The 71922-nt window shown below is 43.0% G+C and overlaps 3 protein-coding genes across 5 annotated transcripts in view; 2 read left to right on the top strand and 1 right to left on the bottom strand.

Moving 5' to 3' along the window:
* LOC115200773 (telomere length regulation protein TEL2 homolog) overlaps positions 1-11874 on the top strand; it is a 14898-nt gene extending 3024 nt beyond the window's left edge. The window contains 15 exon segments of the mRNA XM_029763920.1: positions 1-81; positions 249-385; positions 655-851; positions 1306-1394; positions 5894-5961; positions 5963-5986; positions 6077-6161; positions 6164-6192; positions 6819-6890; positions 6991-7164; positions 7300-7391; positions 7598-7697; positions 7796-7860; positions 7975-8090; positions 11136-11874. The exon segment at positions 1-81 is cut by the window's left edge and continues 19 nt beyond it. Of these exon segments, the coding sequence (XP_029619780.1) occupies positions 1-81; positions 249-385; positions 655-851; positions 1306-1394; positions 5894-5961; positions 5963-5986; positions 6077-6161; positions 6164-6192; positions 6819-6890; positions 6991-7164; positions 7300-7391; positions 7598-7697; positions 7796-7860; positions 7975-8090; positions 11136-11254 (1448 nt within the window). The 3' untranslated portion in view covers positions 11255-11874.
* An 8184-nt stretch (positions 11875-20058) lies between these two features.
* LOC115200913 (intraflagellar transport protein 140 homolog) lies at positions 20059-57035 on the top strand. Of its 3 annotated transcripts, XM_029764028.1 has the most exons (6): positions 20059-20090; positions 21139-21268; positions 21891-22242; positions 23678-23765; positions 54804-54956; positions 56629-57035. In XM_029764028.1, exons 5-6 carry the CDS (start codon positions 54813-54815, stop codon positions 56821-56823), a joined length of 339 nt encoding a protein of 112 aa, XP_029619888.1. In that variant the 5' UTR covers positions 20059-20090; positions 21139-21268; positions 21891-22242; positions 23678-23765; positions 54804-54812; the 3' UTR covers positions 56824-57035. The 3 variants fall into 3 exon arrangements, with proteins under 3 accessions (XP_029619888.1, XP_029619887.1, XP_029619886.1); XM_029764027.1 differs by lacking the exons at positions 23678-23765; positions 54804-54956; positions 56629-57035 and having other exon boundaries at positions 21891-22355; XM_029764026.1 differs by lacking the exons at positions 20059-20090; positions 54804-54956; positions 56629-57035 and having other exon boundaries at positions 20186-21268; positions 23678-24092.
* LOC115200912 (transmembrane protein 204-like) lies at positions 42590-52291 on the bottom strand. Its single transcript, XM_029764025.1, has 3 exons — positions 51987-52291; positions 51115-51270; positions 42590-43423 (listed from the first exon to the last, which is right to left on the bottom strand). Exons 1-3 carry the CDS (start codon positions 52279-52281, stop codon positions 43179-43181), a joined length of 696 nt encoding a protein of 231 aa, XP_029619885.1. The 5' UTR covers positions 52282-52291; the 3' UTR covers positions 42590-43178.
* Positions 57036-71922: the final 14887 nt, after the last annotated feature.

Below are 71922 nucleotides of genomic sequence, written 5' to 3'. Positions count from 1 at the left end.
AGCAGCAGCTCTATGTGAGCCGGGCTCTGCTGCTGTGTGTGGGACTACTGAGTGATGCAGAACTACAGGAGCTACGCTCAGGTAACACTCACACACTACGGCACAGTATTATGTAACACGGTCAGAGCTGTTCACACTACCTTCTGGCCTGTCCGTCTCTGGGTTGGTTCATTTGGGCATTTAATAGAAGACATTTCCTGCCCAAGTCAAGCACGACCCTGTTGTCCTTTCTCCTTCCTCCCTGTCAGAGCTGCTGCAGTGCATGCTGGGAGGGATGCAGAGCCACTTGGACAGCAGTGTAGTCCGTGTGAGGCGCATGGGCATGGTGGTGGGGGAGTGTCTCAGCTCCCGCATGGACATCAATGGAGCCAAACTCAAATTCGAAGTACAGTATTGTATGGCACCTTTCCCAAGGCTTTGGGTGCATCTCTATAGTCTGAAGTGGCTCACTGTGTCTATTTTTCTTTTCTCTGCTCATACTGATCTGATAGAACTGAACAGGTGAAAACAAATACCATAATGCTTTCTCCTATTTACTGTTCAGATCAGTGCACATTAAAGAAAGGAGATAGGCTATGTCTGTCTTGTTATGAGTCCTGTGTAGGACTCAGGAAAGGGTGTGTGTGTTCATTTGTTGTGTTTCTCCCGCCTCAGTATGAGCATGATGAGGAGACCAAGGAGCTGCTCTCACTGATGACTCCACTGTCTGAGGAAGAAACAGAGCCGCTTGATGACAGATTGGATCTTCCTCAATATGTCAAAGGGCAGACTGTACCCTCTCAGGCAGTACCATCCCAGGCTGCTTCCATGGCCCAGAAATCAGGAACTGACCCAGACTCAGAGCTGGATAGGTAAGAGATAGTATTATCATAATCAAACCCATAACACTCAGTAATACCTCTTATTTTTTATTTCAATTTTTTTTTCACCTTTATTTAACCAGGTAGGCAAGTTGAGAACAAGTTCTCATTTACAATTGCGACCTGGCCAAGATAAAGCAAAGCAGTTCAACAACATACAACAACACAGAGTTACACATGGAGTAAAACAAATATACAGTCAGTAATACAGTAGAAAAATAAGTCTATGTACAATGTGAGCAAATGAGGTGAGATAAGGGAGGGTAAAGGCAAAAAAAGTCCATGGTTATACACTACATGTATTAACATAATTTTGTCTGTGAGACTGAAGTTTTATATTTAATTCAAATCACTACAATCTTCCCATGGACAGTTAAGAAGGCATGGTATAGTAGTGTTGTATTGATTAGGCTCTATGTCCCTGTCCTGTGTGTGTTTGAACCAGTGATGATGAGCTCACCCCCTATGACATGTCAGCTGACCAGGAGATGAGCCAAGCTGCCCCACCTCGCTACCTCCGAGACTGTCTGGAGGGTAGATACAGTATATAGGTCTCTCCAACGGTGGGAGATGGACGAAGCAACGCGTGATATTTTACAGCAAAAGCTGTCTGAAGGCTATCATATATAGGTTAATTTATGCTCTAAAATTGTTTGTTCATATGGGCAGAATATTGTATAAAATTAAGAAAATGCCTGCATTCATTGCCTTCATTTAGACTAAATAAATAAAACAAGTTTGGGGGGATAACTTGAAAATGTAATCCATAAGCCTACTAATGCATGAATTAATTAATAAAAGTGTGCACATATAATACATTTTATTTCAACCTTGTAATAAGTATTAGGCTATAGTGATCGGTACCAGTAGCCTGTGTATAGTGTATCAATAGGCTACGAGTTGCATTTTTTGGATATGAAAAAGAGGGAAAATATTACTGCACTGCACGTAGGAAAGTGTCCAGACGACTGTGAGCTGATTAACCAGTAGGCTAGGGGTGAATGTTATCGTCTGAATAGGAGACCCATTATAGGGCCATCACCTAACTTGCGCGATTCTTCAATAGGCTATGCGTAGGCTAATATACCTACTTGTTGGGTGCGCATTTGGTATCCAATTGTTTAGTTAGGCCTAGTGATATTGTCGACCTTCAGCTGATCCTGGAAATGTTTTTCTGAATGACAGTCATGTGACAAACAACCTATAGCATGCCTGTGCGGGAAAACCAGTGTTCGTAAGAATGTCCAGAATATTTTGATGTCTGTTCATTGCGCCAGTGAAGTTGGATCCAATCCAGTTGGATCCAATCCAATACCCCTTAATTTATGTTGATTATCTGCTATTGTCTGCTGGATTTACAAGCCGTGTCTACAAGATTAAAAGAGAATGCATCAATGTAACGTGTTAATGTCTTCATGTTTCTGTGACGTCGGATTGGACACGGAGTCTAGGCTGCTGTGCGCAATTGTGTAGCCTAGGCCAGTGGTTCCCAAACTTTTTTTTTTTAATAGTCCTATACCCCTTCAAACATACCCCCTCTAGCACCATGGTCAGCGCACTCTGAAATGTTGTTTTTTGCCATCATTGTAAGCCTGCCACACAAACACACTATTCAATTATTAAAATTATTACATTTATTAAACATAAGAATGAGTGTCAGTTTTTGTCACAAACCCCGGCTCGTGAGAAGTGACAAATAGCTCTTATAGGACCAGGGCACAAATAATAACAATAATAATAATAATAATCAATAATAATAATAATCAATAATTTCTCTTTATTTAGCCATCTTGCATATAAAACTTTATTTGTTAATCGAAAATTCACCACAGGTTAATGAGAAGGGTGTGCTTGAAAGGATGCACATAACTCTGCAATGTTGGGTTGTTTTGGAGAGCGTCTCAGTCTTCTCTCATTTTCCACACACAGTCTGTCCCTTTATTTAGTTTTCATGCTAGTGAGGGCTGAAAATCCACTCTCACATAGGTACGTGGTTGCAAAGGGTATCTGTCTTAATAACAGTGTGATTTGCCAAGGCAGGATACTCTGAGCACAACCCAATCCAGAGATCTGGCAGGCTTCTGATTACAGGCTTCTGATCTGGCAGGCTTCTGATTATTATTGTTGCAATTTCGATGAGGCTCTCTTGTTCAGATATCGGTAAGTGGACTGGAGGCAGGGAATGAAAGAGGGAACGAATCCAGTTTGTGTCATCCGTTTCGGGAAAGTACATGCATAATTGCGCACCCAGCTCACTCAGGTGCTTCTCTATATCACATTTGACATTGTCTGTAAGCTTGAGTTAATTTGCACACAAAAATAATACAATGATGGAAAGACCCTATGTCTTGTCCTTGTTAATTGCAGACAGGAGAAGAGCTCCAACTTCTTAATCATAGCCTAAATGTTGTCCCGCACATTGAATATAGTTGTGGAGAGTCCCTGTAATCCTAGATTCAGATCATTCAGGCGAGGAAAAAAACATCACCCAGATAGGCCAGTCGTGTGAAACTCGTCATCAGACAAGTGAAAATGATGGTCAGTAAAGAAAACTTTAAGCTCGTCTCTCAATTAAAAAAAAAACATGTCAATACTTTGCCCCTTGATAACCAGCGCACTTCTGTATGTTGTAAAAGTGTTACATGGTCGCTGCCCATATCAATGTATAGTGCATAAAATACACGAGAGTTCAGGGGCCTTGCTTTAACAAACTTAACCATTTTCACTGTTGTGTCCTAAACGTCTTTCAAGCTGTCAGGCATACCTTTGGCAGCAAGAGCCTCTCAGTGGATGCTGCAGTGTATCCAAGTGGCGTCGGGAGCAACTGCTTGCAAGCGCATTACCACTCAACTATGTCTCCCTGTCATGGCTTTTGCGCCATCAGTACAAATACCAACACATGTTGACCACCAAAGTCTATTTGATGTCACAAAGCTGTCCAGTACTTTAAAAATATCCTCTTCTGTTGTCCTGGTTTCCAGTGGTTTGCAGAAGAGGATGTCTTCCTAATTGACCTCCCCATAAACGTAACGGACATATACCAGGAGCTGTGCCAGGTCCGCCACGTCTGTTGACTCATTCAGCTATAACTCATAGAATTCACTGGCTTGTATACGAAGCAGTAATTGTTTCAAAACATCTCCTGCCATGTCACTGATGCCGTTGTGAAACAGAGTTTGATGAAGTCATTGTCTGTTTTAGTTTTTTTTTTTTTTTTTTTTTCACCCAGCATTGTCCCAGCGATATCCGCGGCAGCAGGAAGAATTAAGTCCTCCCAAATATTATGGGGCTTGCTTGTCCTTGCCACTCGGTAGCTCACCATATATGACTCATCTAGCCCCTTCTTATTAATGGTATCTGTTACTGTTACACATCTTACTATTCTAAAGTCGTCTTTATTCTCACTCAAAAAACTCCTGTGGCTTTTTTCAAATTGTCATGTTTTGTTTCTAAATGTCTGCGCAAGATGTGAAGGTTTCATCGAGTTATGAGATAGTACTTTTGCACGTGTAACACTCTGGCTGTGGAAAGGCACTACTCCCCAATATAAGTGAACGCCAAATCAATGTAGTTCTCATCATATTGGGGCGGCCGGTAGCCTAGTGGTTAGAGCGTTGGGCCAGTAACCGAGAGGGTTGCTGGTTTGAATCCCCAAGCTGACAAAAATCTGTCATTCTGCCCCTGAACATTGTAAATAAGAATTTGTTCTTACCTGACTCGCCTAGTGAAATAAAAATATATATATTTGTGCCTCTTCGATGTCTGTTTGGCGCGTTCCCGGGTAAGGGGGTAGTAGCTCTTCGGCTGCATCAGATTCACAACTGTCAGTGTCCATCTACCCAGCTAACACAAATGTAGAATTACTGATGCTAGCATGGATGTGCTCGTGGAAGCAGAACAACTTGTGTCGTTGGACAGGTGAATGTGTAGTACTGCTGGTAGCGCTGGTATTGTCTCTATGGCTACTCAGGCGAGGGGGGAAAAAAGCTCACCCAAATGTATTAGAATTGGACTGTTTGAAAATGTGAATTTTTTTTTGGAGGGGGAAAAAAATATATAGATTTTTTTTTTTTGTGAATCGCGTTTTTTATTTGGCGTACCCCCATCGGCATTGCTACTCCCGTTTGGGAATACCTGTCCTAGGCTATTGCACGGAACACCGAAGGTATTTCCTTTCTGTTATTCAGGACATTTAATGACAACAATGAGAAGCCTAGTGGGCTTATAAACAAAGTAATTTGATGAATCTGAATGATGTAAATCATGATGATGGTATGAGCCCCAGTAACAGATTGACTCAGATCCTTTTCATCATAGAGGCTGTTGTTACTTTGTGTCTCTAAAATCACAATGTTTCTATATGTCATGTGACAAATAGTATTTTCTTATTTGAAACCATCAATGTCGGCCTTTTACCAGCTCCGAATAGACACAGTTTCAAATTTTTTGAACAGACTCAAATAGAAACAGGCAATAGGCTAACAGCTTGCTTCAGTTTCCCCGCCAAATAGGCCTACAAGGAAACTGTATCTCGACGACAGTGACTATTCAGGGGGTTTGTACGCAGTGTAGTACCCTTCCACAAAAAGTTATGCTTGACAAAAAGACAAGTAAGCAGAGATTGGGGGGGTAGCCTAGCGGTTAAGAGCGTTGTGCCAGTAACCGAAAGGTTCGAATCCTTGAGCCGGCAAGGTGGAAAGATCTGCTGTTCTGCCATTGAACAATGCAGTTAATCCCCCGACAACAACTGCTTCTGGCCGCCGATGACGTGGACATCGATTAAGGCAGCCCTCCGCGCCTCTCTGATTCAGAGGAGTTGGGTTAATTGGGAAGACACATGTCGTTTGAATGCATTCAAACTTCCAAGAAGCCAGTGTAAAAAAGATCTCATATGTGCAAGTGTCTTCTGAATGCATTCAGTTGTGTAACTTGACTAGGTATCCCCCTTTCCATTTAAGCTTACCAATGCTCGCTTTATATTACTAACTTGTTAAATGATTGGTCCATTCATCCTTCCATCCATCTCTCCCCAGCCTTCCTCTCCTCTGAGGACCCAGTGAGGGTGGATCTCAGTCTGAGAGCCATTGAGGGCTTGGTGAGGAAAAAACACTTCTACAGCCCAAGAGGTGAGAGGTCACACACTGTTTACTACATTCAAATGATAAGCATATAGTTCCCTTGTTATAGTCGTTCCCTTAATGTTTGTCGCTCCTCAGGTCAGTGTTGAGCTGAGCAAGGTGCTGCTGCACATGGAGGACAGGTACAAACACTGTGGGTTTCCTGGTCTCAGGCAGACTGCTATGGGGCCCTCACTGTCACCGACTCTGTCCCCGTAAGATATTTCACCTTAATGGTTTAGTTTTCATACACTGAGGTGTACAAAACATTAGGAACAATCTTCTCTTTCAATGACAGACTGACCAGATGAATCCAGGCAAAGCTATAATCCCTTATTGATGTCACTTGTTAAATCCACTTCAATCAGTGTAGATGAGGGGAGGAGACAGGTTAAAGAAGGATTTTTAAGCCTTGAGACAATTGAGACATGGATTGTGTGTGTGTGTGCCTTCAGAGGTGAATGGGTAAGACAAACTATTTAAGTGGCTTTGAATGGGGTATGGTAGTAGGTGCCAGGCACACAGGTTTGTGTCAAGAACTGCAACGCTGCAGGGTTTTTCACACTCAACAGTTTCCCTTTTGTATCAAGAATGGTCTACCACCCAAATGACATCCAGCCAACTTGACACAACTGTGGGAAGCATTGGAGTCCAGCATCCCTGTGGAACGTTTTCGACACCTTGTAGAGTCCATGCACCTTTGAGTTGAGGCTGTTCTGAGGCAAAGGGCAGCTCAATATCAGGACCGTGTTCCTAATGTTTTGTACGGTCTGTGTGTATTATCAATATTCACTGCTAAATACACCATGTCCTTTTTAATTCTCATCCCTTTCATTCACAGGTGACTGAGTATTTGACCACGGAGTTCTACTCCATGAACTACAGTATACGACAACGGCTGGATATTTTGGAGGTGAAGAGAACACGGTTCCTCCCTAGTATCTTTTGTGAATGTAGAATGCCTTTATAAAGGCTTCATAACTATTTATTAACTGTTGTCTCCCCTATGTCAGGTCCTCATTATGTCTGCGCAGGAGCTCTCTCAACCAATCACTGACAAAGGAGGTCCATCCAAGTCCATTCAGCGGGTTACCATGGACACACCCCTTTACCCCGGCGATGACCCCATACACTGGCGACAAGTGGTGGAGAGGCGGATTCAGAGTAAGACCAAACGGCTCAGTAAGGTAGGCTGCACAACAGTTTCAATAAAGTTATTTCTTTGCCTTTTAAATAATACTGGAATTAAGACTCTAACCATACAGTAGCTAAATCTGATTCCTGATCAATGTAAGATGAGTTTTGTTCTGCCCTCATTTCAGGGTGTCACTCACCCCCCAGTCAAGCCCACCCCAAACCGTTATGCCCCTGTTGCTGGCCACTTCTTCTTCCCTCTGCTCAGAAACTATGACAGGTAATGTGTGGGAATGTATGGGTCCCTAGCAAGTGAGTGTGAGGCAATGTGAGAGACTGTGTGTGTTAGATACAGTATTCTTCATTTGAAGCACAGTTTATTTGTGCTACACCTTTTTTGCTACACAATTGTATTTGAGGTCTTGTATGCAAGTGAACAACATTGTTGTTCCACTACTAACATTTGTCCTTGACCTTGACTCCTAGGCCTCAGGTGACCTTTGACCTGCTGGGCGGTGACCACCTGGTCCTGGGGAGACTGATCCACACGCTGGGACTCCTCATGCACCTAGCAGTCAATGCTCCGGTAGGCTACAACTCGATTTCTTCTGATGTCACCTCATAAAATGTCCCCCTTGCTGTGACTTGACTATGTGATTGAATGGGTTGTTTGGTGTTTTGCAGGTGGCCACTCAGATGGGCAGAGCTCTGTTGGACTTTGTCTGGGCCGTACGCTACCACGTTGACCAGTGAGTATATCTATACATACGTCATAAATAGGAAACTGTTTGAGTATGGGTAGGAAGGAAGGTCTTTTGTCGAACTGGTCTATGGCTTACCCAACCTCTGTATTTCCAACATAGGATGGTGCGGCGAGGAGTCCTATTTGCTGTCTGCTCCGTCTTTCTGAGCATGCCCAGTCAGAGTTTGCTGGTGGAGCTCAGTGATCAGCTGTTTGAGACCAGAGCATGGCTGGCAGGTGAGAATACAGGGCAGAGCAATATAGTATCACTTCTGTTACTATATACAAGAGTAGAGACTAGACTACTGTATCTCAACATACTTGACAGAGTTGTCTCACCCAGTCAATTCAGGAAGTACAGTTTATTGACATTAGCCTGTTAGGGCTAGGGGGCAGTATTTACACAGCCGGATAAAAAAACGTACCCGATTTAATCTGGTTATTACTACTGCCCAGAAACTAGAATATGCATATAATTATTGGCTTTGGACAGAAAACACCCTAAAGTTTCTAAAACTGTTTGAATGGTGTCTGTGAGTATAACAGAACTCATTTGGCAGGCAAAAACCTGAGAAGATTCTGTACAGGAAGTGCCCTCTTTGACCATTCCTTGGGCTTCTTGGCTCTGTTTATTGAAAACTTAGGATCTTTTCTGTAACGTGACACTTCATACGGCTCCCATAGGCTCTCAGAACCCGGGAAAAAGCTGAATGATGTAATTCCAGCCCCTGGCTGAAAAACATTAGCGCCTTTGGTAAGTGGTCTATCAGAGGACAATCAGACTGAGGCGCGTGCACGAGGCGACCCCATGTTTTTATTTTCTCTCTCTTTGTACTAAAACACAGATTCCCGGTCAGATATTATTGTTTTTTTTTACGAGAAAAATGGCATAAAAATTGATTTTAAACAGCGGTTGACATGCTTCGAAGTACGGTAATGGAATATTTATAAATTTTTTGTCACGAAGCGCGTCACCCTTATTTACCCTTCGGATAGTGTCTTGAACGCATGAACAAAACAGAGGATATTTGAACATAACTATGGATTATTTTGAACCAAACCAACATTTGTTATTGAAGTAGAAGTCCTGGGAGTGCATTCTGATGAAGAACAGCAAAGGTAATAACATTTTTCTCATAGTAAATCTGACTTTGGTGAGGGCTAAACTTGGTGGGTGTCTAAATAGCTAGCCCTGTGATGCCGGGCTATCTACTTAGAATATTGCAAAATGTGCTTTCACCGAAAAGCTATTTTAAAATCGGACATAGCGAGTGCATAGAGGAGTTCTGTATCTATAATTCTTAAAATAATTGTTGTGTTTTTTGTGAACGTTTATCGTGAGTAATTTAGTAAATTCACCGGAAGTTTGCGGTGGGTATGCTAGTTCTGAACGTCACATGCTAATGTAAAAAGCTGGTTTTTGATATAAATATGAACTTCCGGTGAATTTACTAAATTACTCACGATAAACGTTCACAAAAAACAACATTATTTTAAGAATTATAGATACAGAACTCCTTTATGCAATCGCGGTGTCCGATTTTAAAATAGCTTTTCGGTGAAAGCACATTTTGCAATATTCTGAGTAGATAACCCGGCCATCATGGCTAGCTATTTTGACACCCACCAAGTTTGGCACTCACCAAACTCAGATTTACTATAAGAAAAATTGGATTACCTTGCTGTTCTTCGTCAGAATGCACTCCCAGGACTTCTACTTCAACACCCAATGTTGTTTTGGTTCCAAATAATCCATAGTTATATCCAAATAGCTGCGTTTTGTTCTTGCGTTCAAGACACTATCCGAAGGGTGACGCGCCGGTGCGTATCGTGACAAAGAAATTAAAAATATTCCATTACCGTACTTCGAAGCATGTCAAACGCTGTTTAAAATCAATTTTTATGCGATTTTTCTCGTAAAATAGCGATAATATTCCGACCGGGAGACCTTGTTTTCGTTCAAACACTGAAGATAGAAAATGGAGTCTTCACATGCACGCGCGCACACCGTGTCATTGTTCTCAGAACGACCACTTTCCAAAACCCCTACTGTTTTTCGCCCAGGGACTGCAGAGTCATCATTCCCCGTTCTGGCGCCTTCTGAGAGCCTATGGGAGCCTTAGAAAATGTCACGTTACAGCAGAGATCCTCTATTTTCGATAAAGAAGCTATAGAAGGACAAGAAATGGTCAGACAGGGCACTTCCTGTATGGAATCTTCTCAGGTTTTGGCCTGCCATATGAGTTCTGTTATACTCACAGACACCATTCAAACAGTTTTAGAAACTTTAGGGTGTTTTCTATCCAAATCAAATAATTATATGCATATTCTAGTTTCTGGGCAGGAGTAATAACCAGATTGAATCGGGTACGTTTTTTATCCGGCCGTGAAAATACTGCCCCCTATCCTAAACCGGTTAAGAAGTTAAGGGCTGGGAGAGGTTAGTTCGGGTACCAGCCCGAGTCGTGTCAACTTACTTTCATCCTCAGTCCTCCTCAGCTTCTCTGCATCCACTCTGGACTTTGTAGGCGCACTCCTACTAATGGGCAGCACCCACTTGGGTGATGCTTAAGCTGCAACTGGCGCTAAAAAGCTCACCGCACATCAGTTCAAAGTAGTACGACTCCTTTGCTTTCGCCACACTGCAGTCCCACTTCTCAAATATAATGATTTTGTTGATGAACTGAAAATGGCAGGTTGTTTTCAGGGTATTTCTGACCCTAAGCCTACCATTGGGTCTCTAGTATGTCACATTAGCGCTGTAAGTTTTACACACCCTTGATGACATCATTCAGGGCTGACCTTGGTTTATGTGTATTTTAGGGATGACCAGAAGAATGTGGTTAAAAAGAGCACAGTCCAGATGTTCATGCAGCTGCTCAGTGTGTGTCAATCTGAGATAACAAACACACACACACACACACACACACACACACACACACACAGCTGGGGTGAGCATTGCTGGGAAATGGAGGGAATCCAGGATATCCTGTCCTGCGCAGACTGTCTGTGACGCCATTCACTCATCAATGGGAATTTAAATTCTCTCAAGGACATTACCAATAGTCCAGAAGACACATGAATGTTAAAAATGTTACAGAATCATAAACATTTGGGTTTTCAATGTGAATCAACTGTGTTGCATTTAAAAAAAAGCCTTGCATTAAAAAAAATGACATGCTTGTTTTATTGCTTGAACAGCCTCATTGTTCCTTATGGTTAATTTCTACCTGTTTACGGTAATAATGATACTCATGGTTCGACCTTTTGTGCTGTTGACAGACGTAGCTGAAGGGGACCCTGATGCAGACTGCAGGAACCTGGCCGTGCAGAGCTTGGTGCTGCTGGAGAAGAGTCTGAAGACTGAAATGAACCCTGCTGCACTGGTCCTGCAGTCATGATCACAACATGATGATACACAGTGGACCTTGAAGTCCTATCCCTCTGGTGTACAAAAGGCAACAGACAGCTAGTGTATTGGTTGTGACTGCCGGTGTATTGGTAGTGACTGCTTTAGGACACTGGTTGTGACAGGAGTACAAATTTAGCTTGCCAATAGGAACTGGCTGGCAGAAAGCCCGAGGATGTGGCGGATCCTGGACACTGAAGGATGTCCTTTAAGCTAGAGCTACAGGTGCTGCTGGCCCACCATATCCTGAAATGAATAAATGCATGCCAAAGGAAAGAAGTATGTTTGTGAAGGAGGAGTGTGGAACAGTGCTACACATACACTGCATTGCTTGCTGTTTGGGGTTTTAGGCTGTGTTTCTGTATAGCACTTTGTGTCATCGGCTGATGTAAAAAGGGCTTCATAGATACATGTGATTGATTGAAATCCAATAAGGGATCATAGCTTTCACCTGGATTGAGTCTGTCATGGATAGAGCAGGTGTTCCTAATGTTTTGTACACTCATTGTATACTTGCAGACACACACACAAACTAAGTAATTAAGCAGTTGAAACATACCAAGACTGGAAAGGAGGATGTCATTAGACAAAAATAAATTACATGTATTAAAATGTTTGTGGAGGATGTCTTTTTTTTTTCTTCTGTTTCCTGACCAGGAACATCCCTCTGTACTATAGGTGTTTGCTTACACAGGAAGTCCTGTAAATTATGTTTCCTTACACACGTGTACAATATGCATCCTTCCCCCAGACAAAGACCACGCATGTGGACTTGTGTGTACCTCAACAAGTGATTATTTGGGATATTAATTTCAGCTGCCTGAAACGGCAGAATCCTCCATAATAAAAAAAATAATATATATATATTTCTAGAGAGAGAGAGAGAAACCAGTAGCCTGGGTGCATCTCTGCTTTTGTTCTCATGTTTGCTGTGACAATGAATGTGTCAAGGAGCTGGGAATGCACACAACGAATCTGAGACCAGGCTACTAGGTAAATTGTTCCAGGCTCCTTTCTGTTTCAAGGCCATGGCGAGATGTCAAACACCTACAAATCTTTGCCCTCCTGAGGAGAATGACATTGTATTTTTCTGATAGACAAAGGTACACAATCAGTAACCGTTCATGTTGCATCTAATGGACGTAATCAAATTAACAGGTTCTGAGAATATGTATTAACTTGAAGTAGAGAGCTATTGCTGTATTCAATGTCACTTTATTTACGGAGCTGTAAGCAACCCTTTAAAAATGAAAGGTTGTGTTGTGAGCCACATGCCATAACACACCGATTTACAATCGGTAATTTCCGTAACTCCTCCCACCCTTTCCGACGACGTTGTCGGGGTAACTAGAAGGGACGCTTTTTTCCCCACAGGGCAGCAGAGCAAAACCACAGCACTGGAATTGCCTTTTGCTATTTATGTTGTCACGACTATTTACCCATTTTTGGACGGCACCTATAATAAATATTTTCAGGTAACTTCTCTATTCTTTTGAACTCTGAATCCTTCGTAAATTGTAGCATACAGTTCAATGCTAACGTCAGCTAACCATAGCATGCTATTTTTGCAACAGGCCCCAATGACAATGAATTAGGTTAGCTGGCTAACGTTAGCTCGCAGCCAATGCTGAGTTAGTTAGCATAGCGAAGTTACTTAGCTAGCCTGTCTTTTTCTATTAGTTTTGTCCAGTAATCCACATAACGGTCACAAATAACCAGAGGACCATTTTGTACAGACAGCTAGCTAACGTTAGCTAAATTAACGTCGCTAGCTAGCTACAGTTGTCAGGAACATCATTCCAGCAGTTTCTAGCTAACTTGCTTAGCAGCAGCAGTAGCTATTATGTTGCTTGGTTTTCTGATCAAGTCACTTGATGCAACACATACGTGACATGCTACTCTCTGTTGTCATCATCTATGCATAGTCAATTGAATAACTCTACTCACGTGTACATAAAACATCAACTAACCGGTGCCCCCTTACATTGACTCTGTACCAGTACCCCCCTGTTTTTAGTCTCTCTATTGTTATTTTACTGCTGCTCATTAATTACTTGTTACTTTTATTTCTTATTCTATCTGTCATTTTGTATTATTATTAGATGTTTTTTTATAGTGTTTATATATTTTTTTAAACTACATTGTTGGTTAAGGGCTCGTAAGTAACAATTTCACTGTAAGGTGTAATACAGTGATTTCACCTGTGATTTCACCTGTTGTATTCAGCGCATGTGACTAATACAATTTGATTTAATTTGAATAACATTTGAAAGACCTTAGCTATTTTGCTATCTCCTATGATTATTGTTTGGCAAGACCGCATAAACAGATCTGGGATTCAGGTTAGGGTCAGAGTGACAATGTATACTTTGGAAACCATTCTACTAAGCTCCTGTCCTAGTGTATGATGCTGACTGGTTATGGTTGGTTCCAGAGATGTGGCGATGCTGGCGCGGGTGGCAGTGGGTGGGGACGAGAGTGCCCTGGACATGTTCAACTGGAGGAAGGCTGGGAAGTAAGCACCGCTCAAGATGGGCCCTCAGGAGGGACTGGTTCCTGGACTTCCTGACGGGCCGCCCCCAGGTGGTGAGGGTAGGTAACAACATCTCCACCAGCTGATTCTCAACACTGGGGCCCCACAAGGGTGTGTTCTCAGCCCTCTTCTGTACTCCCTGTTTACCCACGACTGCGTGGCCATGCACGCCTCCAACTCAATCATCAAGTTTGCAGACGACACTACAGTGGTAGGCTTGATTACCAACAACGACGAGACGGCCTACAGGGAGGAGGTGATGGCCCTCGGAGTGTGGTGTCAGGAAAATAACCTCACACTCAACGTCAACAAAACAAAGGGGATGATCGTGGACTTCAGGAAACAGCAGAGGGAGCACCCCCTTATCCACATTGACGGGACAGTAGTGGAGAAGGTAGAAAATGTTAAGTTCCTCGGCGTACACATCATGGACAAACTGAAATGGTCCAACCACACAGACAGCGTGGTGAAGAAGGCGCAGCAGCGCCTCTTCAACCTCAGGAGGCTGAAGAAATTCGGCTTGTCATTAAAAACACTCTCAAACTTTTACAGATGCACAATCGAGAGCATCCTGTCGGGCTGTATCACCGCCTGGTACGGCAACTGCTCCGCCCATAACCGTAAGGCTCTCCAGAGGGTAGTGAGATCTGCACAACGCATCACTGGGGGCAAACTACCTGCCCTCCAGGACACCTAGACCACCCGATGTCACAGGAAGGCCAAAAAGATCATTAAGGACAACAACCACCCGAGCCACTGCCTGTTCACCCCGCTATCATCCAGAAGGCGAGGTCAGTACAGGTGCATCAAAGTGCACCAGTTTCATTGTATCAATAATAGTTCAAGGAGGTGACTTTTTCCTGTTTCCGGTCACAACTTGCAGACTTGTTTACGCTGCTGTGCGTTTTTGTTGCCGTTTTTACTTTGCTACCTGACGGTTTTTACTTTTTCATTACCGTATATTTTTACTTTTTCCCTCACTCAACTTTTTTTTTTTTCATTCAACTTTCCTACCCCGGAGGTTTTATCTGGACATAGTTCGTCAGGACTTCAAACAGCCGAAGCTAAGTAACATTAACATGATGCCTTCTAATTGCAGTCGTTGTACTCATAATATACAGGAGAACGATCGCCTTACGGCAAGGATAGCTGTGCTGCAAGCCCAGCTTCAGACGCAATCGTTAGGCAAGGGTAATTTCAGTGTAGGAAAGGATGAAACAGCGTCTGTGCCGCCAGCAAGTACAGATAGTAACGTTAGTATAAACCCCCTCGCACGGTCCCCGCAGCCGGACATCTTTCTCATGGTTTCTGGAGGGTAACGCTGTAGGAATGCTCAACCGGTGTCAGAAACTTTCAACCGGTTCTCCCCGTTAAGCGAGTCGGAGTCGGAGGCCGAGACTTCTCTGGTCTCTGCTCCTCCCGTTGTGGGGTCTGAGACGCCGACGGCTCCCACCATTAGCTCTGACAAATTGAAAACCCTAGTCATTGGCGACTCCATTACCCGCAGTATTAGACTTAAAACGAATCATCCAGCGATCATACACTGTTTACCAGGGGGCAGGGCTACCGACGTTAAGGCTAATCTAAAGACCGTGCTGGCTAAAGCTAAAACTGGCGAGTGTAGAGAGTATAGAGATATTGTTATCCACGTCGGCACCAACGATGTTAGGATGAAACAGTCAGAGGTCACCAAGCGCAACATAGCTTCAGCATGTAAATCAGCTAGAAAGATGTGTCGGCATCGATTAATTGTCTCTGGCCCCCTCCCAGTTAGGGGGAGTGATGAGCTCTACAGCAGAGTCTCACAACTCAATCGCTGGATGAAAACTGTTTTCTGCCCCTCCCAAAAGATAGAATTTGTAGATAACTGGCCCTCTTTCTGGGATTCACCCACAAACAGGACCAAGCCTGGCCTGCTGAGGAGTGACGGACTCCATCCTAGCTGGAGGGGTGCTCTCATCCTATCTACGAACATAGACCGGGCTCTAACTCCTCTAGCTCCACAATGAAATAGGGTGCAGGCCAGGCAACAGGCTGTTAGCCAGCCTGCCAGCTTAGTGGAGTCTGCCACTAGCACAGTTAGCGTAGTCAGCTCAGCTTTCCCCATTGAGACCGTGTCTGTGCCTCGATCTAGGTTGGGCAAAATTAAAAATGGCGGTGTTCGCTTCAGTAATCTTACTAGTATAAAGACCTCCTCCATTCCTGCCATTATTGAAAGAGATTGTGATACTTCACATCTCAAAATTGGGTTACTTAATGTTAGATCCCTCACTTCCAAGGCAGTTATAGTCAATGAACTAATCACTGATCATAATCTTGATGTGATTGGCCTGACTGAAACATGGCTTAAGCCTGATGAATTTACTGTGCTAAATGAGGCCTCACCCCCTGGTTACACTAGTGACCATACCCCCCGTGCATCCGGCAAAGGCGGAGGTGTTGCTAACATTTACGCTAGCAATTTCAATTTACAAAAAAAAAAACAATGACGTTTTCGTCTTTTGAGCTTCTAGTCATGAAATCTATGCAGCCTACTCAATCACTTTTTATAGCTACTGTTTACAGGCCTCCTGGGCCATATGCAGTGTTCCTTACTGAGTTCCCTGAATTCCTATCGGATCTTGTAGTCATAGCAGATAATATTCTAATTTTTGGTGACTTTAACATTCACATGGAAAAGTCCACAGACCCACTCCAAAAGGCTTTCGGAGCCATCATCGACTCAGTGGATTTTGTCCAACATGTCTCTGGACCTACTCACTGCCACAGTCATACTCTGGACCTAGTTTTGTCCCATGGAATAAATGTTGTGGATCTTAATGTTTTTCCTCATAATCCTGGATTATCGGACCACCATTTTATTGCGTTTACAATTGCAACAAATAATCTGCTCAGACCCCAACCAAGGAAGATTAAAAGTCGTGCTATAAATTCTCAGACAACCCAAAGATTCCTTGATGCCCTTCCAGACTCCCTCTGCCTACCCAAGGACGTCAGAGGACAAGAATCAGTTAACCACCTAACCGAGGAACTCAATTTAACCTTGCGCAATACCCTAGATGCAGTTGCACCCCTAAAAATTAAAAACATCTGTCATAAGAAACTAGCTCCCTGGTATACAGAAAATACACGAGCTCTGAAGCAAGCTTCCAGAAAATTGGAACGGAAATGGCGCCACACTAAACTGGAAGTCTTCCGACTAGCTTGGAAAGACAGTACCGTGCAGTATCGAAGAGCCCTCACTGCTGCACGATCATCCTATTTTTCCAACTTAATTGAGGAAAATAAGAACAATCCGAAATTTCTTTTTGACACTGTCGCAAAGCTAACTAAAAAGCAGCATTCGCAAATGGAGGATGGCTTTCACTTCAGCAGTAATAAATTTATGAACTTCTTTGAGGAAAAGATCATGATCATTAGAAAGCAAATTACGGACTCCTCTTTAAATCTGGGTATTCCTCCAGGGCTCCATTGTCCTGAGTCTGCACAACTCTGCCAGGACCTAGGATCAAGGGAGATACTAAAGTGTTTTAGTACTATATCTCTTGACATAATGATGAAAATAATCATGGCCTCCAAACCCTCAAGCTGCATACTGGACCCTATTCCAACTAAACTACTGAAAGAGCTGCTTCCTGTGCTTGGCCCTCCTATGTTGAACATAATAAACGGCTCTCTATCCACCGGATGTGTACCAAGCTCACTAAAAGTGGCAGTAATAAAGCCTCTCTTGAAAAAGCCGAATCTTGACCCAGAAATTATAAAAAACTATCGGCCTATATCGAATCTTCCATTCCTCTCAAAAATTTTAGAAAAAGTTGTTGCGCAGCAACTCACTGCCTTCCTGAAGACAAACAATGTATACGAAACGCTTCAGTCTGGTTTTAGACCCCATCATAGCACTGAGACTGCACTTGTGAAGGTGGTAAATGACCTTTTAATGACGTCAGACCGAGGCTCTGCATCTGTCCTCATGCTCCTAGATCTTAGTGCCGCTTTTGATACCATCGATCACCACATTCTTTTGGAGAGATTGGAAACCCAAATTGGTCTACATGGACAAGTTCTGGCCTGGTTTAGATCTTATCTGTCGGAAAGATATCAGTTTGTCTCTGTGAATGGTTCATCCTCTGACAAATCAATTGTAAATTTCGGTGTTCCTCAAGGTTCCGTTCTAGGACCACTATTGTTTTCACTATATATTTTACCTCTTGGGGATGTCATTCGAAAACATAATGTTAAATTTCACTGCTATGCGGACGACACACAGCTGTACATTTCAATGAAACATGGTGAAGCCCCAAAATTGCCCTCGCTAGAAGCCTGTGTTTCAGACATAAGGAAGTGGATGGCTGCAAATTTTCTACTTTTAAACTCGGACAAAACAGAGATGCTTGTCCTAGGTCCCAAGAAACAAAGAGATCTTCTGTTGAATCTGACAATTAATCTGGATGGTTGTACAGTCGTCTCAAATAAAACTGTGAAGGACCTCGGCGTTACTCTGGACCCTGATCTCTCTTTTGAAGAACATATCAAGACTGCTTCAAGGACAGCTTTTTTTCCATCTACGTAACATTGCAAAAATCAGAAACTTTCTGTCCAAAAATGACGCAGAAAAATTAATCCATGCTTTTGTTACTTCTAGGCTCGACTACTGCAATGCTCTACTTTCCGGCTACCCGGATAAAGCACTAAACAAACTTCAGTTAGTGCTAAATACGGCTGCTAGAATCCTGACTAGAACCAAAAAGTTTGATCATATTACTCCAGTGCTAGCCTCCCTACACTGGCTTCCTGTTAAGGCAAGGGCTGATTTCAAGGTTTTACTGCTAACCTACAAAGCATTACATGGGCTTGCTCCTACCTATCTTTCCGATTTGGTCCTGCCGTACATACCTACACGTACGCTACGGTCACAAGACGCAGGCCTCCTAATTGTCCCTAGAATTTCTAAGCAAACGGCTGGAGGTAGGGCTTTCTCCTATAGAGCTCCATTTTTATGGAATGGTCTGCCTACCCATGTGAGAGACGCAGACTCAGTCTCAACCTTTAAGTCTTTACTGAAGACTTATCTCTTCAGTAGGTCCTATGATTAAGTATAGTCTGGCCCAGGAGTGTGAAGGTGAACGGAAAGGCTGGAGCAACGAACCACCCTTGCTGTCTCTGCCTTGTCGGTTCCCCTCTTCCCACTGGGATTCTCTGCCTCTAACCCTTTTACAGGGGCTGAGTCACTGACTTACTGGTGTTCTTCCATGCCGTCCATGGGAGGGGTGCGTCACTTGAGTAGGTTGAGCCACTGACGTGGTCTTCCTGTCTGGGTTGGCGACCCCCCCTTGGGTTGTGCCGTGGCGGAGTTCTTTGTGGGCTATACTCGGCCTTGTCTTCGGACGGTAAGTTGGTGGTTGTAGATATCCCTCTAGTGGTGTGGGGGCTGTGCTTTGGCATAGTGGGTGGGGTTATATCCTGCCTGTTTGGCCCTGTCCGGGGGTATCATCGGATGGGGCCACAGTGTCTTCTGATCCCTCCTGTCTCAGCCTCCAGTATTTATGCTGCAGTAGTTTATGTGTCGGGGGGCTAGGGTCAGTCTGTTACATCTGGAGTATTCTCTTGTCTTATCCGGTGTCCTGTGTGAATGTAAATATGCTCTCTCTAATTCTCTCTTTCTCTCTTTCTTTCTTTCTCTCGGAGGACCTGAGCCCTAGGACCATGCCTCAGGACTACCTGGCATGATGACTCCTTGCTGTCCCCAGTCCACCTGGCCATGCTGCTGCTCCAGTTTCAACTGTTCTGCCTGCGGCTACGGAACCCTGACCTGTTCACCGGACGTGCTTGTTGCACCCTCGACAACTACTATGATTATTATTATTTGACCATGCTGGTCATTTACGAACATTTTAACATCTTGACCATGTTCTGTTATAATATCCACCCGGCACAGCCAGAAGAGGACTGGCCACCCCTCATAGCCTGGTTCCTCTCTAGGTTTCTTCCTAGGTTTTTGGCCTTTCTCAGGAGTTTTTCCTAGGGAGTTTTTCCCAGCCACCGTGCTTCTTTCACATGCATTGCTTGCTGTTTGGGGTTTTAGGCTGGGTTTCTGTACAGCACTTTGAGATTTCAGCTGATGTACGAAGGGCTATATAAATAAATTTGATTTGATTTGATCAAAGCAGGGACAGAGAGACTGAAAAACAGCTTATATCTCAAGGCCATCAGACTGTTAAACAGCCATCACTAACATTGAGTGGCTGCTGCCAACATACTGACTCAACTCCAGCCACTTTAATAATGGAAAAATGTATGTAATAAATGTATCACTAGCCACTTTAAACAATGCCACTTCATATAATGTTTACATACCCTACATTACTCATCTCATATGTATATACTGTACTCTATACCATCTACTGCATCTTGCCATCTTGATGTAATCACTAGCCACTTTAAACAATGCCACTTATATATGACTGACTATTCCTAATATTATTAGTAAATTGGGTAGTCATAATTTAGGATAATTTAACTCAAATCACTGTTGCCAAAAAAGACTGTTCAATGCAGCACGAGGTGGAGTAGGCTTAGGCTAGGCTGTATCAGATAGGCCTATGTTTCTTTTGCTTTGCACGGGAAAAATGTGGCCTTTTATAAAAACATTTCATACAATTCTACGACACTTTATATGACTGGAGAGATTAGCAGAATCTTTTTTTATATGACTTTCAAGGGACACTGACCCAATGATAAAGACAGTGAATATGCACGCTCACCGGGGGTGTCAGTGCTCGCCATTTATCTATGTCTCGTTTGTGGTGCTGGAATTCTTAGTAGGTAGCCTATGTTTTTTGTGCACATTCTGCAAACAGGCTGGTCCAAGTCATCTGGTTCTCCATTGTCGTTAGGTTTGAAACCGAAATGTGCCCAAAAAAGCCATCTTTTTCACCTCATTCCTCCAATCTACTGTAATAATAAAAAAGGCCAGAGGTGAAGGGCTATCGGATCTATAGGTACCCCCGGTCCCCACTTTTCACCCCACCCCCTCCTCAATGAACTGAATTTGCCTTCAAAGATTATCTCCTATCCACACATATAACGGATTACAGTTTAATAGACAGATTAAGTTAGCAAAACAATACCATATAATAAATAGTTAACACTCCCACTATGTGTAAAGTATATCTACATTAAAATTAAGTAGATAAAACATTTTATAAAAAATTAAAAAGGCTTTTGAAGGTTTTTATTTTCATGATGGTTTTCATCCAAAACCATCAATGTCATGGTTATCCATTTAACATCACAGCCCTATAGTCGTTCTCCCTTGCCTAACACCCCCTGCGTCTTCTCAGAGATCCTAGCTGCAGGCACCAACAGCTCTGTGGAGGATGGTGAGCCAGCCGAACACCAGGATAGAAGGCCCGGGCCCAGTGGAAACTACAGACACCCATGGAGATCGAGGGCATTGTCACCCAGATCCAGGTACACCACTTTACTGCAGTGCTACTGTAACAGTACTCTTCTTGCATTGTGTACAGTCATCGACACGGACTCCAATTTGTAGCACCAGTCATGGAAATTTATTCTGATAGAAACAGCACAAAATTGCACGTCATGCAATGCACGGCTCACCATCCATCTCTGCACTCATGCACTCTGGTTTGGTGCTTGTTCACTGGGATGATTCTAACTTAAACATCCTCGTAAGCAAGCCACGCAGACCAGCCAATAAGAAGCCATGTTGAGTAGGTGAAGGCAAGACAAAACTAAAACCAAAAACCCATTGGCTTAACAATAAAGTGACGAGGTGAATCACCAATATAACCGTGTTACACTACATTATACTGTATTGACACTTGGCCACAACAGAGACAGTGTATTATATCCTCATCCATCACCTTGTTTAGACAGATCCTATCACAATTCATTTACAATGTGTTTTTTAATTTGTCACACCTGGCTTAAAACATTTGATTTCACTGATTGTGATCACAAAACTATCACCATTCTCATAGACAGTGCAGTTATATTAGTGACTATGTTGTTTAAGTTTTACGATAATGTGTTGTCTGATTGATTACAATTGTCTTGTGTGCATTTCCAGTGGGTCTCCAACCTGAGCCTGCTGGCAGCCAACAGTGTGATCACAGTGTTGATCCTCTGTGAGCACGTCATGTCGGCCCACCTCGGCCAGCAGGTGGCAGCTGTGCAGCAGACCCCCTCTCAGCTCAGCCTCACCATGTTCAGCGCCAACTCCCATCTCACCCTGTGCTCAGACATTCACATCAAGGGTGTCTGCATAACCAAGATAACCAACCCCAAAATGTGTCTCGTTACACTAGGTAACCAGCCCATAAATATGTCCCGTCACCAAGGTAACCAGCCAGGGAGGCTATCGAGGAATCTGTTTCTGCTCAATATATGACACTTGAACTGTGTCCATCTCACACAAGCAGGTATGAGTATGTGAGGTGTGTTGAGACGATAACTATAACAATAAGTATATCGATAAGAAAGTAGAAGTTGTTCTAATTCAAGTGAACAGCAGCGTATACACTACAACGATAACTAAAAAAACTATGGAGAATATAACGATAGCTATCGTTGGGATCACTTTCAGAGCGATCCCCCCCCCCCCAACGATACAACGACCCGTTCTATTGAAGCGTTCTAGGTGTGTGAGGAATAGTCGCCCGGAGGGGAGAGGAGATGGGGCAAAGCACACAGTGAGCTTTCCTGAATTACTGGGCATGTGAGCATATTGGTGGCCACATTAATTATAGGACGACTTGGGAGACTAATGATCCACAACAGACAGTGCATCTCAGTATCAGAAGATGCCCATATCTTCATATGGTACAGTTTTCTGACAAAAAACACCATATGAGTGGCCTGTTAATGTACCTTTCTGGACCTTTTAAACTGTTGAGAATAGACCCATAACTGATCCAAATGGTTGCATAATCAAGCCGAGGCAGTTATTTTGGAATGGAACATGCTTTCAGAGCTCAGGGCGTTTTTGCAGTTATTCGCTGCAGTTTACAGCCTACACAATAATTGTGTACTCACTTGAAAACAACAATAGAATTCCTCATTGCGTTGTGTATTTGTAGCCTAGGTCAAAACGTAGGCCTAATCAATAGGGGAGCCCGGGGACTGCAGTGCGCAGCCTGGGGGAACGCACAGTGCATGTGGCATTTCATAATCTGATTACTTTTATTCTTGCACTTTGTCAGGTAAATATGTATAGCCCTAATATTTAGCTAATGAATGGCCTAATATTTAGCACATTTTTAGCTTCTTACTTTGGCTGCACATCTCTAGCCTCTCTCTTTCAGCTGTTCCTGTGCCTAGTAGGCTATAGACTACACAAGCCTACACTATTCCTCTTCTAGTCGAGTTCTAGGAAAAGCTATAGGCTACTATAGCTTGTTAGACATTTATTTTTATAATAGGCCTGTTTGAGGAGAAACAGGCTTGGTTTTGTTACTTTCTGAATGTAAAATACAGCATAGGCCAAACAACCTGTCGGGGAAAGTAGAGAGGAGAGAGAGTGCAGTGCGTTGGTGTGATCACTTTGACCAGTGATGATAACATTGTTGTACTGATGCATTGCAAATGGTTGCATAGGACAGACAGAGTGTTGAGCACAATGAAAAAGAAGATCCTAACTTATTGACAACCTTTAGAAAAAGGGAAATCACCTGCAAACCACTTGAGCAATGAGGCAAGCAATGACGTTTGTTGTTGAATTGCTACCTTTAAATACAAGTTTCTATACCAGTGCACAACACCAGCATGGCACTGCATAACACTATCATAAACACTGTGTTAAGACAGATACTTAGTGTTATTAAGCCCTGTGTGAATCCTCCTCCTGCTCATCCCCAGGATATTTCCCGTGTGAGTCCCAGGTCTTAGCTGTGCTATGAATATCTACACTGTGGAGCCCAATAGGGTCCAGGTCCACACACCACAGGTCAGTCCCCTATCTGAAACCCTCTGCCTATCCATATTCCCTCCCTTCTAACCCTTTTCTGTTCACACTTGATACACACACACACACAGTCATGCATGCACGTGGGAATACATGCGGACACATACACATGCATTCTGCCTCATATGGCTTCAAAACTCACGTCAAATCTATTTCAGTTGATTTTGTTTTGATGTTGTTTTTTGCTGTTGTCTGTAGCCTATATTATAGATAAGCAATGTGTATCTATCTTGCTCTGTCTCCCAGGGCACAGTGAAGCAGATGCTAGCCTTCTCTGAGGCGGAGGGCAACCATGTACCGCTCGGTGTGTGTGTGTGTGTGTGTGTGCGTGCGTGCGTGCGTGCGTGCGTGTGTGTATATATATATATACTGCTCAAAAAAATTAAGGGAACACTAAAATAACATCCTAGATCTGAATGAATGAAATAATCTTATTAAATACTTTTTTCTTTACATAGTTGAATGTGCTGACAACAAAATCACACAAAAATAATCAATGGAAATCCAATTTATCAACCCATGGAGGTCTGGATTTGGAGTCACACTCAAAATTAAAGTGGAAAACCACACTACAGGCTGATCCAACTTTGATGTAATGTCCTTAAAACAAGTCAAAATGAGGCTCAGTAGTGTGTGTGGCCTCCACGTGCCTGTATGACCTCCCTACAACGCCTGGGCATGCTCCTGATGAGGTGGCGGATGGTCTCCTGAGGGATCTCCTCCCAGACCTGGACTAAAGCATCCGCCAACTCCTGGACAGTCTGTGGTGCAACGTGGTGTTGGTGGATGGAGGGAGACATGATGTCCCAGATGTGCTCAATTGGATTCAGGTCTGGGGAACGGGTGGGCCAGTCCATAGCATCAATGCCTTCCTCTTGCAAGAACTGCTGACACACTCCAGCCACATGAGGTCAAGCATTGTCTTGCATTAGGAGGAACCCAGGGCCAACCACACCAGCATATAGTCTCACAAGGGGTCTGAGGATCTCATCTCGGTACCTAATGGCAGTCAGGCTACCTCTGGCGAGCACATGGAGGGCTGTGCGGCCCCCCAAAGAAATGCCACCCCACACCATGACTGAGTCACCACCAAACCTGTCATGCTGGAGGATGTTGCAGGCAGCAGAACGTTCTCCACGGCGTCTCCAGACTCTGTCACGTCTGTCACATGTGCTCAGTGTGAACCTGCTTTCATCTGTGAAGAGCACAGGGCGCCAGTGGCGAATTTGCCAATCTTGGTGTTCTCTGGCAAATGCCAAACTTCCTGCACGGTGTTGGGCTGTAAGCACAACCCCCACCTGTGGACGTCGGGCCCTCATACCACCCTCATGGAGTCTGTTTCTGACCGTTTGAGCAGACACATTCACATTTGTGGCCTGCTGGAGGTCATTTTGCAGGGCTCTGGCAGTGCTCCTCCTGCTCCTCCTTGCACAAAGGCGGAGGTAGCGGTCCTGCTGCTGGGTTTTTGCCCTCTTACGGCCTCCTCCACGTCTCCTGATGTACTGGCCTGTCTCCTGGTAGCGCCTCCATGCTCTGGACACTACGCTGATTGACACAGCAAACCTTCTTGCCACAGCTCGCATTGATGTGCCATCCTGGATGAGCTGCACTACCTGAGCCACTTGTGTGGGTTGTAGACTCCGTCTCATGCTACCACTAGAGTGAAAGCACCGCCAGCATTCAAAAGTGACCAAAACATCAGCCAGGAAGCATAGGAACTGAGAAGTGGTCTGTGGTCACCACCTGCAGAACCACTCCTTTATTGGGGGTGTCTTGCTAATTGCCTATAATTTCCACCTGTTGTCTATTCCATTTGCACAACAGCATGTGACATTTATTGTCAATCAGTGTTGCTTCCTAAGTGGACAGTTTGATTTCACAGAAGTGTGATTGACTTGGAGTTACATTGTGTTGTTTAAGTGTTCCCTTTATTTTTTTGAGCAGTATATATATGATTTTCTGGAGTCCCAGCCACATTTGTCTTGTGTCTGAGCCATTGAATTGTGACTCCACTTTGTCCCTGTACTGTCGTTTAGTCATCATCTTTGCACAAACATCCATTGAGCTATTCAAATAATTGTTGATAAGGACGATTTTTCCCCCCATCACTCACAGCCAAAAATATTGAAATGTTATATTCATCCAATGTTTGCCATGTTTTTAGATGACGTTATGATGTTGTTGCTGCTCCCTGTGCGCATGTGGTGTAGAATGGCTGACATTTTACGTGCTCCTAACCAACTGTGCTATTTTGTGAGTTTTTTTGTGTTGTTTGTAACTTATTTTGTACATAATGTTGCTGGTACCGTCTATTATGTCCAAAAATAACTTCTGGACATCAGAACAGCGATTACTCACCTCGAACTGGAATAAGCTTTTTCCTTTAACGAGTCCGACTCGAATTATATACTGCTTTCTCGGGAACAGGCCCAAATCCCCATCATTTGCGTGAACAAAAGACAGAGAAAAAGGGAGCAGAGGTCGTGCTGCCTTCAGAGAATTCGTACGCAAGTGAGTAAACACCCACTGCCATCCGTTCTATTGGCCAACGTGCAATTATTGGAAAATTAAATCTATGACCTACGATCAAGATTATCTTACCAACAGGACATTAAAAACTGTAGTATCTTATGTTTCACTGAGTCGTGGCTGAACGATGACATGGATAATCTAGAGCTGGCGGGATTTCTGTGCACCAGCAAAACAGAGAAGCTACAGCTGGTGCGCGATGTCTAATATTAAAGAAGTCTTGAGGTATTGCTCGTCTGATGTAGAGTACCTCATGATAAGCTGTAGAGCACACTATCTACCAAGAGAGTTCTCATCTATATTATTCATAGCCGTCTATTTACCACCACAAACCAATGCTGGCACTAAGACCGCACTCAACCAACTGTATAAGGCCATAAACAAACAAGAAAATGCTCATCCAGAAGCGGCGCTCCTAGTGGCCGTGGACTTTGATGCAGGCAAACTTAAATCTGTTTTACCTAATTTCTACCAGCATGTCACGTGCAACCAGAGGAAAAAAAACTCTAGACACAGAGATGCATCCAAAACTCGCCCCTGCCCTCCATTTGGCAAATCTGACCATAATTTGATCCTCCTGATTCCTGCTTACAAGCAAAAACTAAAGCATGAAGTACCAGTAACTGGCTCAATTCGGAAGTGGTCAGATGACACAGATGCTACGCTACAAGACTGTTTTGCTAGCACAGACTGGAATATGTTCCGGGCATTGAGGAGTACACCACCTCAGTCATCGGTTTCATCAATAAGTGCATCGACAATGTCGGCCCCACAGTGACCGTGCATACATATCCCAACCAGAAGCCATGGGTTACAGGCAACATCCACATCGAGCTAAAGGCTAGAGCTATCGCTTTCAAGGAGCGTGACACTAATCCGAACGCTTATAATAAATCCTGCTATGCCCTCAGACGAACAATCAAACAAGCAAAGCGTCAATACAGGATTAAGATTGAATCCTACTACACCGGCTCTGATGCTCGTCGGATGTGGCAGGGTTTGAAAACTATTACAGACTACAAAGGGAAACCCAGACACGAGCTGCCCAGTGACGCGAGCCTACCAGACGAGCTAAATGCCTTTTATGCTCGCTTCAAGGCAAGCAATACTGAAGCACACCAGCTGTTCTGGAAGACTGTGTGTAACGCTCTTTGTAACCGATGTGAGCAAGACTTTTAAACAGGTCAACATTCACAAAGCCACGGGGCCAGACGGATTACCAGGACGTGTACCCAAAGCATGCGCGGACCAACTGGCAAGTGTCTTCACTGACATTTTCAACCTCTCCCTGACCTGACCTGTAGTCTGTAATACCTACTTGTTTCAAGCAGACCACCATAGTTCCTGTGCCCAAGGAAGCGAAGGTAACCTTCCTAAATCATTACCGCCCTGTAGCACTCACGTCGGTAGCCATGAAGTTCTTTGAAAGGCTGATCATGGCTCACATCAACAGCATCCTCCAGGATACCCTAGACCCACTCCAATTCGCATACCGCCCCAAGAGATCCACAGATGACGCAATCTCTATCACACTCCACACTTCATTTTCCCACCTGGACAAAAGGAACACCTGTGTGAGAATTCTGTTCATTGACTACTGCTCAGCGTTCAACACCATAGTGCCCACATAGCTCATCACTAAGCTAAGAACCCTGGGACTAAACACCTCCCTCTGCAACTGGATTTTGGACTTACTGACGGACCACCCCCAGGTGGTAAGGGTAGGCAACAACACATCTGCCACACTGACCCTCAACACAGGGGCCCCTCAGCAGTGTGTCCATAGTCACCTCCTGTACTCCCTATTCACCAATGACTGCATGGCCAAACACGACTCCCAACACCATCATTAATTTTGCTGACGACACAACAGTGGTAGGCCTGACAACGATGAGACAGCCTATAGGGAGGTCAGAGACCTTGGAGTGTGATGCCCGGACAACAACCTCTCCCTCAATGCGAGCAAGACAAGGGAGCTGATCGTGGACTACAGGAAAAGACGGGCCGAACAGGCCCCCATTAACATCGACGGAGCTGTATTGGAGCGGGTCGAGAGTTTCAAGTTCCTTGGTGTCCACATCACCAACGAACTATCATGGTCCAAACATACCAAGACAGTCGTGAAGAGGGCACGACAACACCTTTTCCCCCTCAGGAGACTGAAAAGATTTGGCATGGGTACCCAGATCCTCAAAACGTTCTACAGCTGCACCATCGAGAGCATCCTGACCGGTTGCATCACCGCCTGATATGGCAACTGCTCAGCATCTGACCGAAAGGCACTACAGAGGGTAGAGCATATGGCCCAGTACATCACTGGAGCCAAGCTTCTTGCCATCAGGACCCACAGTTGAAGTCGGAAGTTTACATTCACCTTAGCCAAATATATTTAAACTCAGTTTTTCACAATTCCTGACATTTAATCCTTGTAAAAATTCCCTTTCTTAGGTCAGTTAGGATCCCCACTTTATTTTAAGAATGTGACATGTCAGAATAATAGTAGAGAGAATTATTTATTTCAGCTTTTATTTCTTTCATCATATTCCCAGTGGGTCAGAAGTTTATTTACACTCAATTAGTGTTTGATAGCATTGCCTTTAAATTGTTTAACTTGGGTCAAACGTTTCAGGTAGCTTTCCACAAGCTTCCCACAATAAGTTGGGTGAATTTTGTCCCATTCCTCCTGACAGAGCTGGAGTATCTGAGTCAGGTTTGCAGGCCTCCTTGCTCGCACACGCTTTTTCAGTTCTGCCCACAAATTTTGTATAGGTTTGAGGTCAGGGCTTTGTGATGGCCACTCCAATACCTTAACTTTTTTGTCCTTAAGCCATTTTGCCACAACTTTGGAAGTATGCTTGGGGTCATTGTCCATTTGGAAGACCCATTTGCGACAAAGCTTTAACTTCCTGACTGATGTCTTGAGATGTTGCTTCAATATATCCACATAATGTTCCTTCGTCATGATGCCATCTATTTTGTGAAGTGCACCAGTCCCTCCTGCATCAAAGCACCCCCACAACATGATGCTACCACCCCCGTGCTTCACGGATGGGATGGTGTTCTTCGGCTTGCAAGCATCCCCCTTTTTCCTCCAAACATCACGATGGTCATTATGGCCAAACATTTCTATTTTTGTTTCATCAGACCAGAGGACATTTCTCCAAAAAGTACGATCTTTGTCCCCATGTGCAGTTGCAAACCATAGTCTGGCTTTTTATTGCGGTTTTGGAGCAGTGGCTTCTTCCTTGCTGAGTGGCCTTTCAGGTTATATCAAGATAGGACTCGTTTTACTGTGGATATAGATACTTTTGTACCTGTTTCCTCCAGCATCTTCACAAGGTCCTTTGCTGTTGTTCTAGGATTAATTTGCACTTTTCGCACCAAAATACGTTCATCTCTAGGACACAGAACACGTCTCCTTCCTGAGTGGTATGGCAGGTGCGTGGTCCCATGGTGTTTATACTTGCATACTATTGTTTGTACAGATGAATGTGGTACCTTCGGGCATTTAGAAATTGCTCCCAAGGATGAACCAGACCTCTGGAGGTCTACAATTTTTTTTCTGAGATCTTGGCTGATTTCTTTTGATTTCCCCATGATGCCAAGCAAAGAGGCACTGAGTTTGAAGGTAGGCCTTGAAATACATCCACAGGTACACCTCCAATTGACTCAAATTATGTAAATTAGCCTATCAGAAGCTTCTAAAGCCATGACATAATTTTCTGGAATTTTCCAAGCTGTTTAAAGGCCCTGTCAACTTAATGTATGTAAACTTCTGACCCACTGGAATTGTGATACAGTGAATTATAAGTGAAATAATCTGTCTGTAAACAATGTTTGGAAAAATGACTTGTGTCATGCACGAAGTAGTTGTCCTAACCGAGTTGCCAAAACTATAGATTGTTAACAAGAAATTTGTGGAGTGCTTGAAACACTTAGGTTGGAGTCATTAAAACTAATTTATGTAAACCTAGGCTTCAACTGTACATTCTAAGTTATTTCAATGGGTCTTTCTCCATTCTGATTGTTTTATACTGTTCAATTCAACTTCAACAAAAATTATTTTCATCAATTTCTGCATTTCCTGCACTCATTTCAGGTCATTTCCACACTGCCAGGTAGGGCTGCACGATATGGGAAAACAATCTAGGCCTTATTTTTAACTAAATGTTGCAATTGCAATTTGACTTGCAATTTAGAACACGTGGGTGAACTGTTGGAATCATGGAAATAGAATGATTGTCGTAATTTAGTTATCATTAGAAAGATTGGTATACCGCCATCGAGCTGTAGGCCTAAGAGCGCATCTTATTTATTCCTAATACCGTAATTTATTCTTGATCCCTAGTAGTTTCCACAACTAAGTCAAATGTCTTCCACAGATCTGACTTCCCCTTTCCCTTCTGAGCAACCAGTAAACATTCACCCGGTTCGAGTTTGTTTTTTACGTCCTCCAGCATCCATTTTGCTGTCGACATTACTGTATTCGGAGTATGTTATAACCAATTTATTGATGTGATTATGATATGCTATAGGTCAGGCCATATTGGTCACATGCATGCGATACTTACATGTTTCACGTAAAGAGAGGGAATAGGGAATGTTTTTCCTAAACAAATTATAGATTTCGCTAGCAGAACTTTACAATCAGAAGCAAGTAAGAAACTAAATGGCTAAAACGATGTTGCAGCTTCAAAACAGACAGCGCAGTAAACACTTGCTGTGCTGTGGTGCCTTTTCGCTGCAGTAGGGAGGAGAGCGAGACAACGTTTGCCAGTCACACAGGCACTCGCTGTCTTTTTTTAAACACAGTGTGACCATCTGACTCTTTTTTGTGTCTTTTTTTGAGTCATTTGTGTATCTTAACCTCTCTAGGGTATGTGGGACGAAATCGTCCCACCTACTCAACAGCCAGTGGAATCCCGTGGCGCGATATTCAAATACCTTAGAAATGCTATTACTTCAATTTCTCAAACATAGGACTATTTTACACCATTTTAAAGACAAGACTCTCGTTAATCTAACCACACTGTCCGATTTCATTAGATTATGTCAGCAGAGTACCCAGCCAGAAATAATCAGACACCCATTTTTCAAGCTAGCATATAATGTCACATAAACCCAAACCACAGCTAAATGCAGCACTAACCTTTGATGATCTTCATCAGATGACACTCCTAGGACATTATGTTATACAATACATGCATGTTTTGTTCAATCAAGTTCATATTTATATCAAAAAACAGCTTTTTACATTAGCATGTGACGTTCAGAACTAGCATATCCACCGCAAACTTCCGGTGAATTTACTAAATTACTCACGATAAATGTTCACAAAAAGCATAACAATTATTTTAAGAATTATAGATACAGAACTCCTTTATGCAATCGCTATGTCCGATTTTAAAATAGCTTTTCGGCAAAAGCACATTTTGCAATATTCTGAGTAGATAGCTCGCCATCACGGGCTAGCTATTTTGAACCCCACCAAGTTTGGCCCTCACCAAACTCAAATTTACTATAATAAAAATTGGATTACCTTTGCTGTTCTTCGTCAGAATGCACTCCCCAGGACTTCTACTTCAATAACAAATGTTGGTTTGGTTCAAAATAAACCATAGTTATGTTCAAATATCCTCTGTTTTGTTCGTGCGTTCAAGACACTATCCGAAGGGTGACGTGCCCGATGCGTTTCGTGACAAAAAAAATCAAAATATTCCATTACCGTACTTCGAAGCATGTCAACCGCTGTTTAAAATCAATTTTTATGCGATTTTTCTCGTAAAAAAGCGATAATATTCCGACCGGGAAACCCTGTTTTCGTTCAAAGACGAAAAAATTAAAACATGGTGTCGCCTCGTGCACGCGCCCCCAGTCTCATTGTTCTCTGATCGACCACTATCCAAATGCGCTACTGTTTTTCAGCCAGGGCCTGCAAAGGCATCATTCAACGTTTTGCCGCCTTCTGAGAGCCTATGGGAGCCGTAGGAAGTGTCACGTTACAGCAGAGATCCTCAGTTTTCAATAAAGAGAGTGTAGAAGCCCAAGAAATGGTCAGAGAGGGCACTTCCTGTAAGGAATCTTCTCAGGTTTTTGCCTGCCATATGAGTTCTGTTATACTCACAGACACCATTCAAACAGTTTTAGAAACTTTAGGGTGTTGTCTATCCAAATCAAACAATTATATGCATATTCTAGTTTCTGGGCAGTAGTAATAACCAGATTAAATCGGGTACGTTTTTTTATCCGGCCGTGCAAATACTGCCCCCTACCCTAGAGAGTTTAATTATTTAATCAAACAGTGTGCTTAAAGCGTCAGACAAACTCAGTGCATATGTAGTTGATTTTCAAACACATAGGGTGTCTCTGTCTATATATGGAAAAATACATTTAACCTTTCTGGCACAGGCGTTCCGCTAGCGACCCACCTCGACAACATCCGGTGAAATGCAGAGCGCCAAATTCAAAATACAGAAATAGTCATAAATAACATTCATAAAAAATACAAGTGTTATACATCGGCTTAAAGATGAACTGCTTCTTAATCCAGCCGCTTTGTCAGATTTCAAAAAGGCTTTACGGTGAAAGCATACAATGTGATTATCTGAGGACAGCGCCCCGCTTACAAAAGCATGCAAACATTTTACAACCAAGTAAAGGAAAAGTCAGAAATAGCGATAAAATTAATCACTTACCTTTGAAGATCTTCATATGGTTGCAGTCACGAGTCCCAGCTACACAGTAAATGTTTGTTTTGTTTGATAAAGTCCCTCTTTATATCCCAAAAACTCAGTTTTGTTGGCGCATTTTGTTCAGTAATCCACTGGCTCAAAGGCGGTCAAAACATGCAGACGAATACATGCAAATAGTACTAGTAAAGTTCGTTGAAACATGTCAAACGATGTTTATAATTCATCCTCAGGTTGTCAATTGTCTAAATAATTGATAATATTTCAACCGGACAATAGCGTCTTCAATAGAAAGGAAAAACAACGAAGGGCGCGCACTCGGTCACACGCGCAAACCAGCTCTGCATTCTTCCTCAGTCCACAGACAGAAAGGTCTCATCCTTCTTCATTTTTCAGAAAACAAGCCTGAAACAATGTCTAAAGACTGTTGACATCTAGTGGAAGCCATAGGAACTGCAATCTGGGTCTTAACCCATTAGATACTCTATAGACATTCAATTGAAAATACCCACATTAAAAAATCCCACTTCCTGGATGGATTTTCCTCAGGTTTCGCCTGCCATATCAGTTCTGTTATACTCACAGACATTATTTTAAGTTTTGGAAACTTTAGAGTGTTTTCTATCCAAATCTACCAATTATATTCGTATCCTAGCTTCTGGGCCTGAGTAACAGGCAGTTTACTTTGGGCACGCTTCTCATCCAGACATCAAAATACTGCCCCCAAGCCATAAGAAGTTAAACATTTCGACTAATTGATTGGTCGAAAGAACAGGACAACTCTCGGTCGACCAAGATTTTTTTTTGCCAGGGACAGCCCAAGTATCGTGATAATATTGTATCTTGAGGTCCCTGGCAATTCCCAGCCCGTGTGTGTGTGTGTGTGTGTGTGTGTGTGTGTGTGTGTGTGTGTGTGTGTGTGTGTGTGCGTGTGTGTGTGTGTGTGTGTGTGTGTGTGTGTGTGTGTGTGTGTGCGTGCTGTATGTTATGGTAAGGAGATGTGCTTCTCTAAACACATGGTAACACACAAATCCCTTGTCCCTGTTTGTTTCTAAAGGAGTGCCATTTCCATCCCATTCATTCAGCCAAACAGAGAAATAAGTCAGAGAGAGGGTGTGTGTCATCTATAGACTCTGGGCACTCCAATCCTAACTTCCCCAGGAGGACTGCTTTGAGCACGTATTCAAATACATCTGAAAACACAAACATAAGGGGAAATAGCATATCCTAGCTAGCCGGATATGACACTGAGTTTAATAGGTGTGATGACGGTTTCAGTAAGTTCCACAAGGACAGCTATTTCTACTGCCAATATTTTTTTCAAAGGATAGTCACTGGAGGCATTGTGTTCGATTCCTGCGTATCCCCACTCACAGGATGATGCACTTCCTGTTCTGTGTGACCACTGACCAATAACCTGTAGTAAATTATTCTGCTTATCTGCATGGAAATGACCATTGCACTGCCAAGGTGGTTAAGAGTGTTGGGCCAGTAAACAACAGATGCTGGTTCCAATCCCAGAGTTGACTAGGTGAAAAATCCATCTCTACCATGCACTTAACCCTAATTGCTCCTGTAAGTCACTCTGGAAAAGAACGTCTGCTAAATGACTCAAATGTAAAAAAGTCCTAGCAGTGTTTCTTTACTCAGAACAGATCAAATATGGGGTATTTCTAAAGATAGGCTGACCTATATTGTTTGATACTACCAACTCTAATCCTAGTCTAAATGCAAATTGAGCCTTACAGCAGCGCATAAAACGATCAGTTAATGAGATATTTTATGTAAATCTAATGAACATTTTAAGTTGATAAGATTTAGAGATGTTAAGGGTTAACCGAAAATACATTTGACATGTCATGCTTATCAGTCTGTAGGTTGATTTGCATAATTGAATGGAATTCAATTTCTGTCAGAATTTTACAAATCTCATCAGTCATAAAACAGGAGCAGCACGAAGCAGCTAACGACAACAGCTAAGCTAGCAACCGAAAAAGTTTCACAGCATTTATCTCCTTTTCTACTAGTTTTCATATCAACTTTCTTTTGTTGTCCAGAAACCAAAGGCACAATCCTAGTCATATTAACAACTTGCTTCAAATTTACATTTTTCCTCTTTCTAAGTTTCTAACGGAGATGTTCATCTCTGTCACATGAAATGGCTTGTGTAAGGTACTTCTTTTAGGACAGTGTTTTCTCACAAATTCATTACAGTAGTTCAATAATACGAGAGGCTTGCTATTGTCACATGTTTTTTAAGCTATTAATGGAAAATGTCCGCTCGTTCCATGCACAGTATAGTATTTTCTGTTGGTCACATCATTTTACTGTTTGGAATGAATTTGACCATTTGTTAACCAGTTAACGTAGGTTGGTTAGTTGGCAACAAAATTGACCAACATTTGCATACCTAATAAGATTAGCTATACCTCAACTTAATAGGTCTGTCATTCATAGTCTAAACTCATATAACTCAGGGGTTTTCAAGCGGGGGTCTGCGGACGTACTGCAGGGGGGGCCACGGAAATAAATATATATATATATATATATACACACTAAAATAAATGGAAAATATATATATTTTTAATTTCAACGTCTTTATGAATATCGCTAGCAACAACATAACAGACACATTTTGAATGACATATCTACAGTAGAAAATAGGAGAATATCTTCTTTGTAATGAATTCACTTTATTTCACAACTCCTAATATTGAGCAAATTACACTAATTTGTATTTACATTTATTATGAATCCCCATTAGCTGCTGACTAGGAAGCAGCTACTCTTCCTGGTGTCCAGCAAAATTAAGGCAGTTTATACAATATTAAAAACACTACAATACATTCACAGACTGTGTGCCCTCAGGCCCCTACTCCACCACTACCACATACAGTGGGGGAAAAAAGTATTTGATCCCCTGCTGATTTTGTACGTTTGCCAACTGACAAAGAAAGGATCAGTCTATAATTTTAATGGTAGGTTTATTTGAACAGTGAGAGACAGAATAACAACAAAAATATCCAGAAAAACGCATGCCAGAAATGTTATGAAATGATTTGCATTTTAATGAGGGAAATAAGTATTTGACCCCCTCTCAATCAGAAATATTTCTGGCTCCCAGGTGTCTTTTATACAGAGATTAGGAGCACACTCTTAAAGGGAGTGCTCCTAACCGCAGTTTGTTACCTATAAAAAAGACACCTGTCCACAGAAGCAATCAATCAATCAGATTCCAAACTCTCCACCATGGCCAAGACCAAAGAGCTCTCCAAGGATGTCAGGGACAAGATTGTAGACCTACACAAGGCTGGAATGGGCTACAAGACCATCGCCAAGCAGCTTGGTGAGAAGGTGACAACATTTGGTGCGATTATTCGCAAATGGAAGAAACACAAAAGAACTGTCAATATCCCTCGGCCTGGGGCTCCATGCAAGATCTCACCTCGTGGAGTTGCAATGATCATGAGAACGGTGAGGAATCAGCCCAGAACTACACAGGAGGATCTTGTCAATGATCTCAAGGCAGCTGGGACCATAGTCACCAAGAAAACAATTGGTAACACACTACGCCGTGAAGGACTGAAATCCTGCAGCGCCCGCAAGGTCCCCCTGCTCAAGAATACATATACATGCCCGTCTGAAGTTTGCCAATGAACATCTGAATGACTCAGAGGACAACTGGTGAAAGTGTTGTGGGCAGATGAGACCAAAATAGAGGTCTTTGACATCAACTCAACTCGCCGTGTTTGGAGGAGGAGGAATGCTGCCTATGACCCCAAGTCAAACATGGAGGTGGAAACATTATGCTTTGGGGGTGTTTTTCTGCTAAGGGGACAGGACAACTTCACCGCATCAAAAGGACGATGGACGGGGCCATGTACCGTCAAATCTTGGGTGAGAACCTCCTTCCCTCAGCCAGGGCATTGAAAATGGGTCGTGGATGGGTATTCCAGCATGACAATGACCCAAAACACACGGCCAAGGCAACAAAGGAGTGGCTCTAGAAGAAGCACATTTTAAGGTCCTGGAGTGGCCTAGCCAGTCTCCAGACCTTAATCCCATAGAAAATCTGCGGAGGGAGCTGAAGGTTCGAGTTGACAAACGTCAGCCTTGAAACCTTAATTACTTGGAGAAGATCTGCAAAGAGGAGTGGGACAAAATCCCTCCTGAGATGTGTGCAAACCTGGTGACCAACTACAAGAAACGTCTGACCTCTGTGATTGCCAGCAAGGGTTTTGCCACCAAGTTCTAAGTCATGTTTTGCAGAGGGGTCAAATACTTATTTCCCTTATTAAAATGTTCATCTATTTATAACATTTTTGACATGCGTTTTTCTGGATTTTTTTGTTGTTATTCTGTTTCTCACTGTTCAAATAAACCTACTATTAAAATTATAGACTGATCATTTCTTTGTAAGTGGGCAAACGTACAAAATCAGCAGGGGGTCTAATACTTTTTTCCCCCCACTGAATATACAGTACAAAATCCATGTGTGCGTATGTTATCGTGTGTGTGTATGCTTGTGTCTGTGCCTATGTTTGTGTTGCTTCACTGTCCCCACTGTTCCGTAAGGTGGTTTTTTTTATCTGTTTTTTTAGGTCAAAGTTTACTCATTGAAGCTAGTTACTTACTGGAGTATCGGACAGTGGTCGCATTCCCATGCTCAGACGTTACATTCATCAACCATTGGTTTCGTGCCACATAATCAACTGTGCCGTCAGGCATCGGATTGCTATAACATGATGTGATTAGCTAAAATATCAATATTTGAAATGCGCCAGCAACGCTTGGGCAGAGGAACGCAGCCATAGGCTTTGAAAAAGCACCCTTGAGTGCCGCTGGCTGCTGGTAAGCTTTCTTGAGGTAATACATTTAAAAAACATTACAAATACATGGCTAACCTTTGTTTAACCAAATAAACGGCTGCTATTAGCGAAAAGGTGTGTGGTGTTACCTTTCTATCAAATAGGCTATGTTAGAGTTTACTCTTTTAATTATAATGTGGGGAGGTAAAAAATAAAATAAACTATCGACCATATCTATTCATTTTCAAATGTTGATTACTTCTTCTTGCCATTCACCTGATGATAAGACAAGGCATGTGAAAAAATGTATGTTTTATTAACGTACACTGAGTGTACAAAACATTAGGAACACCTTCCAAATATTGAGTTGCACCTCTTTACCCTCAGAACAGCCTCAATTCGTTGGGGAATGGACCCTACAAGGTGTTGAAAGTGTTCCACAGGGATGCTGGCCCATGTTGACTCCAATGCTTCCCACAGTTGTGTCAAGTTGTCTCGATGTCCTTTGGGTTGTGGACCATTCTTTATACACACGGAAACTGTTGAGCGTTAAAAACCCAGCAGTGTTGCAGTTCTTGACACACTCAAACCGGTGCGCCTGGCACCTACTACCATCAATAAGGGATTATAGCATTCACCTGGATTTACCTGGTCAGTCTGTCATGGAAAGAGCAGGTGTTCCTAATGTTATGTACACTCTGGGTCGCCGGGTTTGTCTGGGCAGTGGTCCCTGGATAAGAAAAGGTTGAAGACCCCTTGAAGACTGCCTCTCTCTCTGAGACATACTGAAGTAGTATGTCATACTGATGCAGTATGTCAGCTACAGTGTGGAATATCTCTCCTCAGTCCAGAACTTCAGTGCTATTTCCTGTCATTCATGTTGTCCTTGTCCATGTGATACGCTACAGGGTTATCGCTCCAAGCCTTCATTTACTAAATTTCCATTGCCGTCGTCCATCTATTTACAGGGGTAATGCTTCATCTTTTCCATTACCGAGTCAGTAAAAACACTTAAAGAAATCTCCAGAAGTATAGCTAGACTGATTATGGCAATGGTCATCAGTACAGTGATTGTTGTAGTGAAGTCACAAGTTTTGTACTGTATCTCTTAGGCAAAGCTATAACTTTCTTTATGAGAAAAAATGTACACTAGTCTAACACTATTTAATAGGTCACACAATATGTCTTGGTATTTTGACAATGCTTATCTGTGATTGTGAGTTAGCCTATAAATTTAGTTAACGTATAGGCTATTTCATAGAATTTTTTGTAGATGCGTGACTCCTTCAAAGCACTTTACCCTTCACTATAAGCTTAATTTAGGGTCAACTGTCTCAGTATTGCCTGATACAATATAGAGCCTTTTCTCTAGATTAGCTATAGGAAACACTTGGGTGTAGATCAAGAGGACCACTGTGTAACATAGGCTAATTACTTTTACAACTGTAATGTATTGTGTTCATCGTTCATCAGTATGCAGCCCTAATGAATTTGAGTTTTTAGACTCTTGCCACAGTTTTTTTAAGATAATCCAATAATTTTAAGTATTTTCGAACCATTACCCTCCCTCATAGAATTTAATAAAAAGTATATGTTTGAAGAAACCACGAAAAATTGCAGGCGGCCTATATACTTTTAGTTACACTAAATATTTATTTATTGAAAACAATCAATGGCAAAGGAATATTGGGGCACTTTCTCGTCTCTTCTATGTGCTTCTCTGCTTCACCTACTCAATCATCCTTCTCCTCTTTGGTCGCCTCTTCCAAGACCATCTCCTTCTGCTCCTTCATCTCCTCCAAGCACCTTGGAGGAGATGACTTGTTCTCAACTTGCCTACCTGGTTAAATAAAGGTGAAATAAATAAAATAAATTAAACCTGCACCTCCTCATGCTCCAGGCTGCCATACTGCTCGTGGTACCCTTGGACGAGCCCCTGTGTGCCTCTTCCTCCACCTCTGTCTGCTCCACCTTCCAAGCGCAGACTCTCCAGGTGGCCTGCAGCTTCTGGGCATGGTCAAACACCTCGTCCCTCTTGGGCTGCAGCTCCTCTGCCTTATCAATGATGTTTGTTAGTAAGCCAGTGCATTGGTCCAGTCTTTCCTCCTTAGCCAGGAAAACGTTCTCCAGCTTGGGCAGGTTGTCAGTTTTTCCCCTCCAGTTAGATGTGAGAGACATATTGCAGTAATTATATTAATAAATTAAGACAATGCATCAGAATCAAACTTCAATCTTAGGTATCATGTCTTCTTACCTGGGCGCAGATCCTCAGGTGCATGTTGTACAGAATCATGACGAAGCGGTGATCCATTCCAGGGCCAGCCCTAGAAGAATCCTCTGGGGTAGCAAATGCTGTTGGTCGTATGCGAGTCATGCAGGGTATGACTATGGCAGGGGCAGCCATAGGGGCCAAATCCAGGGCAGTGAAGCCAGGGGGTGGGCAGCAAGTGTTTGAACCAAAACAAACCAATTGAACCAAAACAATTCAGAATTGGATTCTTTGACCAAAATGATCTATCGTCATGGTTAGTTGGCAACACTAAGCAAAATGGAATTTTGATAAAAAGCTGGTGTTAGGAGACTTAAGTTAGGGTCAGCTGATGACTTACACTGCAATTCATGTCTTTCCTTCCGTCACATCAAAGCCAATCTAACACAAACTTCAATGACACTTCACTCTAAATTGTCTACTCTAAATCTACTCTAAATTATGGTTTGTGAAGTTTTGCATGGGTTTTTACTTTGTGTTGCCAATATTTTGTCTTGCCACAAATACCAGAATTTATAAGAATCCTGGACATCCTACACAATAGAACAGTAATTTAAAAAGACAACACTAGACATTATTGCATTTGTCTTATTTATTATTATTTTCATGCATACTCATTGAAAGTGACTACTCCACAAACGGCTGATTTCTTTGCAGCAATATGATATAAGATCATTATTTTAACCTGTTACATCTAGGGGGCAGTAATTTCACGGCTGGATAAAAAACGTACCCGATTTAATCTGATTATTAGTCCTGCCCAGAAACTGGAATATGCATATAATTATTAGCTTTGGAGAGAAAACACTCCAAAGTTTCTGAAACTGTTTGAATGGTGTCTGTGAGTATAACAGAACTCCTATGGCAGGCAAAAACCTGAGATGCTTCTGTTCAGGAAGTACCCTGTCTGAACATTTCTTGCCCTTCTTTATTATCTCTGTCGTTTACAAAGGATCTCTGCTCTTACGTGACACTTCTCACGTCAACAATGGAGTCTCACAGCCCGGGAAAAACAGGAATGATGTCATTCAAAGCCCTGGCTGAAGCACACGAGAGCAAATGCTGAGTGGTCAGTCAATGGACTAAGCCTTAGGCGCGTGACACGCCCCGCCCCCGGCTTTTGGTTTTTTCCTCAGTTTACAGACAGGCAGATTCCCGGTCGGAATATTATCGCTTCTCTACGAGATAAATTGCATAAATATTGGTTTTAAACAGCGGTTGACATGCTTCGAAGTACGGTAATGGAATATTTCGAATTTTTTTGTCATATTTTGCGTCATGCTCGTGGCCGAGATTTAGCGTTGGGATAGTGTCTAGAACGCACGAACAAAACGTCGCTGTTTGGATATAACGATGGATTATTTGGGACCAAACCTACATTTGTTATTGAAGTAGAAGTCCTGGCAGTGTATTCTGATGAAGAACAAGCAAGGTAAGAACATTTTTCTTATAGGAAATGTGATTTTGGTGAAGGCTACACTGGGTGGGTGTCTAAATAGCTAGCCCTGTAACGCCGGGCTATGTACTTACATTATTGCAAAATGTGCTTCATCCGAAAAGCTATTTTAAAATCGGACATATCGAGTGCATAGAGGAGTTCTGTATCTATAATTCTTAAAATAATTGTTATGCTTTTTGTGAACGTTTATCGTGAGTAATTTAGTAAAATCACCGGAAGTGTTCGGTGGGAATGCTAGTTCTGAACGTCACATGCTAATGTAAAAAGCTGGTTTTTGATATAAATATGAACTTGATTGAACAGACATGCATGTATTGTATAACACAATGTCCTAGGTGTGTCATCTGATGAAGATCATCAAAGGTTAGTGCTGCATTTAGATATGGTTTGGGTTTATGTGACATGATATGCTAGCTTGAAAAATGGCTGTGTGATTATTCCTGGCTGGGTACTCTGCTGACATAATCTAATGTTTTGCTTTCGCTGTAAAGCCTTTTTGAAATCGGACAGTTTGGTTAGATAAAGGAGAGTCTTGTCTTTAAATAGCTGTAACATAGTCATATGTTTGAAAAGTGTAAGTTTTCGGATTTAGAGGAGTTTGAATTTCGCGCCCCGCCCATCATTGGATATTGGAGCAGACGTTCCGCTAGCGGAACGTGTAGATGTAAGAGGTTAATACAACTGTATACAATTAATTTAAGTACATGTACCACAAGTGAGCAGATTATCAAAAGGAAGCGTCCTTACCAAATGAGCTCAAATGTTTATGGTATTTACTATGTCTGTTGGGCCAATCTGAAATCATCAATGACTGTACATAAAATGAATGAATGTCCTGAGGTCTGAGGATCTGATCAAAATGTGTTGTCAAATTGCCATTAAACACCCTTTGGTGATTTGGATAGAATGAATTAATGTGCGTACACTTCACTTGACAACACTGTGTTCTCAAGATGAAGGTAGAAATATGGTACCTAATCGACAGTTTTTAAGTATACTTTGAATGGATTGGATGGGGTTATCTCAGCTTCAAGTCGATGCTAACTAGAGAGTTGTAACTTAAATCACTTTTAATATTAAGAATAATATAAACAATATGCAGGAAATATATGTTATTACATAAGTACACATAGAACAAAACATGTCAAGATCCAGCTTGATCTCTTCCAGGGTGTTTTCAGGGGGTGTTGCTGAGGAAATACAAATTCTCTCTCTACAAATTCCAGGTCAAACAAACCTTCAAGCGCACCTTTGAGTAATTGGCTTACAGCATGTCTACTAAAATGATACATTCACTACAGCTTATGGTTTTTAACACTGACTTTTCATTCATAATTTTAGATGGATGTTTTATGGAGAAACTATCCTTGCAGCAAGGAGCATTACTCAGTCGAGGACAGCATTTGGGTCCATGAGTCATTGTACATGATAGCCATCACGTGAGAAGATGTAGAACTGTACGACAGTGAAAGCATGTTAGTCCAGCACCGGTAGAGTCACGTCAAAACAAGTGTCTTCTATAGAGTCATTCATTGAGGCACCTGGTCGGATAAGAATATGAGGAGACAGTCAGAACATTGTCTGTTCTTCAGCATGTTAGGTAGTCCTTATTGACGAATGGGGGTCAGGGCTCAGGGGTGCTCAGCAGGGCGACTCCACATAGTCGTTGTCGAGGCGTGGGTGGAAGTTCGATGCCAGCGAGCGGCTGATAACAATGACACGGGGCGTGAGGCAGTCGTCGCGGCGATGCAGGATGTTCCAGATGAGCATGGCGGCGGCCAGAGTGGCCAATAGGCAGGCGGCGATGTCCACGTAGCACGAGTAGGACAGGTGTGTGTACGGGCCGATCCGGTAGAACGTCACCAAGCCGATTACCAGCACAAAACCTGGGGAGGGAGAGATAGGGAAGGATTAATTCAATGAGACCTTAGTCATTTAAAACAAATACTGTAGCTCCTCAAGTGCCTAGGTGTATTTTGGTCTTCATCTCAAACAATTTATTAATTGAATTTCTTTAACAGTGACGTTAATGGAGAGGGGATGTAAAATCTAATCTCACTGTTGCTAACTCTTCTAAAATCTTCACGATTCATTCCAGTCAGCATTTACAGTATATCAGTAATTTCATCACAACTTAAAAGAGCAATAACAATCTATGGGTTTTTTCTCAGGGAGGTCTTCTGAGATTTCAGCATCAAAGGAAACACAAGGAAATGTCATACTTCTCACAAAAGCTATCCAAATAAGTTTTAAGGCCATTCTAATGCCTTATTGATTTAATCTTAAAACACATTGTTGTAGCCTACGCCACTATGATCCAGGTCAGGAAGATCACAAAAGAGAGAATACTATTCTCAACATGAGTCAACTATTTCAGTGTTCATCAACAAACTTTAGCTTTCTGTTTTTGCCTTTTTTTGGTCACCATCACACTGTTATGGTTTGGATATGAATTGGTGAAATAACCCCAGGGGGAAATTTAACCCTGTCCTCCCAACCAACGATGTTCTCCCACAAAGTATGACAACATTTGTAACTTATATTAACCATCACCCACAATGGATTGACCACTAACCTAGATCTCAAAGAGGAAGTCCATTTCATGGATTTAAGTTATGCCTGGAGCCAGTCAATAGTTCATCAACAACACTCATCTGGTAGCATGTCCAATCAAGAGTTGGTATAAATAAAGGCACCAAAAATAATTGCTGGAAAAGGGGATGATGGCCCATTAGGATTTGAATCAGTCAGTTTCCTGTGGCAGGTCAGAAAGCCAGTGCCAGTGCTGGACTAGTGTTGAAATGTTGTGTAATTGTCTCTCTCTCTCTATGGGTCATTCCGATTCGTAAGCCGGTCTTTGTTTATGAGAGGATGTCAGTAGGTAATTGTATATATGCCTCTGTGACTTATGAGTGTGTGTATGTGTCTTATGTGAAGGTGTGTCTGCATTTGAGTGCAAGTGTTTGTCCGTCTGTGTGTGTCTGCCTGACTCCTTTTCTAAGAAGCCATAAAGCCCCTCACCTCCCCAGTCCTGGGGCTCCAGGCTGGGTGGGCTGTGTGAACCGCTTTTTTTTGGCACAGTCTAATCTCTCTGGCTTCCTTCCTCTTCTTCCTCTTTCCATCCTTCCTTCCTTCCCCCCTCTCCACACCCCCATTATCTATCAGGCAGTCTGAAAGACACTGACAGGGCACTACCTTGAACTTTTTTAGAAGGAGTACCGTGTGCGCCTAAGTTGAAACATTTTGCCGCACCCAGAAATGTTTGAGCACAAGGAAAAATATTTGAGGTAATAAAGCTAGAATCTAGAATTTTTCTAGGCGCACTGGTGCTCCTAATTTCTAATTCCAGGTCGCACAGCAAAATATGTAGCCATGTGCAAGTAAAATGGTCTCACTATAGAGCCCTGATTGACTGAACCACTTATTATCTTATCATACTAAGTCCTGGAAATTCACTGACCTTACTGATTACTGCTTGTCCTTACAATTCATCTCCAATTGATATCAAATCAAAATCTAATCAAACTTTATTTGTCACCTGCGCCGAATACATGTGTAGACCTTACCGTGAAATGCTTACTTACAAGCCCTTAACCAACAGTGCAGTTCAAGAAAGAGTTAAGAAAATATTTACCAAATAAACTAAAGTAAAAAATAATCAAAAGTAACACAATAAAATAACAATAACGAGGCTATATACAGGGGGTACCGGTACCGAGTCAATGTGCGGGGGTACAGGTTTGTCGAGGTAATTTGTACATGGAGGTAGGGATGAAGTTACTGTGCATAGATAATAAACAGCGAGTAACAACAGTGTAAAAAAACAAATGGGGGGTGTCAATGTAAATAATCCGGTGGCCATTTGATTAATTGTTCAGCAGTCTTATACCTTGTGGGTAGAAGCTGTTAAGGAGCCTTTTGGTCCTAAACTTGGTGCTCCAGTACCCCTTGCCGTGCGGTAGCAGAGAAAACCGTCTATAACTTGGGTGACTGGAGTCTTTGACCATTTTTGGGGCTTCCCTTTGACACCGCCTAGTATATAGGTCCTGGATGGCAGGAAGCTTGGCACCAGTGATGTACTGGGCCGTACACACTACCCTCTGTAGCGCCTTACGGTCAGATGTCGAGCAGTTACTATATCAGGCGGTGATATAACCGGTCAGGATGCTCTCAATGGTGCAGCTGTAAAACGTTTAGAGGATCTGGGGACCCATGCCAAGTCTTTTCATATCATTCCTAAACTATGTCATGCCTGAATTTACTTACCAGTAATTTTCTATTAATTGAATACTGCTATGTAAATAAATGCCCTCAACTTAATTTGCGGTGCACTCAACTGTGGTGTGAAGTCACCCACAAGACTCAGAGGTCCCGGCTTTCAAATTCCCTAACTTCTTAGCCTATCGCTTTTGACTTGCTTTTCTATCCCTCCAGAAAGAAGCCCATTTTCCCCTGGTATATTTCGTTTTAGTCGTGCCAGTGCCCCGTTGTGTAGGGGAGACACAACTGGGGGAGACACACTGTGCCAGTGCCCCGTTGTGTAGGGGAGACACAACTTAACCCCCCTCCGGCTTAAGTGCAACAGAGTTTAAACCTGAATCTCAAACGCACATGAATCTCTAACCTTTGACCCTCTGATCTTGACTCTCTCCATTCCGTCACACATTCCTGAGCATATCAGTCTCAAGGGGTGAAAACGGGCCGGTGTTATACTCAGCCAAGGCTCAGACCTGCTGCCGATAGCAGTGTTGAGATATCACTGAATGGAATTGGATATTGTTATCAAACTGTCTGCATGTGATAGCTGAGGTTTTTGGCTCATCTGAAAACGCAAACAGAGCATTCTTTCCCAAGACTGGCTGCTGGTAAAAATAACTCCCATTCACAGCAAAGAGAGAGAGAGAGGCCAATTCTCAGTGGGGGAGGAGAGGAATGAGGGATGAATTACTGAGTGGTGGAGGTATACTAAACTGAACCGAACTCAGGAAATGAAGGCCTTTTACACTTGAGCCTAGATTAAGTGAAGGCATTGGGAATGCTGGGAAGTCACTGAGCTTGCTGGTTTTAAACATATTGTAAATAATGTCTAGATTTTTTTCCCAGTGGAGATTACATTCATGAATTGCCTGGCTGGGCTTGTAAATAATGTCTAGATTTTTTTCCTACTGGAGATTACATTCATGAATTGCCTGGCTGGGCTGCGGGACTGCATGTGCATTGATTATTCAAATATAAAGTTAACAGGCATTACCCCAGGATTCTTGAAAATAACTAACGTTTATCAACCAATCAGCATCCAGGATCCCCCCCACCTTTGCCATCAGAACAGCCTCAATTCGTCGGGGCATGGACTCTACAAGGGGTCGAAAGTGTTCCACAGGGATGCTGGCCCATGTTGACTCCAATGCCTCCCACCTTTGGGTGGTGGACGATTCTTTATACACACGGAAAACTGTTGAGCATGAAGAACCCAGCAGCGTTGCAATTCTTGACACAAACCGGTGCGCCTGGCATCTACTACCATACCCCGTTCAAAGGCACTTAAATCTGTTGTCTTAAAAATCCTTATTTAACCTGTCTTCTCCCCTTTATCTACACTGATTGAAGTGGATTTAACAAGTGACATCAATAAGGGATCATAGCATTCACCTGGTCAGTCTATGTCATGGAAAGAGCAGGGATTCTTAATGTTTTGGATACTCAGTGTATAATAAGGCAATGAGGAGCCCTGGGAACACTGATACCTAGTAACCATTGTTATCTCTTCTGCTATGAAGTCCTCACCAAGGGTCATCGCAAGTCATCTATTGTTTTGCTCAGTCTTGTTGATCAAATATGGTGAAGTCTTCAGATAGTGGCATTTGAGTACAAAGGAAGATGACATTTTTCCAGCAGCATGTATTTTTAGCTGGTGGAAGTAGGTGTGTGTGTGTCTGTCTGACTCATTAGTCGTGTCACTATTCTTACTAATGTCAACATGTGTGAAGGGCGTTTATAATAGACGGCCTGTTTTTGAAAACAGCTACCAACGACCGCCCTAGATATCCATACCTAATTATTCTGCCATTGTATTAAAGGGATTATCCACACCAAACACCTAATTCCTATGATTAACCGTGTTAAAAAACACTAGTGCAGAGTATGTTGCTATGGCAACAACGAACATTTCCCACAGACACACAGGGCGTATTGTGATATGGTACTTGAAGGAGAAACTGAGTTGAATAATTTGGTACACTGTTTAGATTGAGCACATCTAAGCAAAGTATATACTTTTTCATAACGATATGAATGGATGGATGTGTTCTAGACAAGAATGCCCATACCATCTATTGGCTGATTTGTTGAATTGGAGTGCAGGTAATTGTTTTAAAAGCGTTATCAAATGTAATAGTATGGTATCCCCTATCTCCAGTGACAAGAAACATGTACAGTGCATTCGGAAAGTATTCAGACCACTTCCCTTTTTTCACATTTTGTTACATTACAGCCTTATTCTAAAAGGTATTAAATAAATAAAAAATCATCATTAATCTACCCACAATACCCGATAATGACAAAGCAAAAACAGGTTTTTAGATTATTTTTTTTTGCTAATTTATTAAACAAACAAAAAACATACCTTCTTTACGTTAGTATTCAGACCATTTGCTATTAGACTCAAAATAGAGCTCAGGTGAATCTGGTTTCCATTGATCATCCTTAAGATGTTTCTACAACTTGATTGGAGTCCACCTGTGGTAAATTCAATTGATTGGACATGATTTGGAAAGACACACACCTGTCTATATAAGGTCCCACAGTTGACAGTGCATGTCAAAGCAAAAACCAAGCCATGAGGTAGAAGGAATTGTCCGTAGAGCTCCGAGACAGGATTCTTAGAGCTGCTGTCCTGCCCAAACTGAGCAATCAGGGGAGAAGGGCCTTGGTCAGGGAGGTGACCAAGAACCTGATGGTCACTCTGATAGAGCTCCAGAGTTCCTCTGTGGAGGTGGTAGAACCTTCCAGAAGGACAACCATCTCTGCAGCACACCACCAATCAGGCCTTTATGGTTGAGTGGCCAGACAGAAGCCACTCCTCAGTAAAAGGCATGACAGCCCACATGGCTCTCAGACCATGAGAAACAAGATTCTCTGGTCTGATGAAACCAAGATTGTCCTGAATGCCAAGCGTCACGTCTGGAAGAAAACCTTGCACCATCCCTACGGTGAAGCATGGTGGTGGCAGCATCATGCTGTAGGGATGTTTTTCAGCGGCCGGGACTGGGAAACTAGTCAGGATCGAGGTAAAGATGAACGGAGCAAAGTACAGAGACATCCTTGATGAACACCTCAAGAGCGCTCAGAATGTTCACCTTCCGACAGGACAATTACCCGAAGCACACAGCCAAGACAACGCAGGAGTGGCTTCGGGACAAGTCTCTGAATGTCCTTGATTGGCCCAGCCAGAGCCCGAACTTGAACCCGATCAAACATCTCTGGGGAGACCTGAAAATAGCTGTGCAGCGACGCTCCCCATCCAACCTGACAGCTTGAGAGGATCTGCAGAGAAGAATGGGAGAACCTCCCAAAATACGTGTGCCAAGCTTGTAATGTTATACCCCAAGAAGACTCAAGGCTGTAATATTTTTTTTTTATATATATATACATTTCCAACTATTTCTAAAAACATGTTTGGACTTTGTTATTATGGGATATTGTGTGTAGATTGATGAGTGGGGATAATTATTTAATTCATTTTAGAATAAGTCTGTAACGTAACAAGATGTGGAAAAAGGCAAGGGGTCTGAATACTTTCCGAATGCACTCTAGCTATGATGCGTTCCTACACAATTTACTAATTTCACAGACGGACCATATCAAAGTTAAATCATGGGGAAAATGTGTATTTTACCCACAGATAGAACATAGGGTTTCACCAAAATGACAGGAGTTTCATGATTTTTATTTTGGGGGTGCATTATCCCTTTACCATGAGAGACACTTTATAGCATGCCAAACAATAGTTTGGCTCAGTGGGTTCTTTTGGAAGGGAATCAGTGATTATTTGGGTGGGTCCCATCTAAGACCGTCAGATAAATGTCCCGGTGTTGCCTGCCGAAGAAGCTAGCGTCGAGAGGGGACCCTTTATTTGCCCCTGTTCCTGGACATTCTGTAAACAGGCATAAAAGCTAGGCCAAGCTTATCTGGACAGCAGCTGTCCCCACCCTATAGCATTTTTCTACCAACTAACCCAACACACACACGAACGCGCGCACACACATATACACACACACACCCTCACTTCCAGAACACAGTCAGTCCCTGTCGAACTGTCTTTCGTGTCTGCTCTCCCCCTTTTTCCACCTCTGCTCGGGGTTTGCATAACAGGTAGTCGCAGGCATTTCCTCGTCCTGAGCAGGGATATCCTGGCGCCCGACAGTCGCTCTCTGGCTCGCTGGAACTCTGGCCGGCCCACCAGCCCAGACTGACGGCCTGCTATATTTAACCATCAGACCCTTGGATGCTGCGCCTGCTGTGCCACAATACTGCCCGGGGCTGACATCCCTAAACAACAAGCTGTGCGCTCAACAAAATGTGACAACGTCACACTTCCTCAAAAGGGGCACTGGGACAAGCCATGCCCACACTGCCGCACAGCCCCCTGGGATGGATGAAGGAGAGGGGTCTTGATTTGCCCTTACCGCCCACCTCCTCTCCTTCTTCCCATTGCTATTCCTGGTTGTTATCGTCTTTAATTGACTTTGCAAGAAAATTCCTTCTTGGAACGATAAGGTCCGATTCTAGTCTTTTTTTCCCCTTTTCTGTTTCCTAGTCACCCCCCCAGTTTGGTTGCTCTGGATTTATTTATGCTTTTTGTCCTCAAGCCAATCCTCAAAGCTCCAAGGGTTCCTCTTTTGTGCTCCACTGGGGAACAACAAGGGACTTTTATGTTTATTCGCAGCAACACACTGTGACCATTTTTAGATCTGAGGAACGCTCAGAAAAGCCTCAAGCGACTCTATTGAACATTTTAAAGTTGAAATCAAAAGCCAGACACGTGCAATAGGTGTTTTATAGTGTGGTTGTCTCTCACTTATGTTTAGGTGTCTGCTGGCCTCCACACTCATTAGTGTTTTGGAAAAATGGAACAAAAATGTCCATGGCATGTGTATTTTTATCAAATTTCACATAGAATTCAACTCTGTGCTTGACCCGCTGCAGTGGTTATGTCCAGGCTTGTAGGTGTCTGGTTTCCACTCTACTGGGACTGCCACATCTGGCTTCTTGTCATTGTGCATCATGTCAGAGTCACAGATACACTATAGGCCAGTGTTACTGTTTCTCAACCATTTTTTGTGCCAATGACTGGCAAGCTATTGCCCTTCCTTCCCTTTTTGGAGGACTGCCGACATTAAAAACTGTCACTTGAGAAAAAATTATAATAATCAGGTACACCTAACGATCTCAGGGACCGGTAAACCTCATCCTAGGGACCAGTGCCGGTCCACGGACCAGAGGTTGCTGACATTAGGCTAGGCTATATGCCATGTTGTGCAGTGTATTAAACATATTGGTGTGGATGTATAGTACTCACTGGCCAACTGGAAGAGTGCGGCGATGGCCTCCTCCCACCACTGGGAGTCCTGGGTGACAAAGGGCAGCTCCATCAGGCCCAGCAGGAAGATCAGCTGACCAGCCGTCAGTGCTACCGTGGCCATCAGGTTACACGCTCGCATCATGTCAAACTGCACTGGAGGGAGGGGGGGGGGGGGCAGAGAGATATATTATGAATATGGCAAATTATTATCTCAAACTAAACCAGAGACATTAGGGCAACATCATGTGATGACACCTGTTGATATCAGAGTCCAATGTGTCATATCAAATAACCACTCATGAGCTGAGCTGATCAATGTCATTACAATGATGCATCTTTGTGTGTAGCCTTTCTCAAGGGCTTAATGAAATGATGGATTCACTGCAAATCAACATTGTTTTTGCATCTGTAGACAATGCCCTATGAGTTCTGAGAGTTATTTTTGTTTGTTATTATTATTGTTATTTGTTATCACTGAATGAGGTCCCCTGGACTGCTGCTGCTTGTTATGCAGCTGGCCCGGGGGTCAGGATCTTGCTGCCTCTGGTTTTGCTATTTATTTATTTAATTTTATTTAACCTTTATTTAACTAAGCAAGTCAGTTAAGAACAAATTCTTATTTACAATGACAGACTACCCCGGCCAAACCCTAACCCGGACGACGCTGGGCCAATTGTGCACAGCCTGGAATCGATCCAGGGTCTGTAGTGACGCCTCTAACACTGAGATGCAGTGCCTTAGACCGCTGCGCCACTCAGGAGCCCAATAGGCCGCAGTATCCATCTACCCATACATGCACATCAATTAGGCGCACTCTTAACTAAGGGTTTTGGAATGAAGCACACTCATGAAACACAAACACACATTACATTTGACGGTGCTGCGGGACTCCTGGTAGCCTGCGTACTCCGAGCCCCAGCCCAGACCCTCACACGGCCTCTGAGTCCCCTGACCTCTCCTCCCACTCCCCCCAGCCCCAGGTTCATCCCGGCCCCTCTCTCCTCCAGTCATGACGGGGCACATCCTCCACAGCCCCACGTTGCGCTTGCGTCCATCCTCCAGGGCCTGCAGCACCCAGCTGGGGGTGAAAGCTGCCACGTTGTTGAGTACCAGGGACAGCAGGGCCACCATCACCGCCACCGCCACCAGCCGCTGCACGGCCATGCACCGCTGCCCGCCCGCCACCTCTCCCTCCCCCACCTCCTCCCTCTCTTCGTCCCCCTCTTCCTCTCCCGTGCTGCCCTGCCTCTCCTGGGCAGCAACACCAGCGGCGCTTGGGGCACCCCGGTTCTCCTCCTCCTCCACTGCCAGTCAGCTAGCGGCTAATGCTAACCCCAGGCAGTCGTACCGCTGAAGAAAAAAGGGAACGCGTTGTTAGCTCAGCTAAAGAACATCTCCGTTCATCCTCATTTGTTTTTGGGGTGGATGTGGGTTGGTTCAGCCTTCCTCCTCGGAGTGCACAGTGGGCAGGCGGGGGTTAATCCGACCGGCACCGAGGTCCATTCCACTGGCTCTGGTGACTGGCTGCAGCTTGACTCTTGGTCTCGAACCTCGCCTCACTATTCTCTCTTCAACTGTCTCTTTTCCACTTTTATCACCCCTTTTCTCTCCACTTCTGATTTCTACTGGCTGCCCTCCTCACCGTTGGTTCTCTGCAGTTTCAAGTTATTTTCTTCTCTGTGTAGGCGCCTGTCTCTTTTTCCCATCAGTTTCTTTCTTCGTTCTTCTGTGTTTTTTTCTTCAGACTCTACACCAGGGGTAGTGGGAAAGTGGAGAAGCAGAGTAGAGCAGCAGAGCAGATTGTCTGGATCGTGTTGCTAAGGGCCAGTGGCTCACTGACAGCTCACCGAGGCTTAACCAAGAAAGGGCTTTGTCAACTGGAAGAGCGATCTCTCACTGCGCAAGCTCTAGTCTTCTTCTGACCCTCCTCTCGCTCTCTCTCTCTGGGAAGAGTTGGTGCTCCTGCTTTCTCTCTCTCTCTGGGAAGAGTTGGTGCTCCAGCTCTCTGGGAAGAGTTGGTGCTCCTGCTCTCTCTCTCTCTCTCTCTGGGAAGAGTTGGTGCTCCTGCTCTCTCTCTCTGGGAAGAGTTGGTGCTCCTGCTCTCTCTTTCTCTCTCTCTCTCTGGGAAGAGTTGGTGCTCCTGCTCTCTCTCTCTCTCTCTCTCTCTCTCTCTCTGGGAAGAGTTGGTGCTCCTGTTTCTCTCTCGCTCTCTCTGGGAAGAGTTGGTGCTCCTGCTCTCTCTCTCTCTCTCTGGGAAGAGTTGCTGCTCCTGCTCTCTTGGTCTATGGGAAGAGTTGCTGCTCCTGCTCTCTTGGTCTATGGGAAGAGTTGCTGCTCCTGCTCTCTTGGTCTATGGGAAGAGTCGGTTCTCCTGGTACAGCTCAGTCCCAGCGGTCAAAAAAGGATTAGAATAAAGGGTTCAGGATGGGAGATATCAGTCTGTGGTTCCAACAGGTTTGACCAGACAACTCCCTCCCTCACTCTGTGTGTGAGAATGTGCACTCCTGAGACTCACTCAGAGAGGACAGCCCATAGAGCCTCAGTGGCGTTCCAGATGCTACAGCTCTTCTTCTGCCTGTTTGTGTGTGACAGCGACAAACACACTGGCCCCCACAGCCCGACCAGCAACAGGATGCGTTTCCTGATAGGAAAACGATCAGAGGGGGGCAAAAGGCGGACCCTCTCCTCTGTCCTTTTTTCTCTCCTAAACCCGCTCTATCTGTCTGTTTACTTCCTCTCTCTCTCTGTCTTTCTCTCTGTGTCGCCAAACCTACTATAGTTATTTTCTGGCTCTGAAACATCTGTGTAAGACGTGGATTCAGAGAACGATAGAGTCGTGGGGATTTGAGGGGCTGTGTTTGTATGGTCTGTGGCCATAGAGAGCAGGCTTTTGGCTGTCAGTGCAGTGCTACATAACATGGGTCTCTGCAAGGCAAGCTTGGCCTCATTTTTCCCCGCCAGTGAGTCCCAAGGCCCCTAAAGATTCCGTGAATTTCCTGTTGCCTAACTTTAATAAACACACCCACATCTGTATCAGCTAAAGAGAGAAGTTGGAGGAGGGGGAACACAAATAGGGTCCAGATGGGTTTGGAATCTGGAATGGTGGCAGAGTGAATGTGGGATTGAGGTTGACGTAGATGAGAAAGAGCGAGAGAGAGAATAAGTGTGTGTGTGTGTGCATGCATGTGTGTTTGTGAGAGACTTGAGTTGGATCTCCCTGCAATCATTCTTCTATGCCTAATCCCCCGTAGCAAGCATATATCCAAGGCTTGGCTTCCTGCCCTGAGCTCTGGGTCTGGATTCCCACGCACAGATTCATACCGCTGTGTGATTTAAATCAATGTTTATGTGTTAAAGCGGTTTAGAAGAGATTTAGAGATGTTGATTTGGTTCGATGTTGAAAGTGGAGCTTGGGCAGTGTGCCAGAAATCAATGGCTGACCTGTATATGCAAGAAATCAAATAGCTATAACAAATACTTTCAACGTTTTACTGAATGACCTTGAATCAGAAAGGAAGTGGTTTACAATGTTTTCCTTTTTCCAATGCTATGTTAGTCAATAGTTTCCATTCTCTATTGCATTATGGTTGCTGATCTTATCTTATTCCTAATATACTTTATCAAACAAAATGTCTCCCTCTAACGTCTATGATCAAACAAAATGTCTCTCTCCTCTTTCTCTGCAGTGAGGCAGAATGGGAGAACATGGCGAGGATGTGGCCCGGATGTGTCTGGGGAACATGGGTAATGCCATGGCAGTGTGGGCACTACAGGATTCCGAGACCGAGCCTAAACTGGAGGCCAGGGTGGTAGTACTGGCCCTGCAGCTGGGCATGCTGGTAAGAAAACCAACCAAGTAGTAGGTGATCATAGCATTTAATGGTGGCTTCACCTCATTTTCAATTCATTTCCTTAGCCAGGTATTGTCATAACTAGTACATAGAGTAAAATAATGGTCAATTATAGGTTGTTTAACCTGTTGTGGTATAGGGGGCAGTATTTTCACGGCCGGATAAAAAACGTACTCGATTTAATCTGGTTACTACTCCTGCCCAGAAACTAGAATGTGCATATAATTAGTAGATTTGGATAGAAAACACTCTAAAATTTCTAAAACTGTTTGAATGGTGTCTGTGAGTATAACAGAACTCATATGGCAGGCCAAAACCTGAGAAGATTCCATGCAGGAAGTGCCCTGTCTGACAATTTGTTGTCATTCTGTTGCATCTCTATCGACATTACAGCATCTGTGCTGTAACATGACACTTTCTAAGGCTTCCATTGGCTCTCTAAAGCCAACCAGAAAGTGGAATGGGGTGTCTGCTGTCTCTGGGCAAAGTACAGCAGCAGAGTTTGTAAGTGGTCAGCCTGGGGATAGTGAGACTGGAGATGCGCATTCACGAGACTTCTCCCTTTTTTTCTTTCAGTCTTTGAATGAATACAACGTTGCCCGGTTGGAATATTATCGCTATTTTACGAGAAAAGTAGCATAAAAAATTATTTTAAACAGCGTTTGACATGCTTCTAAGTACGGTAATGGAATATTTTGACATTTTTTGTCACGAAATGCGCTCGCGCGTTACCCTTCGGATAGTGACCTGAACGCACGAACAAAACGGCAGTATTTGGATATAACTATGGATTATTTGGAACCAAAACAACATTTGTTGTTGAAGTAGAAGTCCTGGGAGTGCATTCTGACGAAGAACAGCAAAGGTAATCCAATTTTTCTAATAGTAATTCTGAGTTTAGGTTGTCCCAAACTTGGTGGGTGTCAAATTAGCTAGCCGTGATGGCCGAGCTATGTACTCAGAATATTGCAAAATGTGCTTTCGCCGAAAAGCTATTTTAAAATCGGACATAGCGATTGCATAAAGGAGTTCTGTATCTATAATTCTTAAAATAATTGTTATGTATTTTGTGAACGTTAATCGTGAGTAATTTAGTAAATTCACCGGTTTGCGGTGGGTATGCTAGTTCTGAACATCACATGCTAATGTAAAAATCTAATGTTTTGCTTTCGCTGTAAAGCCTTTTGGAAATCGGACAACGTGGTTCGATTCAGGAGAAGTGTATCAATAAAATGGTGTAAAATAGTTTACATTACGTATTGGTTTGAGAACTTTGAATTATGACATTTTGTGGTTTTAAATTTGGCGCTCTGATTTGTCACTGGCTGTTGAATAGTGTGGGACGATTTCGTACCACCTCCCCTAGAGAGGTTAATTTGATCATTACCACATATACTGTCGGCACCTAGTACTTGTACCAGTAGCATTACCTATGTGATTACCCTGTAATAGTGTAATAAGTATAGTGTAGTAAGTACATGCTATTATGGAGTACTTACCACTTTTGTCTTTATAAATTAATGATGTCATTAGTAGTATATCTGTCCATACTAAAACACTACATGTGTACTGTCTTTAAGATCATAATTACAGAATAACTTCTTACCCATGGATAATGCCCCTAATCTTAAGTGTTACTAGACTTCCAATGGTCCCACAGGAGGATGCAGAGAAGCTGTATAAGAGCTGCGGGCGCTTCAACCTCCTGAACAAGTTCTACCAGGCATCAGGCCAGTGGCAGCAGGTGGTGAAGACCGCAGAGACCCACGATCACATCCACCTCAGGACCACCTACTACAGCTATGCCAAATACCTGGAGGCCATTGGAGACAAGAGCATGGCCCTCGTATTGTAATGAGCCAGCTTAGCACTGATGCTATGACTGTTAACATTTGGTAAGTTAGCATTTCATTTGACTATGTTAGCATTTGATACATGCAGCAAATCAGTACTGGTCTACAGTGCATTAGCATTTTGTTTAACCCGGTCAAGTTCGGTTTCTGTGCAATCCTCAGGCACTCTAAAAGCAAACCAAACTTGTTTCATCATTTTACATTACGTATTGGCTACACAACACGTCAATTAGGTCAGCTATCATTACGCACTAATGAGACGAGTGTTCACTTGATTGACAGTGTCTTGGTCCAATGATCACCTATCGTTTTGGAACATAGCTAGCTAGATAGCCAATGAGCTGGGCTTTCCAGCAGTATGTGAACGCCCTTTGTACGACAATCAGCCATCAAGTTAGAGCTGAATGTAAGTACATTATTTACCTAAGGAGGACTCTGAGTGAGCACAGTTTTGATTCCAGCGCGGAATAAATATTTTTGGACAAAAAATATCCACTTTTAAATCAGTAACTAAAACACGTTTTTGCTTCTTATGCTAATGCAGTTGTTTAAATGGTTGCAGTAGGTGTGTCAAAAGTTTGGACACCTACTCATTCCAGGGTTTTTCTTTTTACTATTTTCTACACTGTAAAATAATAGTGAAGACATCAAAACTATGAAATAACACATATGGAATCATGTAGTAACCAAAAAAGTGTTCAAATGAAATTTGAAATTCTTCAAAGTAGCCAGCCTTTGCTTTGATGACAGCGTTGCACAGTCTTGGCATTCTCTCAACCAGCGGTAGTCACATGGAATGCATTCCACTTAACAGGTGTGCCTTGTTAAAAGTTCATTTGTGGAATTTCTTTCCTTCTTAATGCGTTTGAGCCAATCAGTTGTGTTGTGACAAGGTAGGGGTGGTATACAGAAGTTAGGCCTATTTGGTAAAAGACCAAGTCCATATCATGGCAAGAACTGCTCAAAGATAAACGACAGTCCAATATTACTTTAAGACATTAAGGTCAGTCAATGCAGAACATTTCAAGAACTTTGAAAATTTCTTAAAGTGCAGTCGCAAAAACCATCAAGCGCTATGATGAAACTGGCTCACATGAGGACCACCAGAAGAAAGGAAGACCCAGAGTTGCCTCTGCTGCAGAGGAACAGTTCATTAGAGTTACCAGCCTCAGAAATTTCAGCCCAAATAAATGCTTCACAGAGTTCAAGTAACAGACACACCTCAACATCAACTGTTCAGAGGAGACTGCGTGAATCAGGCCTTCATGGTCAAATTGCTGCAAAGAAACCACTACTTAAGGACAACAATAAGAAGAAGAGACTTGCTTGGGCCAAGAAACACGAGCAATGGACATTAGACTGGTGGAAATCTGTCCTTTGGTCTGTCCAAATGTGATATTGTTGGTTCCAACCGCTGTGTCTTTGTGAGACACGGAGTAGGTGAACGGATGATCTCTGCATGTGTGGTTCCCACCGTGAAGCATGGAGGAGGTGTGATGGTGTGGGGGTGCTTTGCTGGTGACACTGTCTGTGATTTATTTAGAATTCAAGGCACACTTAATCAGTATGGCTACCACAGCATTCTGCAGCGATACACCATCCCATCTGGTTTGCGCTCCAGGCTGTGTAAGGGCTATTTGACCAAGAAGGAGAGTGATGGAGTGCTGGCCTCCACAATCACCCGACCTCAACCCAATTGAGATGGTTTGGGATGAGTTGGACTGCAGAGTGAAGGAAAAGCAGCAAACAAGAGCTCAACATATGTGGGAACTCTTTCATGACTGTTGGAAAAGCATTCCAGGTGAAGCTGGTTGAGAGAATGCCAAACGTGTGCAAAGCTGTCATCAAGGCAAAGGGTGGCTACTTTGAAGAATCTTTTTGTTTAACACTTTTTTGGTTACTACATGATTCCATATGTGTTATTTCATAGTTTTGATGTCTTCACTATTATTCTACTATGTCGAAACCCTTATTCTACAATGTAGAAACCCTTGAATGAGTAGGTATGTCCAAACTTTTTACTTTTACAGTAGGTCTAGGGTTGCAAGCTTTGGTTGATTTTAAATGGAATCTACACGTTAATAATACAATAAAAATTGTATTTGATTTGATTTAGTCATATTCTTTAACTTAGATTTTTGGTTGAAATGGAGACTTCAATCCAACATATAAATTATAAAAAAATGTACAAACCAGAATTAAAGCCAGACTCAGTGGCACAGATGGAATAATCCAAGCGGAAGAAACATCTTAAAATGTTGATATTTGGTTGCATTATCAACCAAACACAATTCAATATTACTTTTGTAAGACAGTAAATAGCCTAATGTTAAGGCTATCTTACAAACTAATTTAACAGTATTTTTTCAACCTTAAAATGAGTAACACATCGATAGCCACATTTTGAGGTTACTGTTACAATAAATGTCTTCTTATGTAATCATAGAAAGCGTGCATGTTCAGGGTCACAGGTCTGTGGAAATATTCACAATTGCTATAATAATTTGCGCAGAATCTCAAATGTCATTGATCACTTGCACCATGCAGTGTAGCACCCCTTTCCTGCAGTAAAATGATGAAATCGCCCTCTAGTGGCAGGGTGACAGCTTTGTTGCTTGAATCAGATTGCCACTTTAATTAAAGGATGTTATATCACTATTTATTCAATTGTGAATTATGATCAATTTAAAGTAATAATAATAATTTTGAGCATTTTGTCTTATACATTTTTATTGTATTATACAATATTTCCATGTACAAAGAGCTGTATTGTAGGCTCCTTGACTAATTTCCTCATTATAATAAAGCAGTTGAACACAGGAAACAAGAGTGAGATTAAATCACTTACAGACACAGAGCTTAAACTGAAGATGCAGAATTTAGTCTGTAAATGTTCACCCCAAAGGGACATCAACATGCTGTCACACATTTGTCATGAGACATCATAATGATTTTTTTTCTTCATTTAACCTTTATTTAACTGATGATGATGATGCCATGTTCTAGATGAAATTCAATTCAATACAACACAAATGATGAAATCTTTCACATAAAAAATGTACAAGAACGAATCTACAACCAGGTAAAGCTGCCTTCAAGATGACATCAAGACACTTGGGAAATAAGTCCTATTTTGTATGTCAGATACAACCAGTTTTTTGTTAGTTCAGTTTCTTTGTTCCAAAAACTGGTTTAGTCGAAAAGACACTTTTCGAAAAGACACTGGTTCAGCCCAGGACTCTATCTGGAGGAGATGAGACAGGATGTGGGGCCCTGTGTCCAGCTGCCTGCAACAGGGTCCCACGCCTTCCTCCTGGTCACACCAGTAGAGCCGTCAAAGGCGGAGGAGAGAGGGATGCTGGAGAGAATGGAGGAGATGTTTGGAGAGGGTTGTTGGGGAGATACACTGTGATTTTATCCACCCACTCTGACAGCCTGAAAGAGCAAAGTATTGAGGAGTTTCTTCATGCAGGGAGTCAGGATCTCCGGCAGCTTGTAGAAAACAGGTACCATGTCCTCAACATTAAGCAAATGGCCCATGACACCCAGAGAGCTTCTACAGTAGTCAGACCTTCCAGGAGGCAGAGGCCCAGGTCAGAGTTGTTTGAAGGGGGACTGAACAAAACGATTATTGGTAATAGTAGGTGATCAGAGCAGCTAAAATAAGAGAGCACCGCAAATGAGTGGGGAAAAAGGCTGAAGACATAACCTTGTTGACTGGGCTCCATATTAAAGGCCCAGTGCAGTCAAAAAATTTTTTTTCTGTGTTTTATATATTCATTTTTCCACACTATGAGGTTGGAATAATACTGTGAAATTGTGAAAATTATGATAATGCCCTTTTAGTGTAAGAGAAATTGCTCTTGCTAAGAATATATTTTTGCTTGTTTTTGACCATTTTAATTGCTTGAATCACAGTAAGTTACTTAATTGTTACCCAGAAATGATTTCATATTGAGATAAAAATGCCTGCATATTTATTATAATAATTAGGTTTGTGCTTACATTTGTCCCATTTCACACATATGAACTGGAAATGTGTTTTTTGCATATCCCACTCCCCTTGAGACACCCTCAGAGAGTAGGGTCACAGCCAGGGATCAGCCATTATTGACAGCGACCCTGGAGCAATTAGGGTTAAGTGCCTTGCTCAAGGGCACATCACCAGATTTTTTTCACCTAGTCGGCTCAGGGATTTGAACCAGTGACCTTTTGGTTACTTGCCTTGCACTCTTACTCTTAACCACTAGTCTATTTGACCATCAGATGGGAGTGTTGTCTGGTTCTCAATGTGTATTCTACAAACTGCGAAGGGAAACGGAACAAGTAGTCAGAGCAATTTAAAGAAAAAGTAGAAATGGAATTAGGCTGAAGTGAAGCAGAGATAGGAGGGGAAGGTTCAGATGGCCCTACTGTGAATTTAATTCAAATCACTGATTGGTCTATACTAAATGGTAGATAATTGTATTAATTAGTATTAATAGATCATTTCATTAATATTGCCTACTTTCAACTTTGATAACTGATTTCCAACAGAGAACTTTGTCAACCTTTGACTTCATCTTCAGTAATAAAGGATGAATCATTCAGATATTGTATAAGTCGTTTTATTTTACAATCACACAGTGATCATAACCGTCAGTCATCAACTGAAATGCAAAAAGAAAGACATGAAAACAGAAATAAAATTAAATTCCTATACTCACTGGTGTTTTTTCCGAACTTTGATATACAAGCTAATGTTGCTTTCTAGTGATGAAACTACCATATAGCTTATGTTGTTTGCAATTAGCTACTGTATTTAGCTCAGTGGAGGCTCCTCAGAGGAGGAAGGGAGGACCATCCTCCTCAGTGAATTTCATAAAAATACAAATAGGGAAACTAAAAAAGTAATCATTTTTAGATAAAACTGTACTGAATATATTCATGTCACCAAATAATTGATTAAAACACACTGTTTTGCCATGAAGGTCTACAGTAGCCTCAGCAGCACTCGGTCGGGTAGCACCATGGTGTAGCCGGAGGACAGCTAGCTTCTGAGCTCCTCTTGGTACATTGACTTCAATACAAACCTAGGAGGCTTATGGTTCTCACCCCCTTCCATAGACTTGCACAGTAATTATGACAACTTCCAGAGAATGAATCTAGTACTGAAAGCATAAGCTAAAGCTAGCTAGCACTGAAATGCATAAAAAGTGGTGAGTAGCTGACTGAAAGAGAGAGAAACAGTTTTGAACAAATTAACTTCTTCCAAAATTCAGGAGAAGCAAGAGACAGAGAGAGGGAGAGGGAGAGAGAGCTATATCTGGTTGTATTTCTTGAAAACTTTCACTTAGTTAGTGAATGCAGTTAGCTAGTTTAGCCTACTCAATCATCCTGCTCAAACAGAGAGGATGCTATTTTAGCTAGCTGGCTATGGCTATCCAACACTGGAACTCTTCCATGTCAAGGTAAGCTTTTGGTTTTTAAATGTATTGCCACCGGGGCCCGCTGGTGTAACTGCTTAACTGCTTTCTGACCATAATGCATGATTGCTGCGGGTTTACAAACATGTTAGTTTGAGTAGCTACAGTATGTTTACTATGACATGACAACGATGTAGCCTGTGTGTAGTGGTCATGATATGAAGGTTTGGCTTGGAAAGGTTTTTTCGTCTGGTCACAGACGTGTAATGAAATCCACAAGCGAAGGGAAAAGGTGAGAGGAGGAGAGTGAGTAGATAGTTGTGAGAAGGAATTATATATACAGTGCATTCGGAAAGTTTTCAGACCCCTTCACTTTTCCACATTTTGTTACGTTTCAGCCTTATTTTAAAATTGATTATATAGTTTTTTCCACACATCAATCTATACACAATACAAGCAAAAACAGGTTTTTAGACATTTTTGTAAATGTATTTAAAAAAAAATGAAATATCACATTCACATAAGAATTCAGACCCTTTACTCAGTACTTTGTTGAAGCACCTTTGTCAGCGATTACAGCCTTGAGTCTTGTGTATGTCCCGAAGCTACTCCTAGGTTGTCTTTGCTGTGAGATTATGGTCATTGTCCTGTTGGAAGGTGAACCTTCGCCCCAGTCTGAGGTCCTGAGTGCTTTGAAGCATGTTTTCATCAAGGATCTCTCTGTACTTTGCTCCATTCATCTTTCCCTCGATCCTGACTAGTCTCCCAGTCCCTGCCACTGAAAAACATCCCCACAGCATGATGCTGCCACCACCATGCTTCACCGTAGGGATGGTGCCAGGTTTCCTTCAGACGTGACGCTTGGCATTCAGGCATTCAGGAGTTCAATCTTGGTTCATCAAACCAGAGTATCTTGGCTGTCATGTGTCTTTTACTGAGGAGCGGCTTCCGTCTGGAAACTCAACCATAAAGGCCTCATTGGTGGAGTGCTGCAGAAATGGTTGTCCTTCTGGAAGGTTCTCCCATCTCCACAGAGGAATTTCAGAGCTCTATCAGAGTGACCCTCGGGTTCTTGGTTTACCTCCCTGACCAAGGCCCTTCTCCCCCGGTTGCTCAGTTTGGTCGGGCGGCCAGCTCTAAGAAGAGTCTTGGTGGTTCCAAAAGTCTTCCATTTAAGAATGATGGAGGCCACTGTGTTCTTGGGGATTTTCAATGCTGCAAAAGTGTTTTGGTACCCTTCCCCAGATCTGTGCCTCGACACAATCCTGTCTCAGAGCTCTACGGACAATTCCTTCGACCTCATGGCTTGGTTTTTGCTCTGACATGCACTGTCAATTTTGGGACCTTATATAGACAGGTGTGTGCCTTTCCAAATCACCTGAGCTCAATTTCAAGTCTCATAGCAAAGGTTCTGAATACTTATGTAAATAAGGTATTCAATTTTTTTTACAAACATTTCTAAAAACCTGTTTTCGCTTTGTCATTATGGGGTATTGTGTGTAGATTGATGAGATTTTTTTTTTATTTAATACATTTTATAATAAGGCAGTAAGGTAACAAAATGTGGAAAAAGTCAAGGGGTCTGAATACTTTCCCGAATGCACTGTACAACGAGCAAAGTGATCATGCTGTTTTTATGTGGCTGCTATGAAAATGAACTGTGTTTGTGTGTGATCAGGGCTGTATTCACTCTGCAGATTTTGTTGAAAACGTTTCTTAAATGGAAGCAAACAGAACGAAATGGTGATAACCATACCTGAATTTTTACAGTAGAAACTCTAATTTTCAACTGTTAGACTAATGATTAGACCCTAGATCAGCTAGATGCAGGCAAGAGTGTGCAAGGCAGTATTGAATGTGTCATTGTCTGTCACCTTGATTACAAAAAAGTATCTCGACCTGTGCACCTATGTTGTAAACTTTCATTCATAGGCTAGGTTGTAGCAACCTCAAGTTGGGTACAAGGAAAATTAGAGTATCATGTAGTAGTTACATTAAGCTGGGTGAATATAGAATGACAATCATCCAATATGCTGTAATAGAAATAAGGCCATGCTCATAAAAAAAAGATAATCCTCCCTCATATTAAACAGCACCAACCACCACTGATTTAGCTTGGAGTAAAACAGCTGACATTGTTAGAAATGGTATTTCACTAAATAAATATTTCTTTGGATGCATGTTTCCGTACATTATCACCACAGGGTGATGCTCACAACACTTGTTCCCTCTATAAAGAGCCCGAAGAAATCCAGCCTTGAGAAAAAATGCAAGGAATGGTTGTAAAGCTTATATCAATTTCACGAGCTAGGGAGAAGAAAGCATGCTGACTATGAATGATCACCCCGGTGAGAATAATGTCATTACATGTTATCCAGACACACACAACCGTGAATACGGTCCCTCTGAGGGTGAGATGAGAATCCCGACCCAGACGACCCCAGGCCCTCCGAGAATTGCTGACATAGACAGCGTTGTTTTGAACGAGGAACAAGTCACTACTCCCTTTAAATCATTTTAACAGTGAAAGGCCCCGTGCATTTGTTCGTTCCACAACCTTGACACCGTTCATTCCGTCGCCATAGTTGGCATACCAACAGTGCAATATCAACCTGCCCTGTTACAATTTGACATGATCAAATTAGGATCAGAGTTTTGTTAATGTTTCAGTAACACTTCTTCAGCCTACGTGGAATGGTGGAATTTGTAACAATAACAGTTAGGAGTGACTCAACATCGTAACAGAAAAAGAGTTAGAGAGGGGTGCAAAAAGAGAGTCCGAGTGTCACGCTCTGACCTAGGAGAGCTGTGTTAGGTCAGGGTGTGATAAGTGGGTGGGCATTCTATGTTTGTGTTTTCTATGTATTGGCCAGGTATGGTTTCCAATCAGAGGCAGCTGTCTATCGTTGTCTCTGATTGGAAGCCATACTTAGGCAGCCTGTTTTCCTGTGTTGGTGTGGGTAGTTGTTTTCCGTTTTGTTAGTTACCTGACGGAACTGTTGGCTGTCGTTTTGTTGTTTGTTTGTTTAGGTGTTTTCATTAAAGTAAAGTATGAGCACTCTACACGCTGCGCCTTGGTCCCCTTTATACAACCTGCGTTACAGAACTACCCACCATGATTGGATCAAACGGCGTGCCCAGGCAGAAATGGACACCTGGTCACATAAGGAGTGGACGGAAAGGAGAAACTGGACTTGGGGCCATGTAATAGAGAGATATCAGAGCCTACCGTGGAGGAACGAGAGGCAGCCCCAAAACATTTTTTTGGAGGGCACACGGGTAGTTTGGCTGGGCCAGGGGTGAGACCTGAACCAACTCCCCGTGCTTATTGTGGTGAGCATGTGCCTGCCTCTCGCACTCTCTCTCCAGTGCGCCTCCATAGTCCATTATGTCCCGTGCCTGCTCCTCGCGCTCTCCCTCCAGTGCGCCTCCATAAACCAGTACGTCCTGTGCCTGCTTTGAGCACTCGGTCCTCAGTGCGTCTCCCCAGTCCGGTGAGACCTGTTCCAGCTCCACGAATAAAGCCTCCAATGATAATCAATGGTCCGAAGTCTGTAGAGATGATCCATGGAACGAAGCCTCTAGTGATGATCCATGGCCCGGAGCCTGTAGGGATGTTCCATGGCACAAAGCCTCCAGAGGTAATCCATGGCCCGGAGCCTGTAGAGATAATCCTTCGCAAAAAGCCTGTAGGGATTATAAATGGTCCGGAGCCTGTAGGGATAAACCATGGCACGAAGCCTGTAGGAATAATCCATGGCCCGGCACCTGTAGAGATAATCCATGGTACAAAGCCTCCAGTGATGATCCATGGCGCGGAACCTGTAGAGATTATCCATGGCATGGAGCCAGCAGCAATGGTCAGTAGTCCGGAACCTATAATGACGCTTCCCATTCCGGAGCCTCTGGCGACGCTCCTCCGTCCAGAGCCTCCAGCGACGCTCCTCCGTCCGGAGCATCCAGCGACGCTCCTCAGTCCGGAGCCTCCAGCGACGCTCCTCAGTCCGGAGCCCCCAGCGACGCTCCCCAGTCCGGAGCCTCCAGCGACGCTCCTCAGTCCGGAGCCCCCAGCGACGCTCCCCAGTCCGGAGCCTTCAGCGACGGTCTGCAGCCCCAAGTCTTCAGAGACGGTCTGCAGCCCAGAGTCTTCAACGGCGGTCTGCAGCCCAGAGTCTTCAACGGCGGTTTGCAGCCCAGAGTCTTCAATGGTGGTCTGCAGCCCAGAGTCTTCAATGGCGGCTTTCAGCTCAGAGTCTTCAGCGGCGGTTGGCGTTTCAGATCCTCCGGCGATGACCCACGGTCTGGTTCCTCCGGACACACAGAAGCGGGGGGATCAGTGGGCGGGGAGAGTGCTACGCCCGGAACCAGAGCCGCCGCCAAATATGGGTGCCCACCCGGACCCTCCCCAATAGGTTCAGGTTTGCGGCCGGAAGTCCGCACCTTTGGGGGGGGGGGTACTGTCACGCTCTGACCTAGGAGAGCTGTGTTTTCTCTGTTTAGTTAGGTCAGGGTGTGATAGGTGGGTGGGCATTCTATGCTTTTGTTTTCTATGTTTTGGCCAGGTATGGTTTCCAATCACAGGCTATCGTTGTCTGTGATTGGAAGCCATACTTAGGCAGCCTGTTTTCCTGTGTTGGTGTGGGTAGTTCTTTTCCGTTTTGTTAGTTACCTGATGGAACTGTTGGCTGTCGTTTTGTTGTTTTTTTGTTTAGGTGTTTTCATTAAAGTATGAGCACTCTACACGCTGCACCTTGGTCCCCTTTATACGACCCGCGTTACACCGAGGAATGGAAAGAGTGAGGGAGCTACAGAATGTGAGAGGGAGAGGAGGGAGAGGAGGAAGAGTCATATCATACCATTGCCAACTGTGGTGCGGACAGAGGGGGAATGGGAAGTGGGATTTTGTCAGTAATGTATTACACTCCCAGGACCCCTGGGAAAAAATGTGTGTGTGTGGGGGGGGGGGGGGGGGGGGGGGGTACAGGCTGGGTTGGTGCCAACATAGTCACTGTGCCAAAGAGGGGATGATACTCTCTCACCGGCAGATCTGTGGGAAAATCAAAACCAGGTGGCCTGCTACGGGTGAGCCAACAAAGACAAAGGGCTAAGTACTGTACTGTACTGTGCTGCTGAGTGGGTGTGTGGGTGGGTGTGCGTGTGCGCGTGCGTGAGCGAACTGGGGCCATAATTGGAACGGACAAGCCTTGTGTGGAGGAGTGGAGAGGGAAGGGGTTTGTGGGAACTCCAGGAAAAAAAAGAAAGAATGGGAGTGTGGAAAAAAAAGTGACAATGGAGAGGAGGAATGTAGCAGAGGCGGTGAGAGAGAAATTCTGTGTGATAATGACTGGAAGAATTGCAAGATCATGAGAAAGCGGAGAAGGACAAGGTCAGAGGCAATGACGAGTTCAATGACTGCATTCCCTTGGACCTTTAGCAAATACATATTAATCACGTGAAAATTAGACAATCTAAATTAAAACAAAATCTGTAACTCTGGCTTATAGTTCTTATGTTTGTACAGTATATCACTTATAATGATCCTCATAAAATTGTAGTCTCACTTAGTGTAATAATTCAGTAATGTCATATTATCACGTTGAATTTGTTCATTTTCACAAGTCAACCTCTTGCTCTCAGTCAGAAATAAGATAAAGTAACTTTTCTTCTCTCCCATGTTTCAGTCCTGAAGTTTGAGCCATTCATGTGAGACTCTCCAACACCCCTACAGAGCCTTTTACTGTGAACTAGAGAGGGAGAGAAAGGGAGGGGAGAACAGAGGAGCTGGTGAACTCCAGCAAGCCTGAGAGAATTAAGCATGAAAGCTGTGAAGAAAAACATGAAAAGCAAGGGAAAGGGAAAATAAAGGGGTGAGAAGAAGGAGGGAGGGGGGTCTACAGTATTATAGAATGATGGAGGGGAAGAATTAATAGAGACAATAAAGAGAGATGGGACGAAAGAGAAGTCCATGAGCAACAAGGATAGACGAGATTCGCAGCAATTAAGAAGCACTACTAAGAGGAAGTGAGGGAGAAGATTGATGAGAATATACAGTAGGGTGAGAAATAAAGAGACAGTAGGAGAATTACAGTGAAGATGAGGGAACAGAGACGGTGAGAAAGAGACTAGAGAGGGATGGAGTTTGATAAATAGGAACGAACGTGAGAGGGAGAGAATGAGGCAGAGGGGCACTGAAAAAGAGAGTGATAGAGTGGGAGAATGAGAGAGAGGGCGAGAGAGGGGACAGGCAGCCACCCCGCACGGCGTTCCCACACTCTGCCCTATTCCCACAGTGGCCTGGCTAATCCCTGTCTTAATTGGGAGAGAATTCCAGCGCACACGTTTCCCTGGAATGAGAGCAGATGGACGGACGGGGAAGGCTAGGGGAACGGGCACTATCTAACACATGGGAGATACAGCAGGCCAGAGCCGGTTGGTCAGACATGTATGAGTGCACTCTGTTAGAATAACATGCCACCGCACTGTCAACACATTTCATAGTCAAATGGCAGTGGCTGGTCACAGTTTCTCTCCCCCTCACCCTCTCATCTCCTGGGATTCTAACCTTAAAAGCACTGACTCCATCATTACTCTAAAAGTACAGATTCCACTCAATGTAACTCCTCATACTCTATCTACTCAGTTGATGTAAGTATTAGAACTCAGATGGTAGAGCATGGTGTTTGCAACGCCAGGGTTGTGGGTTCGATTCCCACGGGGGACCAGTACGGATGAAAAAAAAATTATGAAATGGATGCATTCACTACTGTAAGTCGCTCTGGATAAGAGCGTCTGCTAAATGACTAAAATGTAAATGTAAAAAAATTAACCTATTGCAGTTCAAATGTAGCGACATGAATAAATGCATCAGGTTGTTTTCAAAATCATTTTACAAAATAATATGATGCATATCAAGTATCAAATAGTTATATCATGGTTCACATGGTAAAATGTTGGCGCTAGACTATGCTGTTGACTTATCCCTTACGGAAAAATATTGCAGTCAGAGTGCAGTATGACTGTAGTGCATTGCAGTATAACTGCAGTTAGAGTGCAGTATAACTGCAGTTCAACTGCAGTACACTGCAGTTAAATTAATCATGTAACAATTAACTCAGTAACTTGGGGCAGCACGGGAACATGTATTTAACGAGTTACTATCTCACAAATTAAACTATTATAAGATATATTCATATCTATAGATAACAGTCACTTATTAAAGTATTTTTACCTCATATCAGTCTCATTCTGAACGTTGTAATATTCTATAAATCTGCATGAACCCTAGTCTACATGTTGACTCAGCATACACACATTGGCTTAATTATTTATTTACTAAATAACAAAATAATTACACAGAAATACATAAACACACACAGGTTGAATTGATTACTACGTAATGCAATGAAAAGTCCCAAGTGGACTAACCCGATATGACGGCTGGTTACACAATGAAAGGGGTGGGGAAAGAAAGAGCAGAAGGAGAGCCAAAGGAATTCAACTAGCGTACATACAGTTGAATAATACGCTCATCGTAAACATGAATATTTAGCACCCCAACAACCTCTCATTCGGATTTAGAAATGCAATGTACATATTTACGCTTATGTCTTTGTTGTCTCTCTCTGTTGAAATCGCCCAATCCGTCTGTGACGAATAGTTCGACAGAGAGTCTCTAGTTGTGTAAGTCTCTGGTTGCCCATTAGAGGTCACAATGTCCTTAGTAGTTGTAGTAGCTTTCTTTGTTCTGGAAGTGTTCGTTAGACCAGATACATCAGACGTTCCAATGGTCGTTTGATAAGATCTTCCTTGTGTCTTTGGTCAAAATTCTTTACTACTTTACATGTAGAGCTGCAGGTTGTGCATGTCTTAATCTTCTTAATTCGTCAAGTTTCAGAGGGTCTTGTAGTTTTAGATCATTTGTCACGTATTCAGCTCGCTCTGCACGTATACTGGTCTAGTAGTTTTAAACCATTTTACACGCCAGTAGCAACCCATCAATGTACTGGTCTGTCTTTAACCTCTATGGGCTAGGTACCTACTCAACAGCCAGTGTAATCCCGTGGCGCGATATTCAAATACCTAAAAAAATGCTATAACTTCAATTTCTCAAACATATGACTATTTTACACCATTTTAAAGACAAGACTCTCGTTAATCTAACCACATTGTCCGATTTCAAAAAGGCTTTACAGCGAAAGCAAAACATTACATTATGTCAGGAGAGTACCCTGCCAAAAATAATCACACAGCCATTTTCAAAGCAAGCATATATGTCACAAAAACCAAAACCACAGCTAAATGCAGCACTAACCTTTGATGATCTTCATCAGATGACACTCCTAGGACATTATGTTATACAATACATGCATGTTTTGTTCAATCAAGTTCATATTTATATCAAAAACCAGCTTTTTACATTAGCATGTGATGTTCAGAACTAGCATACCCACCGCAAACTTCCGGTGAATTTACTAAATTACTCATGATAAACCTTCACAAAAACATAACAACTATTTTAAGAATTATAGATACAGAACTCCTTTATGCAATCGCAGTGTCAGATTTTAAAATAGCTTTTCGGCGAAAGCACATTTTGCAATATTCTGAGCAGATAGCTCGGCCATCACAGGCTAGGTAATTTGACACCCACCAAGTTTGGTGCTCACTAAACTCAGAATTACTATTAGAAGAATTTGATTACCTTTGCTGTTCTTCGTCAGAATGCACTCCCAGGACTTATACTTCAACAACAAATGTTGTTTTGGTTCCAAATAATCCATAGTTATATTCAAATAGCTCCGTTTTGTTCGTGCGTTCAGGTCAGTATCCGAAGGGTGACACGCGAGCACATTTTGTGACAAAAAATGTCAAAATATTCCATTACCGTACTTAGAAGCATGTCAAACGCTGTTTAAAATAATTTTTTATGCTATTTTTCTCGTAAAATAGTGATAATATTCCAACCGGGCAACGTTGTATTCATTCAAAGGCTGAAAGAAAAAAAAATTGAATTCTCATGAACGCGCATCTCCAGTGTCACTGTTCCCAGGCTGACCACTAACAAATTATCCTGCTGTTCTTTGCCCAGAGACAGCAGACACCCCATTACACTTGCTGGCGCCTTCTGAGAGCCATTGGAAGCCTTAGAAAATGTTACAGCACAGATGCTGTATTTTTTGATAGAGATGCTACAGAAGGACAACAAATTGTCAGACAGGGCACTTCCTGTATGGAATCTTCTCAGGTTTTGGCCTGCCATATGAGTTCTGTTATACTCACAGACACCATTCAAACAGTTTTAGAAACTTTAGAGTGTTTTCAATCCAAATCTACTAATTATATGCACATTCTAGTTTCTGGGCAGGAGTAGTAACCAGATTAAATCGGGTACGTTTTTTATCCGGCCGTGCAAATACTGCCCCCTATCCCAAACAGGTTAATGATATCACAAAACAACATCTGATTTGACATGATTATTGTTTGGAGCCCCACCAACCATTTCCCACAATATTTATGTTAGAAATATTGTTTCAATGTCCAACCTTTTGATGTAAAAATTTTGGGGCAGAGTCTCTCTCTACAAACAAAGGATTTTTGACTTCTCCATACTGCAGTATGGAGAGAGGCACGAGAGCGGAAGTCCTAGAACCGGTCCCACTTTCCCCCCTTTCCTCATGACAATAGCGTCATAAACTC

The sequence above is a fragment of the Salmo trutta genome, chromosome 10 (assembly GCF_901001165.1).
Source record: "Salmo trutta chromosome 10, fSalTru1.1, whole genome shotgun sequence".
Taxonomy (NCBI): domain Eukaryota; kingdom Metazoa; phylum Chordata; class Actinopteri; order Salmoniformes; family Salmonidae; genus Salmo; species Salmo trutta.
Note: the sequence above shows the minus strand (reverse complement) of the source record. Positions and strands in the feature narration are given on the sequence as shown.

Excerpts from the sequence above, each read along its gene's own strand:
- LOC115200913 (XM_029764026.1), top strand. The coding sequence starts at position 21,236 with ATGGAGATCGAGGGCATTGTCACCCAGATCCAG. Across the intron at positions 21,269-21,890 it reads GCATTGTCACCCAGATCCAG|TGGGTCTCCAACCTGAGCCT; the intron begins GTACACCACTTT and ends GTGCATTTCCAG.
- LOC115200912 (XM_029764025.1), bottom strand. The coding sequence starts at position 52,281 with ATGGCCGTGCAGCGGCTGGTGGCGGTGGCGGTGATGGTGGCCCTGCTG. Across the intron at positions 51,271-51,986 it reads GTCCCGCAGCACCGTCAAAT|TGCAGTTTGACATGATGCGA; the intron begins GTAATGTGTGTT and ends CCCTCCCTCCAG. Across the intron at positions 43,424-51,114 it reads CGCACTCTTCCAGTTGGCCA|GTTTTGTGCTGGTAATCGGC; the intron begins GTGAGTACTATA and ends CTCCCTCCCCAG.